General features: G+C 48.2%; 3 protein-coding genes across 3 annotated transcripts; 2 read left to right on the top strand and 1 right to left on the bottom strand.

Annotated features, from left to right (window-relative positions):
* The first annotated feature begins 12,452 nt into the window (after nt 1–12,452).
* LOC127594732 (cystatin-B-like) lies at nt 12,453–15,109 on the top strand. Its single transcript, XM_052056511.1, has 3 exons — nt 12,453–12,630; nt 12,729–12,830; nt 14,972–15,109. The coding sequence occupies exons 1-3, from the start codon at nt 12,565–12,567 to the stop codon at nt 15,098–15,100; spliced, it is 297 nt and encodes a 98-aa protein (XP_051912471.1). The 5' UTR covers nt 12,453–12,564; the 3' UTR covers nt 15,101–15,109.
* Nucleotides 15,110–22,486: 7,377 nt separating this feature from the next.
* Nucleotides 22,487–24,689, bottom strand: LOC127594729 (galectin-4-like). Its single transcript, XM_052056509.1, has 5 exons — nt 24,544–24,689; nt 23,616–23,920; nt 23,368–23,453; nt 23,120–23,279; nt 22,487–22,790 (listed from the first exon to the last, which is right to left on the bottom strand). Exons 1-5 carry the CDS (start codon nt 24,599–24,601, stop codon nt 22,641–22,643), a joined length of 759 nt encoding a protein of 252 aa, XP_051912469.1. The 5' UTR covers nt 24,602–24,689; the 3' UTR covers nt 22,487–22,640.
* Nucleotides 24,690–32,146: 7,457 nt separating this feature from the next.
* On the top strand, nt 32,147–33,765 carry LOC127594731 (galectin-4-like). The gene is made up of 4 exons (XM_052056510.1): nt 32,147–32,465; nt 32,587–32,672; nt 33,086–33,245; nt 33,474–33,765. The coding sequence occupies exons 1-4, from the start codon at nt 32,313–32,315 to the stop codon at nt 33,621–33,623; spliced, it is 549 nt and encodes a 182-aa protein (XP_051912470.1). The 5' UTR covers nt 32,147–32,312; the 3' UTR covers nt 33,624–33,765.
* The last annotated feature ends 37,929 nt before the right edge of the window (nt 33,766–71,694 follow it).

Consider the following 71,694-nt stretch of genomic DNA (forward strand, 5'->3'; position numbering starts at 1 on the left):
GCCCGCACCCCGCCATTGAGACTGAACGGGAATTATTATTTTTTTTAACTCGGCCTCCGGGCCTGGGCGGGCTTCGCCCCCGGTACCTCCAGCCGCTTCTATTTACGCGCGCCGCGTTCCAACATATTCACCCCGGCCAAGAGGCCTATTCCCCGGCCCGCACCCCGCCATTGAGACTGCATGGGAATTATTATTTTTTTATCTCTCAACCTGTCCAAGAGGCCTGCTGCCCGCCGCAATCGCCGCCGGGCCGGCCCGCACCCTGCCATTGAGACTGAACGGGATTATTTATTTTTTTAACTTGGCCGCCGGGCCGGGGCGGGCATCGCCCCCGGTACCTCCAGCCGCTACTATTTCCGCGGGCCGTGTTCCAACACTATTCACCCCGGCCAAGAGGCCTATTCCCCGGCCCGCACCCCGCCATTGAGACTGCATGGGAATTATTATTTTTTTATCTCTCAACCTGTCCAAGAGGCCTGCTGCCCGCCGCAATCGCCGCCGGGCCGGCCCGCACCCTGCCATTGAGACTGAACGGGATTATTTATTTTTTTAACTTGGCCGCCGGGCCGGGGCGGGCATCGCCCCCGGTACCACCAGCCGCTACTATTTCCGCGGGCCGTGTTCCAACACTATTCACCCCGGCCAAGAGGCCTATTCCCCGGCCCGCACCCCACCATTGAGACTGCACGGGAATTATTATTTTTTTATCTCTCAACCTGTCCAAGAGGCCTGCTGCCCGCCGCACTCGCCGCCGGGCCGGCCCGCACCCCGCCATTGAGACTGAACGGGGATTATTATTTTTTTTAACTCGGCCTCCGGGCCTGGGCGGGCTTCGCCCCCGGTACCTCCAGCCGCTTCTATTTACGCGCGCCGCGTTCCAACATATTCACCCCGGCCAAGAGGCCTATTCCCCGGCCCGCACCCCGCCATTGACACTGCATGGGAATTATTATTTTTTTATCTCTCAACCTGTCCAAGAGGCCTGCTGCCCGCCGCAATCGCCGCCGGGCCGGCCCGCACCCTGCCATTGAGACTGAACGGGGATTATTTATTTTTTTAACTTGGCCGCCGGGCCGGGGCGGGCATCGCCCCCGGTACCTCCAGCCGCTACTATTTCCGCGGGCCGTGTTCCAACACTATTCACCCCGGCCAAGAGGCCTATTCCCCGGCCCGCACCCCGCCATTGAGACTGCACGGGAATTATTATTTTTTTATCTCTCAACCTGTCCAAGAGGCCTGCTGCCCGCCGCACTCGCCGCCGGGCCGGCCCGCACCCCGCCATTGAGACTGAACGGGGATTATTATTTTTTTTAACTCGGCCTCCGGGCCGGGGCAGGCTACGCCCCCGGTACCTCCAGCCGCTTCTATTTACGCGCGCCGCGTTCCAACATATTCACCCCGGCCAAGAGGCCTATTCCCCGGCCCGCACCCGCCATTGAGACTGCATGGGAATTATTATTTTTTTTATCTCTCAACCTGTCCAAGAGGCCTGCTGCCCGCCGCAATCGCCGCCGGGCCGGCCCGCGCCCTGCCATTGAGACTGAACGGGGATTATTTATTTTTTTAACTTGGCCGCCGGCCCGGGGCGGGCATCGCCCCCGGTACCTCCAGCCGCTACTATTTCCGCGGGCCGTGTTCCAACACTATTCACCCCGACCAAGAGGCCTATTCCCCGGCCCGCACCCCGCCATTGAGACTGCACGGGAATTATTATTTTTTTATCTCTCAACCTGTCCAAGAGGCCTGCTGCCCGCCGCAATCGCCGCCGGGCCGGCCCGCGCCCTGCCATTGAGACTGAACGGGGATTATTTATTTTTTTAACTTGGCCGCCGGCCCGGGGCGGGCATCGCCCCCGGTACCTCCAGCCGCTACTATTTCCGCGGGCCGTGTTCCAACACTATTCACCCCGGCCAAGAGGCCTATTCCCCGGCCCGCACCCCGCCATTGAGACTGCACGGGAATTATTATTTTTTTATCTCTCAACCTGTCCAAGAGGCCTGCTGCCCGCCGCACTCGCCGCCGGGCCGGCCCGCACCCCGCCATTGAGACTGAACGGGGATTATTATTTTTTTTAACTCGGCCTCCGGGCCGGGGCGGGCTTCGCCCCCGGTACCTCCAGCCGCTTCTATTTACGCGCGCCGCGTTCCAACATATTCACCCCGGCCAAGAGGCCAATTCCCCGGCCCGCACCCCGCCATTGAGACTGCATGGGAATTATTATTTTTTTATCTCTCAACCTGTCCAAGAGGCCTGCTGCCCGCCGCAATCGCCGCCGGGCCGGCCCGCACCCTGCCATTGACACTGAACGGGATTATTTATTTTTTTAACTTGGCCGACGGGCCGGGGCGGGCATCGCCCCCGGTACCTCCAGCCGCTACTATTTCCGCGGGCCGTGTTCCAACACTATTCACCCCGGCCAAGAGGCCTATTCCCCGGCCCGCACCCCGCCATTGAGACTGCACGGGAATTATTATTTTTTTATCTCTCAACCTGTCCAAGAGGCCTGCTGCCCGCCGCACTCGCCGCCGGGCCGGCCCGCACCCCGCCATTGAGACTGAACGGGGATTATTATTTTTTTTAACTCGGCCTCCGGGCCGGGGCGGGCTTCGTCCCCGGTACCTCCAGCCGCTTCTATTTACGCGCGCCGCGTTCCAACATATTCACCCCGGCCAAGAGGCCTATTCCCCGGCCCGCACCCCGCCATTGAGACTGCATGGGAATTATTATTTTTTTATCTCTCAACCTGTCCAAGAGGCCTGCTGCCCGCCGCAATCGCCGCCGGGCCGGCCCGCACCCTGCCATTGAGACTGAACGGGAATTATTATTTTTTTATCTCTCAACCTGTCCAAGAGGCCTGCTGCCCGCCGCACTCGCCGCCGGGCCGGCCCGCACCCTGCCATTGAGACTGAACGGGGATTATTTATTTTTTTAACTTGGCCGCCGGGCCGGGGCGGGCATCGCCCCCGGTACCTCCAGCCGCTACTATTTCCGCGGGCCGTGTTCCAACACTATTCACCCCGGCCAAGAGGCCTATTCCCCGGCCCGCACCCCGCCATTGAGACTGCACGGGAATTATTATTTTTTTATCTCTCAACCTGTCCAAGAGGCCTGCTGCCCGCCGCACTCGCCGCCGGGCCGGCCCGCACCCCGCCATTGAGACTGAACGGGATTATTATTTTTTTTAACTCGGCCTCCGGGCCGGGGCGGGCTTCGCCCCCGGTACCTCCAGCCGCTTCTATTTACGCGCGCCGCGTTCCAACATATTCACCCCGGCCAAGAGGCCTCTTCCCCGGCCACACTCGTCCGCCGGGCCGGCCCGCACCCCGCCATTGAGACTGCACGGGAATTATTATTTTTTTATCTCTCAACCTGTCCAAGAGGCCTGCTGCCCGCCGCACTCGCCGCCGGGCCGGCCCGCACCCCGCCATTGAGACTGAACGGGGATTTTTTATTTTTTTTAACTCGGCCTCCGGGCCGGGGCGGGCTTCGCCCACGGTACCTCCAGCCGCTTCTATTTACGCGCGCCGCGTTCCAACATATTCACCCCGGCCAAGAGGCCTCTTCCCCGGCCACACTCGTCCGCCGGGCCGGCCCGCACCCCGCCATTGAGACTGCACGGGAATTATTATTTTTTTATCTCTCAACCTGTCCAAGAGGCCTGCTGCCCGCCGCACTCGCCGCCGGGCCGGCCCGCACCCCGCCATTGAGACTGAACGGGGATTATTATTTTTTTTAACTCGGCCTCAGGGCCGGGGCGGGCTTCGCCCCCGGTACCTCCAGCCGCTTCTATTTACGCGCGCCGCGTTCCAACATATTCAGCCCGGCCAAGAGGCCTCTTCCCCGGCCACACTCGTCCGCCGGGCCGGCCCGCACCCCGCCATTGAGACTGCACGGGAATTATTATTTTTATATCTCTCAACCTGTCCAAGAGGCCTGCTGCCCGCCGCAATCGCCGCCGGGCCGGCCCGCACCCTGCCATTGAGACTGAACGGGGATTATTTATTTTTTTAACTTGGCCGCCGGGCCGGGGCGGGCATCGCCCCCGGTACCTCCAGCCGCTACTATTTCCGCGGGCCGTGTTCCAACACTATTCACCCCGGCCAAGAGGCCTATTCCCTGGCCCGCACCCCGCCATTGAGACTGCACGGGAATTATTATTTTTTTATCTCTCAACCTGTCCAAGAGGCCTGCTGCCCGCCGCACTCGCCGCCGGGCCGGCCCGCACCCCGCCATTGAGACTGAACGGGGATTATTATTTTTTTTTAACTCGGCCTCCGGGCCGGGGCGGGCTACGCCCCCGGTACCTCCAGCCGCTTCTATTTACGCGCGCCGCGTTCCAACATATTCACCCCGGCCAAGAGGCCTATTCCCCGGCCCGCACCCCGCCATTGAGACTGCATGGGAATTATTATTTTTTTTATCTCTCAACCTGTCCAAGAGGCCTGCTGCCCGCCGCAATCGCCGCCGGGCCGGCCCGCACCCTGCCATTGAGACTGAACGGGAATTATTATTTTTTTATCTCTCAACCTGTCCAAGAGGCCTGCTGCCCGCCGCAATCGCCGCCGGGCCGGCCCGCACCCTGCCATTGAGACTGAACGGGGATTATTTATTTTTCTAACTTGGCCGCCGGGCCGGGGCGGGCATCGCCCCCGGTACCTCCAGCCGCTACTATTTCCGCGGGCTGTGTTCCAACACTATTCACTCCGGCCAAGAGGCCTATTCCCCGGCCCGCACCCCGCCATTGAGACTGCATGGGAATTATTATTTTTTTATCTCTCAACCTGTCCAAGAGGCCTGCTGCCCGCCGCAATCGCCGCCGGGCCGGCCCGCACCCTGCCATTGAGACTGAACGGGGATTATTTATTTTTCTAACTTGGCCGCCGGGCCGGGGCGGGCATCGCCCCCGGTACCTCCAGCCGCTACTATTTCCGCGGGCTGTGTTCCAACACTATTCACTCCGGCCAAGAGGCCTATTCCCCGGCCCGCACCCCGTCATTGAGACTGCACGGGAATTATTATTTTTTTATCTCTCAACCTGTCCAAGAGGCCTGCTGCCCGCCGCACTAGCCGCCGGGCCGGCCCGCACCCCGCCATTGAGACTGAACGGGGATTATTATTTTTTTTAACTCGGCCTCCGGGCCGGGGCGGGCTTCGACCCCGGCACCTCCAGCCGCTTCTATTTACGCGCGCCGCGTTCCAACATATTCACCCCGGCCGAGAGGCCTCTTCCCCGGCCACACTCGTCCGCCGGGCCGGCCCGCACCCCGCCATTGAGACTGCACGGGAATTATTATTTTTATATCTCTCAACCTGTCCAAGAGGCCTGCTGCCCGCCGCAATCGCCGCCGGGCCGGCCCGCACCCTGCCATTGAGACTGAACGGGGATTATTTATTTTTTTAACTTGGCCGCCGGGCCGGGGCGGGCATCGCCCCCGGTACCTCCAGCCGCTACTATTTCCGCGGGCCGTGTTCCAACACTATTCACCCCGGCCAAGAGGCCTATTCCCCGGCCCGCACCCCGCCATTGAGACTGCATGGGAATTATTATTTTTTTATCTCTCAACCTGTCCAAGAGAACTGCTGCCCGCCGCAATCGCCGCCGGGCCGGCCCGCACCCTGCCATTGAGACTGAACGGGGATTATTTATTTTTTTAACTTGGCCGCCGGGCCGGGGCGGGCATCGCCCCCGGTACCTCCAGCCGCTACTATTTCCGCGGGCCGTGTTCCAACACTATTCACCCCGGCCAAGAGGCCTATTCCCCGGCCCGCACCCCGCCATTGAGACTGCACGGGAATTATTATTTTTTTATCTCTCAACCTGTCCAAGAGGCCTGCTGCCCGCCGCACTCGCCGCCGGGCCGGCCCGCACCCCGCCATTGAGACTGAACGGGGATTATTTTTTTTTTTAACTCGGCCTCCGGGCCGGGGCGGGCTTCGCCCCCGGTACCTCCAGCCGCTTCTATTTACGCGCGCCGCGGTCCAACATATTCACCCCGGCCAAGAGGCCTCTTCCCCGGCCACACTCGTCCGCCGGGCCGGCCCGCACCCCGCCATTGAGACTGCACGGGAATTATTATTTTTTTATCTCTCAGCCTGTCCAAGAGGCCTGCTGCCCGCCGCAATCGCCGCCGGGCCGGCCCGCACCCTGCCATTGAGACTGAACGGGGATTATTTATTTTTTTAACTTGGCCGCCGGCCCGGGGCGGGCATCGCCCCCGGTACCTCCAGCCGCTACTATTTCCGCGGGCCGTGTTCCAACACTATTCACCCCGGCCAAGAGGCCTATTCCCCGGCCCGCACCCCGCCATTGAGACTGCATGGGAATTATTATTTTTTTATCTCTCAACCTGTCCAAGAGGCCTGCTGCCCTCTGCAATCGCCGCCGGGCCGGCCCGCACCCCGCCATTGAGACTGAACGGGGATTATTATTTTTTTTAACTCGGCCTCCGGGCCGGGGCGGGCTTCGCCCCCGGTACCTCCAGCCGCTTCTATTTACGCGCGCCGCGTTCCAACATATTCACCCCGGCCAAGAGGCCTCTTCCCCGGCCACACTCGTCCGCCGGGCCGGCCCGCACCCCGCCATTGAGACTGCACGGGAATTATTATTTTTTTATCTCTCAACCTGTCCAAGAGGCCTGCTGCCCGCCGCAATCGCCGCCGGGCCGGCCCGCACCCTGCCATTGAGACTGAACGGGGATTATTTATTTTTTTAACTTGGCCGCCGGGCCGGGGCGGGCATCGCCCCCGGTACCTCCAGCCGCTACTATTTCCGCGGGCCGTGTTCCAACACTATTCACCCCGGCCCGCACCCCGCCATTGAGACTGCACGGGAATTATTATTTTTTTATCTCTCAACCTGTCCAAGAGGCCTGCTGCCCGCCGCACTCGCCGCCGGGCCGGCCCGCACCCCGCCATTGAGACTGCATGGGAATTATTATTTTTTTATCTCTCAACCTGTCCAAGAGAACTGCTGCCCGCCGCAATCGCCGCCGGGCCGGCCCGCACCCTGCCATTGAGACTGAACGGGGATTATTTATTTTTTTTAACTTGGCCGCCGGGCCGGGGCGGGCATCGCCCCCGGTACCTCCAGCCGCTACTATTTCCGCGGGCCGTGTTCCAACACTATTCACCCCGGCCAAGAGGCCTATTCCCCGGCCCGCACCCCGCCATTGAGACTGCATGGGAATTATTATTTTTTTATCTCTCAACCTGTCCAAGAGGCCTGCTGCCCGCCGCAATCGCCGCCGGGCCGGCCCGCGCCCCGCCATTGAGACTGAACGGGGATTATTATTTTTTTTAACTCGGCCTCCGGGCCGGGGCGGGCTTCGCCCCCGGTACCTCCAGCCGCTTCTATTTACGCGCGCCGCGTTCCAACATATTCACCCCGGCCAAGAGGCCTCTTCCCCGGCCACACTCGTCCGCCGGGCCGGCCCGCACACCGCCATTGAGACTGCACGGGAATTATTATTTTTTTATCTCTCAACCTGTCCAAGAGGCCTGCTGCCCGCCGCAATCGCCGCCGGGCCGGCCCGCACCCTGCCATTTAGACTGAACGGGGATTATTTATTTTTTTAACTTGGCCGCCGGCCCGGGGCGGGCATCGCCCCCGGTACCTCCAGCCGCTACTATTTCCGCGGGCCGTGTTCCAACACTATTCACCCCGGCCAAGAGGCCTATTCCCCGGCCCGCACCCCGTCATTGAGACTGCACGGGAATTATTATTTTTTTATCTCTCAACCTGTCCAAGAGGCCTGCTGCCCGCCGCAATCGCCGCCGGGCCGGCCCGCACCCCGCCATTGAGACTGAACGGGGATTATTATTTTTTTTAACTCGGCCTCCGGGCCGGGGCGGGCTTCGACCCCGGTACCTCCAACCGCTTCTATTTACGCGCGCCGCGTTCCAACATATTCACCCCGGCCGAGAGGCCTCTTCCCCGGCCACACTCGTCCGCCGGGCCGGCCCGCACCCCGCCATTGAGACTGCACGGGAATTATTATTTTTTTATCTCTCAACCTGTCCAAGAGGCCTGCTGCCCGCCGCAATCGCCGCCGGGCCGGCCCGCACCCTGCCATTGAGACTGAACGGGGATTATTTATTTTTTTAACTTGGCCGCCGGCCCGGGGCGGGCATCGCCCCCGGTACCTCCAGCCGCTACTATTTCCGCGGGCCGTGTTCCAACACTATTCACCCCGGCCAAGAGGCCTATTCCCCGGCCCGCACCCCGCCATTGAGACTGCATGGGAATTATTATTTTTTTTATCTCTCAACCTGTCCAAGAGAACTGCTGCCCGCCGCACTCGCCGCTGGGCCGGCCCGCACCCCGCCATTGAGACTACACGGGAATTATTATTTTTTTATCTCTCAACCTGTCCAAGAGGCCTGCTGCCCGCCGCACTCGCCGCCGGGCCGGCCCGCACCCCGCCATTGAGACTGCATGGGAATTATTATTTTTTTATCTCTCAACCTGTCCAAGAGAACTGCTGCCCGCCGCAATCGCCGCCGGGCCGGCCCGCACCCTGCCATTGAGACTGAACGGGGATTATTTATTTTTTTAACTTGGCCGCCGGGCCGGGGCGGGCATCGCCCCCGGTACCTCCAGCCGCTACTATTTCCGCGGGCCGTGTTCCAACACTATTCACCCCGGCCAAGAGGCCTATTCCCCGGCCCGCACCACGCCATTGAGACTGCATGGGAATTATTATTTTTTTATCTCTCAACCTGTCCAAGAGGCCTGCTGCCCGCCGCAATCGCCGCCGGGCCGGCCCGCACCCTGCCATTGAGACTGAACGGGGATTATTTATTTTTTTAACTTGGCCGCCGGGCCGGGGCGGGCATCGCCCCCGGTACCTCCAGCCGCTACTATTTCCGCGGGCCGTGTTCCAACACTATTCACCCCGGCCAAGAGGCCTATTCCCCGGCCCGCACCCCGCCATTGAGACTGAACGGTGATTATTATTTTTTTTAATTCGGCCTCCGGGCCGGGGCGGGCTTCGACCCCGGTACCTCCAGACGCTACTATTTCCTTGGGCCGCGTTCCAACACTATTAACCCCGGCCAAGAGGCCTCTTCCCCGGCCACACTCGGCCACCGGGCCGGCCCGCACCCTGCCATTGAGACTGAAGGGATTATTTATTTTTTTAACTTGGCCGCCGGGCCGGGGCGGGCTTCGCCCCCGGTACCTCCAGCCGCTACTATTTCCGCGGGCCGCGTTCCAACACTATTCACCCCGGCCAAGAGGCCTCTTCCCCGGCCAAACTCGTCCGCCGGGCCGGCCCGCACCCCGCCATTGAGACTGCATGGGAATTATTATTTTTTTATCTCTCAACCTGTCCAAGAGGCCTGCTGCCCGCCGCAATCGCCGCCGGGCCGGCCCGCACCCTGCCATTGAGACTGAACGGGGATTATTTATTTTTTTAACTTGGCCGCCGGCCCGGGGCGGGCATCGCCCCCGGTACCTCCAGCCGCTACTATTTCCGCGGGCCGTGTTCCAACACTATTCACCCCGGCCAAGAGGCCTATTCCCCGGCCCGCACCCCGCCATTGAGACTGCATGGGAATTATTATTTTTTTATCTCTCAACCTGTCCAAGAGGCCTGCTGCCCGCCGCAATCGCCGCCGGGCCGGCCCGCACCCTGACATTGAGACTGAACGGGGATTTTTTTTTTTTTTAACTTGGCCGCCGGGCCGGGGCGGGCATCGCCCCCGGTACCTCCAGCCGCTTCTATTTACGCGCGCCGCGTTCCAACATATTCACCCCGGCCAAGAGGCCTCTTCCCCGGCCACACTCGTCCGCCGGGCCGGCCCGCACCCCGCCATTGAGACTGCACGGGAATTATTATTTTTTTATCTCTCAACCTGTCCAAGAGGCCTGCTGCACGCCGCACTCGCCGCCGGGCCGGCCCGCACCCCGCCATTGAGACTGCATGGGAATTATTATTTTTTTATCTCTCAACCTGTCCAAGAGAACTGCTGCCCGCCGCAATCGCCGCCGGGCCGGCCCGCACCCCGCCATTGAGACTGAACGGAATTATTATTTTTTTTAACTCGGCCGCCGGGCCGGGGCGGGCTTCGCCCCCGGTACCTCCAGACGCTACTATTTCCGCGGGCCGCGTTCCAACACTATTAACCAAGGCCAAGAGGCCTCTTCCCCGGCCACACTCGGCCACCGGGCCGGCCCGCACCCTGCCATTGAGACTGAAGGGATTATTTATTTTTTTAACTTGGCCGCCGGGCCGGGGCGGGCTTCGCCCCCGGTACCTCCAGCCGCTACTATTTCCGCGGGCCGCGTTCCAACACTATTCACCCCGGCCAAGAGGCCTCTTCCCCGGCCACACTCGTCCGCCGGGCCGGCCCGCACCCTGCCATTGAGACTGCATGGGAATTATTATTTTTTTATCTCTCAACCTGTCCAAGAGGCCTGCTGCCCGCCGCAATCGCCACCGGGCCGGCCCGCACCCCGCCATTGAGACTGAACGGAATTATTATTTTTTTAACTTGGCCTCCGGGCCGGGGCGGGCTTCGCCGGTATCTCCAGCCGCTTCTATTTACGCGCGCCGCGTTCCAACATATTCACCCCGGCCAAGAGGCCTCTTCCCCGGCCAGACTCGTCCGCCGGGCCGGCCCGCACCCCGCCATTGAGACTGCATGGGAATTATTATTTTTTTATGTCTCAACCTGTCCAAGAGGCCTGCTGCCCGCCGCAATCGCCGCCGGGCCGGCCCGCACCCTGCCATTGAGACTGAACGGGGATTATTTATTTTTTTAACTTGGCCGCCGGCCCGGGGCGGGCATCGCCCCCGGTACCTCCAGCCGCTACTATTTCCGCGGGCCGTGTTCCAACACTATTCACCCCGGCCAAGAGGCCTATTCCCCGGCCCGCACCCCGCCATTGAGACTGAACGGGGATTATTTATTTTTTTAACTTGGCGGCCGGGCCGGGGCGGGCATCGCCCCCGGTACCTCCAGCCGCTACTATTTCCGCGGGCCGTGTTCCAACATATTCATCCCGGTCAAGAGGCCTCTTCCCCGGCCACACTCGTCCGCCGGGCCGGCCCGCACCCCGCCATTGAGACTGCACGGGAATTATTATTTTTTTATCTCTCAACCTGTCCAAGAGGCCTGCTGCCCGCCGCACTCGCCGCCGGGCCGGCCCGCACCCCGCCATTGAGACTGCATGGGAATTATTATTTTTTTATCTCTCAACCTGTCCAAGAGGCCTGCTGCCCGCCGCAATCGCCGCCGGGCCGGCCCGCACCCCGCCATTGAGACTGAACGGAATTATTATTTTTTTTAACTCGGCCGCCGGGCCGGGGCGGGCTTCGCCCCCGGTAACTTCAGACGCTACTATTTCCGCGGGCCGCGTTCCAACACTATTAACCCCGGCCAAGAGGCCTCTTCCCCGGCCACACTCGGCCACCGGGCCGGCCCGCACCCTGCCATTGAGACTGAACGGGGATTATTTATTTTTTTAACTTGGCCGCCGGCCCGGGGCGGGCATCGCCCCCGGTACCTCCAGCCGCTACTATTTCCGCGGGCCGTGTTCCAACACTATTCACCCCGGCCAAGAGGCCTATTCCCCGGCCCGCACCCCGCCATTGAGACTGCATGGGAATTATTATTTTTTTATCTCTCAACCTGTCCAAGAGGCCTGCTGCCCGCCGCAATCGCCGCCGGGCCGGCCCGCACCCTGCCATTGAGACTGAACGGGGATTATTTATTTTTTTAACTTGGCCGCCGGGCCGGGGCGGGCATCGCCCCCGGTACCTCCAGCCGCTACTATTTCCGCGGGCCGTGTTCCAACACTATTCACCCCGGCAAAGAGGCCTATTCCCCGGCCCGCACCCCGCCATTGAGACTGCACGGGAATTATTATTTTTTTATCTCTCAACCTGTCCAAGAGGCCTGCTGCCCGCCGCACTCGCCGCCGGGCCGGCCCGCACCCCGCCATGTAGACTGCATGGGAATTATTATTTTTTTATCTCTCAACCTGTCCAAGAGAACTGCTGCCCGCCGCAATCGCCGCCGGGCCGGCCCGCACCCTGCCATTGAGACTGAACGGGGATTTTTTTTTTTTTTTAACTTGGCCGCCGGGCCGGGGCGGGCATCGCCCCCGGTACCTCCAGCGCTATTATTTCCGCTGAAATAATAACTGAAAATATTACAGATATTTACAAGTCACAACTTAGTACAAACACGTATCACGGGGAGGCGTGGGAGGTTTCAAGACTTCAAGTTTGAAGCCAACCAACGTAGCAAAGCCCCACCTTGGAACCTTTCACTGTTTTACAAAAGAGAGCCTTATAGACGAAAATATGTTCAAAAACAAACATGTTTCGTCGAGGTAAAACGAAACAAAGATAATGTTAAAACATAATTAATCCTAAAACGTAAAAGTTACTGAATCGGCAGGGTGAATAATGTAACGGTTTACTCATCGAAGGTATCATTTAAGTTGTACTGTGAATGGAACTGACCATTAGTCATCGTCACATGATAAAGCTGGAATTTTTAGCCGGAAAAACGCACAGTAATTTAGTCTTCTGACAGTGTTTGATAGACATCAAAATGATATGCAGAGGACTTACAGATGGCACAAATGCCGACGAAGATATTCAGAAAATCTGCAACGAAGTAAGTATTGAAATTTGACACTACACTTTTATTGTTGCCTGCTTTGAAAGTAAACGTTGCACACGAAAAACATGAAAACTAAACCTAATAATTTCCAGGTAAAGTCTCAAGCTGAGCAAAAAACGCGGAAAAAGTACGACGTCTTCGTCGCCAAGGTTTACAAATCACAGGTTGTCGCTGGGACCAACTACTTCATCAAGGTAAGCACAACATCACACATTTTATTCCGATTTTATTTGTATTATTTGGGTCTGAGCAGCAATCTGCCAGGTACCAATTGTTTATGTAGAACTCATTCATCTTCCATACCGCTTGATCCTCACGAGGGTCGCGGGGGGGGGGGGGGGGGTGTTTTGGTGCTGGCGCCCATCCCAGCTGCCTCCGGGCAGTAGGCGGGGGACACCCTGAATCGGTTGCCAGCCAAGCGCAGGGCACACAGAGACGAACAACCATCCGTGCTCACACTCACACCTAGGGACAATTAGAACAATTTAGAGTGTTCAATCAGCCTGCCACGCATGTTTTTGGAATGTGGGAGGAATCCAGATCACCCGGGGAAAACCCACGCAGGCCCGGGGAGAACATGCAAGCTCCACACAGGGAGGCCGGAGCTGGAATCGAACCCGGTACCTCTGCACTGTGAAGCCGACGTGCTAACCACTGGACTACCGGGCCGCCTTATGTAGAACTGTTATTATTATTATTATTATTACAAACCCAATTCCAGTGAAATTGGGAGGTTGTGCTAAATTTAAGCTTTTGTTAAATTGTTAATTATGATCATTTTATATTTAATCATTATATCCTTTTAAGTTAGTTACCTTAATTATACTCTGTTTAATACGTCCTGAAATATTCTTATGAAGAAAAGCAGGAAGGTGGGTCGTTACCGGAAGGGGGAGTGTTCTTCGAGAGTTAGGATTCAGCCGTTGAAAAAAAAAAAAAAAAGAAAGAAAGAGCTGTGTCCAAACGAAGCCATCCTCTCATTTTTGCCCATTCTAAACATAGAGCAATCCATCTAAAACCTACGAACCCCTCAACTTACACTAAACATGAATACTAGCAGAATACAATAATTCATCCATTTCCGAACCGCTTTATCCTAACTAGGGGGTGGGGGGTGGGGGGGTTGCTGGACCCTATCCCAGCCGTCTTTGGGCAGCAGGTGGGCCACACACTGAACTGGTTTCCAGCCAATCGCAGGGCACACAAAGACGGACAACCATCCATGCTCACACTCACACCTAGGGACAATTAGAACAATTTAGAGTGTTCAATCAGCTTGCTTGCTGTGCATGTTTTTGGAATGTGGGAGGGAACTGGAGTACCCAGAGAAAACCCACACAGGCCCGGGAGAACATGCAAACCCCACACAGGAAGACCGGAGCTGGAAGTGAACGCACTGTGAGGTCTATGTGCTGAGGTCATATTCTAACAAAGTCCTCCTTGAGGTTTTAAGATAAGAAAACCTTTATTAGTCTCACAATGGAGAAAAATTCCTAATTCACAGCAGCAAAGTTATTAAAGGAAGAAGTAGAACAACAAAATATAGGAGCTGCTGGAAAGGCAGCCACTCTCGCGGTGCCATTTTGAAGTCAAAATAACATAACACAACACATAGGACAGACAGTCGTGCAATCTTCACCACTTTTCTGCATACACTTTGTCTGAAGCAGTGATAGATGAAAGAGGAGATGATCAAAGTGTCCTTTCACCAGTGGATCAGAGACGTCATGCTGAAAATGTGCACACGTCTGCTCCAAGCTAATTTTTGAAAGCAAACACGAAGCTGTAGTGTCCATTGACGAAAAGAGATGAGTTCACTTCTCCTGTCCCACGTAATCCGCTTCAAACTCCAAGCCGTGACTCCCAGTTCCAAATCCGCATCGGCGCCCCGCGCTCACGCTCCTTTCTTCTCATCGTCAGCTCCTCAAGCTATATCCATCCAGCCGCAGACCGTTCAACAGCACCGATCTCTCCGCTGAACAAAGCGGAGCTTCAAACTTTGGGTGTTTGATCTAAACATCACACCCTCGAATACACGAAAATGTTTCATTTGATACAGCGCATTGCCATGGCAACAGTGTCTGACGAAATAAAAAGATTTTGATATTTTCATCATAACCATCTTCGGACGAATCAGGCAAACTTTGACGACGATCGGATAAATTATCTCGGAGGACCTTGTTCAGATATGACCTCTATGAAAGACCCCATTAATTACGGATTTCATTTCAAACAGGACATCTTCATTACGATGAACCGCATAATGTATTTTCACATATATATTTACAGTTTCTACATGTGTCAAACCGTGGCCGTTCTCATACTTTGGTCGTAGGTGCACGTGGGAGGAGATGACCACATCCACATGCGCGTCTTCAAAAGTCTGCCACACGCCGGATCAGTGCTGAAGCTGGCTGACGTCCAAGAGGACAAGACACATGCCGATGCCATTGAGTTCTTTTGAATGACAAAGGCTGACATTATTTTAAAGCACTCATGTCCTGTAATTGCCATGAAAGAGAACTCGCATCAAGAAAAAGACTTTGGTTTACCACGATGAAATTCCACGTCGCGATTGTCTAATCATCAGCAGGAATGTCAAGCAAAGCTAACTGGTGAGTGAGTCTGCCTACATTTGAGGAATCTGAATGACACTACGAGAGATAAATCTACGAGAGTTAATTTTGGTGGAAATATATGCTGACGATGAGTTTTTGCTCATATTGTTGGTTTATTGTTCAGCAAGTTTATGCCATCTTTGAATGGTACTGTATCAGGCACACTTTCAAAGAATGGAGCATTTTAAAACTTTTTTCATAGAGAGTGCGCACCACATTATAAGCCGCATAGAATAGGAGCTACAATACTGGCTGAGGTTAGGTTATGCATCCGCTAGATGGAGCTATGCTAAGGGGAATACCATAAATTACAGCATTATATATATAAAGAGCCTTCACAACCGCTGCATCTGGAACAAAGCCCTTTCCAGAACATTTCAAAAACTATGTACAAGAGAGCACAGGTGTCAAACTCACGGCCGGGGGCCTAGATCAAGCCAACCAAGCCAATTTTATGTGGTCCGTGAAAGCATGTGTGTGACACACTTTTGCAATGCAGCGTGAATAGCCCTATAGCCATTATCGTGAGCTGCTATGAGCATTACTTATTCATCAATGATTCAAAACATCTCACGTGTTTAGAATCATCTAATCTGCTTATCCTCACAAGGGTTGTGGGCGTTCTGGAGCCTCTCCCAGCTGTCTTCCGGCAGTAAGTTGGGTACACCCTCAACTGGTTTCCAGCCAATCGCAGGGCACACGTAGACATATAACCACCATTGACCCTCACACTCACACCTAAGGACAATTTAGAGTGTTCCGTTAACCCTCAATCATGTTTTTGGAATGTGGGAGGAAACCGGAGTACCCGAAGAAAACCCACGCAGGCACGAGGAGAACATGCAAACCCCACACAGCAAGGCCAGAGACTGAATCAAACCCAGCACCGCGGGACTGTGAGGCCGGCGTGCTAACATCACATCGAAGAGTAATTCCACCTGACCAGAGTGTATCTCTTCTCCTTGTGAAGGGACGGCATTAGCAGTCACCATGTCGCCACTTATGCTGATGGCCTGCGTGATCAGCTTCTTCGCGTCTTCTCTCATTGTCATCAGTAAGAACTGTTTTGTTTTGAACGAACTGGCTACCCGCGATGATAGCACCAACTTGCAGGAGCTCATCGATCTGGCCCTCGTCGTGGACAACCGCATGCGGGAGCGTGATAGGGAACGCATGGACGAATGAGGAACTACCCGTTTTCCACCCCGATGTGCGGGTCGTCGGCCAGCTGAACACGAGTCTTGGCGACCATCCGGACCCGAGCGTCATTCGTGTTCCGGCCCAGCCGACGCAGAGGAGGAGCCCATGCAGCTGGGAGGCGGACGCCTGGGACCAGCGGAGAGAGAGCGTGGGATTCGGGATCGGGCCTGCTTCTACTGCGGTCAACCTGGACACCGTGTTGCCAACTGTTCCATTACACCGGCGTACCCGTCCCGGCGCCCCGAAAACTGTGAGTTTGTACCCGGTATTGCGTCGCGGGAGTCGAGACGGGAGGAGTCCCGTACGGGACATCCGCAAAGACTCGAGTTGGACGGGACTCTCTATGGTCCTTTATGGGTCATTACTATTCGGGCCTTGGTGGACTTTGTTTTTTGTTGTTTTTTAGACCCCAACTTAGCTAAGGAACTGGGTTGCCCAGTTGAGGTCTTAAGAGAAACAAAGAGGGTTCACGATCTTGACGGGCGACTCTTGGCGGAAGTAAACGAAATCACCGGGCCGGTAAAACTAAAATTATCGGGCAATCACATCGAGTACCGAAGATTCTATCTCATGCGGTCTCGATCCATTCCCTTAGTTTTGGGGTTGCTGCGTGAACATAACCCTGTCATTTCCTGGGAATGTCCTGCGATCGAGAATCGGAGCTCATTTTGCTATACCCACTGTTTGCGTTCGGCGGCAGAAAATAGAGGGCCGACCCGTAGCGCGCCACCAGAAGTCATTTGTTTGGATAATGTGCCGAGTATTTACCATGATATGCGCCAAGTATTTAGTAAAGACTGTGCCCAGTCCTTGCCGGCCCTATGACTACGCAGTCAACCTGATAAACAACGCCCCGCTCCCGACTTCCCGATTATATCAGGTCTCACAGCCGAAACAAGAGGCTCTGAGGGAATATATCGATAACTCACTCTCGGCTGGCCTCATTCGGCCGTCTAAATCTCCACTGGGGGCCCGGTTGTTCTTCATCGAAAAGAAAGACAAGTCGCTACGCCCCTGTGTTGTTTATCGGGGCCTTAACGAAATCACAATTAAGAACAAGTATCCACTTCCGTTGATAGATTCGGCGTTCGCCCCCCTCCAATCTGCCACCATATTCTCCAAACTCGATTTACGAAGCGCTTCCCATCTGGTTCGAATTCGGGAGGGGTATGAATGGAAGACAGCATTCAAGACGCCTTTAGGGAACTTCGAATGCATTAATGATCACTGCAGGAATGGCGACATTGGCTCCGAAGAGCCATTCATGGTGTACACCGATCACAAGAACCTTGCCTTCATCCGCTCTGCCAAGAGACTAAACTCCCACCAAGCACGGTGGGCGCTTCTACTCACTCGGTTTAATTTCACACTCACCTACTGCCCTGGCTCAAAGAACATTCGTCCTGATGCACTCTCCTGTATCCATGATCCCGCGGAGAGGAGCAACGAACCCCAAAGCATTGTTCCGGACCATTGTATTGTGGGGGCACTGAGGTGGGCCATCGAATGTAGGGTGAAGGAGGCCCAGAACGGAATTCAAGTCCCGGCTGGTTGTCCGGCAGGGAGACTTTTTGTACCCCCACCTCTGCGCGCGGAGGTGTTACAGTGGGGGCATACGTCTAAGGTGGCATGCCATCCAGGGGTGAACCGGACCTTGGACCTCGTGTCGCAGCGGTTTTGGTGGCTGGAGCTACGCAACGATACACAGGACTATATCAAGGCCTGTTCCACCTGCGCGTGCAGTAAGGCGGCCCACCAACCACCGGCTGGGTTGCTGCAACCGCTGCCTGCTCCGTCTCGACCATGGTCCCACATTTCCCTGGATTTTGTTACCGGCCTGCCTCCTTCCCGGGGAAAATCATACTCACCATAGTTGACCGCTTCTCTAAATGTGTCCATTTTGTTACGTTGTCCAAACTGCCCTCTGCCCAGGAAACCTTCTCGTGAGACACGTCTTCCGCCTTCCTGGGATTCCGGTGGACATTGTGTCGGACCGGGGTCCCCAATTCGTCTGCAGGGTATGGAAACGTTTCTGTCAGGCCATGGGGGCGACGGCGAGTCTGTCTTCTGCTTACCACCCGCAGTCCAATGGCCAAACGGAGGGCATGAACCAGGACTTGGAGGCAGCTCTGCGCTGCGTTTGCCTCCATCGGCCCTCGTCGGCTCACCTGCCTTGGGTGGAGTACGCCCACAACACCCTCGTCTCATCAGCTACGGGTCGGTCTCTTTTCATGGCGGCTTATGGTTACCAACCTCCTCTGTTTCCTTCCCAGGAGGGTCAGGTGGAACTCCCATCCATACAGCTCCATCTGCGACGGGCCCATCGCGTATGGAGGGAGACCAGAGCAGCGCCGTCACGCACTGCTCAGCGGAACCGGTAGTTCGCTGACCGCCGCCGATGCCCAGCACCCGGCTATCAGGTGGGGCAGAAGGTGTGGCTGGAGACCAAGGATCTGCGACTAGCCGGTACATCTCCCAAGTTGGGGCCTCGATTCACTGGACCGTTCGTGGTGGAATCGGTCCTCAGCCCCGTCTCCGTCAAGCTCCGACTGCCGCCCACTATGAAGGTCCACCCCGTCTTCCATGTTTCCCTGTTGAAGCCAGTGGCCACCAGTCCCCTGGCTCCTCCGCCCACATCTCCTCCTCCTTCACGAGCCGTCGACGGTGACCCGGTGTACACCGTGCGAGAAATTTAGGACTCTCGGCGCAGGGGGAAGGGGTTCCAGTATTTGGTCGACTGGGAGGGCTACGGCCCAGAGGATCGGCAGTGGATCCCCCGCTCCTGGATCTTAGACCCGTCCCTGCTCCGGTCTTTCCACGCAGCGCACCCGTCAAAGCCGGGTGGTCTACCAGGAGGCCTCCGTTGACGGGGGGGGGGGGGGGGGGGGGGTACTGTCACGTTTCGATTTTGCGGTCTGGCCAGCAGGTGGTATGAGCAGACTTTCTGGCACACCTGCTGCCAATCTGTAATCTTTAGACTCAGTATTTAAGGACTCCTCCGCCATTCACCTGTTGTGGGAGTATTGTTCTATGGCATTGCTGTCTTCGCTGTTCTTTGACTTATTGGCTTTTGACCTCGTCAAAATTTCGCGTTATAGTTCTCGGTACCCATTTTTGAGAAAGTTATGTTTTGTTTTGATGATCTGGCTTTTGTACGTGTACTGGTGTTACATTGTTTTTCTTTCGTATTTTGCGGTCTTTATTTCTCTTCCTTGCTCTTTTGTGCAAGCACGTTTTGTTACTCGTTTGAATTTGCCTCCTGGTCCTTATTGTGGACCAGCGCTTTATGTTCTCGCCTTATTTTCGGTGCGATTGAGACATTAAATTGTCTTTTTCCCTACAGAGACCTTGTTTTTGTCTACGTTTTTGTATCCCCCCAAACTCGGTCTATCCGAAACTTAACAATGGATGGCACGGCGGGGATGTCCAACACTCTGACCCAAGCGGTGACTGAGCTTAACCGCAAAATGGATGCAGTTTTGGAGCGTCACTGCAAGATGGAGAACAACTTGGAGAAGGTGAGATCCGCGCTCAGAAAAGAAATTGTGGATTTGGCTGATCGACGCCATTGAAGAGACACAGGCCACGGACTCAAGGCTGTCTGGAATTGTTGGCAGCCGTTCCCAAAACATCTGCTATCTGGACCTTTCCTCTGGAAGAATGTACGCATGGAAGCTAGTGCCCTACCATCACCCCCTCCCCTCCTTCTCGGCCATTGACTGATAAGCCAGGACTGTCTCCATGAGAAGACCTTGAAGAAGCAGCTGCGGCCTGACATGCGCACACACAACCAGACAATCACACGCGCATACACACCCTTGTCATCACCGCCTTCGTTATTCCTGATTTGCTTCTGCTGAGCGCTCGAATGGACTGGGCAGCTCGCCGGTCGGGCCGCGGCGCACTCCCCCGCGCTCCCATCCATCCGCCCCTCATTACATGTTATATCTTGTGACTTGTAATTGTCATACGCTTGTTTACGTGATGGGGTCTTTTTTCTCATAGACTTTAATTATCCTCAGAAGTGGATAGCATGTTTTTTTCCCCCTCTCGCTCCATAGTGGTTTCCTTTCTGAACTAAGATCTCGGGGAGCTGTGCACACAGCGAGTACCGAAAGGCCCTTTGCACTGTATCCCATGTTCGTCATTGTTTTTCACGTTTCTTGTGCAGAGCATGCCTGTTAAGTCCTAATTACCCCATGGGGATAAATAAAGTTTCTGAACCGAACTGAACTGATTTTTGAAACACGCTCAAATCAGTCACGAAAGCAATTATATATTGTTTGCTGTGCCGACTTCATTTCATCAGCTTTCTGTTGAAGGTGCTAAGGAAAATGGTTGATGTTTTTGGTGTGGCCAACAGCCCTCTCTCTCACAGAACTGATCCAGCTCTGCATTTAACAGCAGCCAAATTCAATCACCCCAGTGATAAAAAAAAAGATAAACTGACAAATTTTCAGTGCCCTGAGGATCATTAATGCAATGTCTTTAAAAATCAGCCAGAGAGCACTGAGTGGAAGAAACAAATGTTGCCTCTTAAAATAGAATGATCTTTATTCACTGAAGTGTTTTGAAGATAAATTGTTATTCTCATCATCACTAATGGCTTAACTGTATCACGTCACCGGCCACCAGGGGCCCTCAGGCCGCAGTTTGGACACCACTGATATACCAAAATAAAAAGACTGCCAAGTCACCTCCTGCTGCCACAAAGAGCCCGCTGCATGAAAAGCACCTGTCAAACCAGCGCTCAAAATGTGTTTGATGTGATGTGGCGGGCCAGATCTGGCCCCCGGGCCTTGACTTTGACACCCGTGGTGGACATGAACACCCATGAAACACACTGGGCTCACTCGAGCCCGCTATTTTATTTTGTTTTTATTTATTTTAAACAAAGCAGCTTATGACATTTTGGTGGTCTTGAAATGTAAAATCGAACAAGAGGGCAACCATTTTGAATTTACTGTACGTTAAAAGTTGGTGTCTCCTTGACGACAAAAGCTGCTGTCACTTGATCCACGCGATCAAATCGTCGAAAGATGTCTCGCATTTGATTTTATTCCAGGGATGAAGAAATCCATGAACCTATTTTTCATCGTAGTGGTATCGCCACCTACTGGCTAAAGCATATATGTTTTCTTCTTTGACATTTTTCCTCCAAGCAGGTTGACCATATTTAGCTCCTATTTACTCAGGAGTGTTTAGGCCCTGATGATGTTGCAAGGCAATTTTATCACGGCGCTGTTGCTGTGGTATTGTGGAGTGTGTCAAGAAAACACTACTTTTTAGGGTCTAAACATAACACAAAAAACGAGGGGAAACCCTTCAGCTGTGGCTACAGAACCAATGTTTGATTTGTAATTTTAAAAATAAAAAATGGCCTTAGATTGTCTTACCTGAATCTATGAACACCTGGTGGTATATGTAACAGCACAAGAGAAGGCACGTGCTAAAACATGGAGTCCACCTTTTTTTTATAGCGAGGCAACACATTGAAGTCACCCTAGAATTTGTTTTCATAATAATGAAAAGCAAAGCCTTTATTTTCCCCACCGCTCACGTTTGCCTGGTCTTAACATTCGTGATAACTTATAAAACATGGCACACATCTCATGCTTGCCATCATGATCATTGTATTTGTTAATGGTGGGGGTTTTGTCTTCAAAATGGCTCAGTGGCCTTCCCTGGAAAATATGAGTCAGCTATGAGCCAGTGTCACATTTTCAAAAACACATTTTGAAAAACAATTCTAAACTGTATTTAAGAGGTTTATCTGGCCATTTCCTTCAAATTGCCAGTACCCCAGAGTGGCTCAGGCAACAAAGGCCCCTCATTTCTTGTAGCTCCAGTACAGCGACCCCCACGCCTACACACGCACACGCGCACGCACACACACACACACACACACTCACACACACACACACAAACACACGCACACACACACGCAGACGCACACACACACACACACACACACACACACACACCACTCCGAGTAAATACCTGAAGAAAAAACAATTTTTCATCCAAGCAAATATTCTTCAGCGGCTTTATTAGTCATCACTGATCACAGAGATTGGCAGCACTGAGCAGTCATGTTAGAATCGACTCAACTGCTGTTCACATCACGGCGAGCAGACAGGAAGCGTCCGTCAGCTGGGGGCTTCCGATCTGGTCACGGCGGAGACGTCACATCAGCCTGACGTCCCTCAGCAACACGTCATGCCACATTCTTAGTGCTGTGATGCTTTGCAGGTTTGCATCCCTGTAGATGAACTCCAGCTGGTGGGTGCCATCGACGGTCACGTGGAAGCGGTCGATGTCACACTGGATGATCATCTGAATGACATGCCAGTAAGGTGAGCTACGCAGCTTGCCAAGAATGCTTGAACCAGTCAATGACTTTTTCCTGTACATCTCAACATCTCAACACCCAAAAAATGGTGAGCTGCAGTTGACTAAGAACTCATGAACCAGTCACACATTTTTCCGAGACAAAAAAAACCCCAACTGGTTGTCTGTCCGCGTCTGTGCACACGAAGAGCAAGGTTGTCGTGGTTATTGAAAATGGACAAACTCTCAAAAACCAAAATTGAAGACCATCAGATCACCAGGAACCAGATAGTGCGGTCATGGAGATTTCGTAGAACGATGCAATGATTTCTGACCTCAAAATCCTGGCCGGGTTGGAAGGGGAAGGAGGCCACCTCTTTCTCCTCAACGCTTTTAGTACCATGCAGGTCAGAGCTCATCATAATCGTTTTCTCGTTGATGCGAAAGCCCAAGTGCAGCGCCGTGTCGTCGGCCATGGCCAGCTTGAAGATTAGCCTGCAATATTCATCCATTCGCTGTCTTCAAGCCGCATAAACATGTTGTCACGGTAAAATCGTTCTTTGTCGGGCGTGTGGCCACATACCTCTCAGCCATCGGTTTGGCTCGTCCTCTGACGGCGAGGTTACTGCCAACGCTGAGCAGCCCCAAAAGGTCGACTCTGAATCCGAGCTGCGCAAATACAATTTTCAAGGGTAACCAAAGGAAATGCAAATGATGTGGAATCGTTTAAGACGCTGAAACCCGGATGCTTGTACTCAGTCTGAGCAAAAGTCCGTCATTCGTGATATGAAACGCGTTCTTCAGAAGTCATGCCAGAAATCCCCCACTCACCGGATGAGGCGCCACAAGAAGTTTGCCCAAGCCTTTGATGTCATCAGGCACATGCGTCAGAGAAGGGTTTTCACTCCAGTTACCTGGTCCTGATGTTGGCAGCTGGGGAGGAGGACAAGTAGGAAGACTGGGACAAGTGGTCATGGGAGGAAGAGGAGGACAGGTCATAGGAGGAAGAGGGGGACACGTCGTCGGAGGGGCACAAGTCGCACAACGACACTTAGGACAACGACAAGGGGGACACGAAGGGCATGGACACTTGTCACAGGGACACACGGGACATGAAGGACAAAGGTAGCCCATGGCTACGGGGAAGGATTTTGGGTCAGTGCACACATTCAAAGACATGCATTGTGCGTTGAGCGTTCATGACTCAAGGAACTTTTTTTTGTTTGTTTTTTTTTTAGTTGAACAGATGAATGGCAGGTAAACGCTGTCATGTGTGCAAAGTTTGGACAATTCATTGTTTTTTTTAAAATGTGATTTTCATGGTGGGACAGCAGTAAAATCAATTGAGCTTTCGTCTTGCTCAAGAAGCTTGATCACATTTTTTTAACAGTTTATCCTCAACTTTTGCCCTTCCCTTTTTTTTGGAGCTCACAGATACATATGTCCATGAGGACAGAAGCATCCTTTCCCGAATGAAGACAATTCAATGGCAGTTGACTTGATAAACATTCACCTTTGCAGCTTGTACCACCATTCCATGTTGAGAAATTATGGTGCAACTTAAAGTGAAGGCAATACTGAGGGCTTCACGCTTTTATCTGTAAATGTTGACTACATTTTGAATGTAACCAACAATTACTGTATATATGTAATGCACACTTGCGGTATGACACAATCAAAGTGCCTGTTAATACAAAAATCCACTCGGAAACATACTCTTCGCAGGTATTAAGCATTTTTTTTTTTCATCCACACTCACACATGACGGGAAACGCCAACAAGCTGATGAAACACGCCCACAGCAAAAGTGGTGACATGGCGACTGGTACCGCGATCCTTCTCGTCAGGTGGAATTACTCTTTGATGTGATGAAGCCAACAGGTTTGTCTGCAGAATTTAAGCGCAGCTCGCCACTTATGTACACACGGACGCACCCCCAACATCAGAAGTTGAAAGGAAAAGAGCTGAACTTTTAAGGTTGGTGATTGGCCATCGTAAAGTCGGGCACGGGCGGCGCTTCCGGGGGGCCGGCGGGGGCGCTAGCTTTACGAGGACACATTTCAAAGTTGTACACCGAAAACAAAGCGGTCGTTGTCATCATGAAATCGAAGGCAAGACTCCAGGAAAACATAACGTACTGGCTTCCGTGCTGTACTTTAGCTGGCAACATCAAGGCAGGCATTGCGCAACAAAACATTTCAACTTTATTTTGGACTTACCCCTTGCGAAGAGTCATGCCATTTTCTAGGTGATCCAAAAGACAAAGTTAACAGAACACATTGAACACGTCACTGCAACCCACCCCCGATCAATCGCGTACAGACTGACACAGTTCGGGGACAAACTGAATGGAGATTAGATCCCACAAACGCCGACACAAAGCCCGTACAAAAAATATTTCTGAGCAAAAGCGCACTGGCAAAGTAGAAACAGTAATCAATGGTCCAAAAGAACCAGAAAAATAGTACCGTACATTAACAAAAATCATGTGTGTGTGTGTGTGTGTTTGTGTGTGTGTGTGTGCGTGTGTGTGTGTGTGCGTGTGTGCGTGTGTGTGTGTGTGCGTGTGCGTGTGCGTGTGCGTGTTTTTATTTGTCCCTTTAATCGTATCTCACCTGTGAACTATGTTGCGTCCGAAGGTAAAATAACAAGGCCAGAGTGGAGCCAAACACTATTTTCTTCACAGGCAATTAACGGTAAAGCACAAGTTTGTATGACTCCCTTCGTTGCCTTTACAAAACCTTCCTTTTTCTATCTCAATGGTATGTTTCAAGCAAAACTGCCACCAGGTCAACAGTCAGAGAACAGAACGCTGTACCTACGACACCCATATCACGCATGATGAGTCCAGCTCTTAATAAGGCTGGCTGTGTTGTTGTTACTGATTTATTGCTTGATTGTATATGTTAGTTTCTCCATCTAAAGCAGTTTGAATGCAGCGATGGCTGTTTGAAAGCGCTCTATAAATACAGTTGAGTTGAGTCCCCCCTCCACCCCATTTGAGGCTTGGATTTCTCAAAATAAAATTTGAATGATTCTTATTCTTATTCTCATGCCATCATCGTAGCTATTTCCACGTTGAGAAATACTGATGTTGAGTTGCAGATCATAAAGACGTGAAGAATCAGTGACATCATTTTTCTTTTATTAATGGCCAGTCTTATAATAGCGTGACTGAAAATAAGGTTCGGTCGGCAGCCATATATTTGCGATGAACACGTTTGCGTGCAAGAGTCCTCCACATTTTTCTAAGTGAGGCATTGTGTCATGTGGCAAGACATGTCACGTGTTTTATGGACGATGTGTTTCTAGCGTTGAAGCGACATAAGCTTTGCTCTGAGCGCTTCGATGAAGACACCCTCAACTCCTTCATACTTGGGCAATCAATGGAATGTTTTCAGAGGTGGATGTGACAAAAAGTAAAGATGTCAACATGAATTTAGGTGACCATCGAACGCACGTTTTGCACAGAAGCGACGTTTCAATGGTGCGAGGGCCATTTTACCTTCGTGTCGGCAACGAAAGAGCCATTTGAACCGTTTTATACAAGATTCCAAACTCTTCAAATGAAGATGCATATTCTTTTTCTCTTCCTCGTCAGTTCTGTCGCAGACAATTGTTGAAACGGGGCAAAGCGGTATGTCAGCCCATCCGCCTTAACGTAACTGGCTTGCATATGAGCCATCAATTTAATGTCAAAGTTTGGGCCTCTGTGTTGTTTTGGTTTCAACGATATTGATGAAGATTGGATGTTGCCGTAATTGGATGTGAGATGGACAGTTTATTCCGACTTTTTTACAATCATATGAGTGAAATGCTTCTGAAGGCTATTTGTCATGCTAGTCAAAATCTGAACCGATATTCAACATCAAACTGATGTCAGGGTGCCCCCGCTGGGTTATTGGTTGTTGATGCCCATTTATAAAAATCATTTGTGAAGTGATGTTTGAGGTCAGCGGCCCGGTCGTCCAGTGGTTCGCACATCGGCTTCGCAGTGTAGAGTTCAATTCCAGCTCCGGCCTCCCTGTGTGGAGTTTGCTTGTTCTCCCCGGGCCTGCGTGAGTTTTCTCCGGGTACTCCGGTTTTCTCCCACATTCCAAAAACATGCATAGCAGGCTGATTGAGCACTCTAAATATTCCCTGGGTATGAGTGTGCGCGTGGATGCTTGTTCGTCTCTGTGCGCCCTGCGATTGGCTGGCAACCGATTCAGGGTGTCCCCTGCCTACTGCCCGAAGACAGCTGGGATAGGCTCCAGCACCCTCCGTGACCCTAGTGAGGATCAAGCGGTTCGGAAAATGGATGGATGGATGTTCGAGGTCATTTTTTGGCAGTCGTGTTCCTGAGACATGCGCTTGTCATTGTTGTTGTTGTTGGATTGACATAAGACAGGAGATGTGAGCCAATCTCTTTTTTCGTCAATGGATGCTGCAGCATCTTGTTTGCTTTCAAACTTAGCTTGTAGCTGACATGCGCACATTTTCAGCATAACGTCTGTGAGAGGTGCAGGGGTGGCCAAACGTTTTGGACCAAAGATCGACATAGATCAACCAACATCCCGCGACCGCCCCCGTTCTAGCTCACACGTACCGTTTTAAAGTGCTTCCCTGGGCCCTCGAGATTCTTATTCTTTCCCCGCGCGCTCGGTGAATTGTACATGAAACAAACTCCGAATGATAACGAAAAAAGACAAGCTGCAATTGCAGACTGCTGAGGGCGAACAACTTCCTGTGATGCAGGTCACACGCCACCGTCGGTTAAAGATTTACCTGCTTTGTTTTATTTTATTTTTTGAATACTTTTTTCTGAAAATGAGACTGATAGGATGATTAGGGTGCAGTGTAAATTAACTTAAAAAATATAGTTCTAACACGCACAAAGACACACACCTTGTTGTTTGTTTTTTCCGCGATTCAGTCCGCGATGTCGAAGTAATGGGCACCCCCGCTGACTGGTGACAGGATACTTGAAATATCTCCTCTTTCATCGATAACAGCTTCAAACAACAAAGTGTATGCAGAAAAAGTGGTGAAGACTGCGTGACTGTGTGTGTCTTTGTCACGTTGTACCCGAAGCGATAGGACAATCGCTTCGTGTACAACAAAAAACAACCAGTAGTGGATCCCCGAAATAGCAGACACAGAAAGGGTTTGTCAGAGAACAAAAGAGGTTTAATACAAAACACAAAATACCCGTCCGGAAGAACAACAAAAAGCGCTGGTCAAAATAAGGACCAGGAAATAAATAAGGAGACAACAGAAAACGCTTGCGAAAAAATAGCAAGGATAATAATTTAGGTGAACGAATATGATCTCACACAAGAGGGTTTCAAGGCGCGCAATAACAGCCACAAGGCTTTAAGGCAAAGTCGAATAGTAAATGGGCGAGAGAATTGGCACGGCGTGGAATACTCCGGCAGTGAGTCGACTGCCAGAGCGCCCAAATAAAGCATGTGTCCCCAATGGGTGACAGGTGTGCAGGGGGCAAGCAAATGTATTATTTTGTCATTTTATGTTTACTGTTCTGTTGATGGCGGAGCGGGTACCCGCAGCGGCTCCTCTCTCTCTTGTGGTTGAGCGGAAAGAAATTTCACCTGTGCTGTATGAAAAAAAAACTATTTTGTGTTGTATTTGTTTTGTGAAGGCAATACTTTGTTTTTAGGCAATACCCTTCCCACCCACCCTCAATTCTGCTGCTGTAGATTGGAAATTTCCCCAGTGTGGGCAAATAAAGGTTTTATTATCTTATCTCATACGATATATGGGACACCATATCTCTCTCTCTCTTGATTCTTTGGGGAGGGGGGCTTGTACATACAGTGCATGTTCCCACTTACATATTTGACATACTTTGGAAAGTAGCCGCTCTAACGCGGTTCACTTTCCGCAGCTTCACTGTTTCACAGATTTTATTTAGTGCCATATACTTTTTAGTGCTTTTCACCCTTGAAATCAGAACGCATCGGCGGCGACGTGCCTCGATAGTACAGTATTTCCAAAAACTATGATATTTATTTAAAACGTTTGTTTTTTTTGTAATAGGGCCTGAAAAGAAGATTTGGTCTTTGATTTCATTGTATATATAGTTAAATACTGTATAATGACTGTAAAAAAATAAAATTCACGACTTCACGGATTTCGTTTATCACTGGTTCTTTTTGGAACGTAACCCCCGCGATAAACGAGGGATTACGGTATCCATACACTCGACTCTGAATGCTTGGTAAGGGGTGTCGTTTGACCTCTACAGTTTTACATCTGTCTGTGATTGATTGGCAACGAGTGGGAGCGACGTGTTCAATGTGTTCTGTTATGGTCACTGGCTTTGTCTTTTGGACCCCCCTCCCTCTACTCAACTCAACTCAACTGTATTTATAGAGCACTTTAAAACAACCATTTCTGTATACAAAGTGCCGTATGTGGAGCAAATATCATATATCCAACAATAAAACAGCAAGTTCATAACAAAGACAGTAAAATGACGCAACTCACGACAAAGGGCAAATACAAACGTACATAACGTTTCAAGTTGAAACGTTATGTTGCAAAACGCCTTCCTTGATGTTGCCAGTTAAAGTACAGCACAGATGCAAGCAGTACATTGCGCTTTACTGGGGTCATTTGCCTTTCTTTCGATTTCACGATGACAACAACCGCTTTGTTATTGGTATACACCTTTGATATGTGTCCCCCGCTGAATCCCCTGTAGCACCGCCCGTTCCCATCTTTGTGATGGCTCATTGGCGAACTGAAAGGGCAGCCCTTTTTCTTTCAACTCTTCATGTTGTTCCGTGTGAACTGTGCTTAAATTCGGCAGCCAAGCCCGCTGGCTTCATCACATCGGAGAGTCATTCCACCTGACCAGAAAAGTAATTCCACCTGACCAGAGCGTATCTCTTCTCCTCGTGACGGACCACGGTAGCAGTCACCATGTCGCCATGTCTGCTGATGGCCTGTGTGCTCAGCTTGTTCGGGTCTTCGGTCATGTGTAAGTATGGAAGAGAAAAAAAATGCCTGGTCCCTTAGAAGAGTCTTATTTACCAGTCGATATTTTGTATTAACTTTAATATGATTCATTCTGCAAGTCTGTCATGTATACAACAGGGATGTCCAAAGGTTTGATGCAAAAAAAATGGAAGGATGAAAGGCCCCCTTAAAATTCATCAACTTTTTTAAGCTCAAGTCAGTCAAGAAAGAAATTATACATTGTTTGTACTGCTCGTTTCATCGGCTTTCTGTTCAAGGTGTTAAGGAAAGTAGCTGATTTTTTTGGGGGTGCCTAACACCCCTCTTAACAACAGCCCAATCGCTTGGCCATAAACAGAACCAAAAAAGAAAAAAAAAAAAACGAAGGTGACCAGTTACCCGAGTATCATTAATGTAAGATATCCTTTATTTGTCCCACAATGGGGAATGTGACGTCTGGATCAATCAGCCATCAAGCACAAAGTGGAAGAAACTATTTTTGTCTCTTAAAATAGAATGATCTTTATTCACTGCAGTGTTTTGAAGATAAAAATGCTGTTCTTATCATGATAATGGCTTAATTGTATGTTTTTAGACGTTTTTTTGGGTCATGTGCCGGGCCACTAGGGGTCCTCGGACCACAGTTTGGACACCGCTTGTATAAGATAAGATAAGAAATACCTTTATTAGTCTCACAATGGAGAAATTCCCAATTCACCGCAGCAAAGTTATGAAAGGAAGAAGACTCAGGAGCGGTTGGCCAAAAGACTGCCAAGCCACCTCCTGCTGATACAAAGAGCACCCCCTGAATGAAAGCCCCTGTCAAACGACCGCTCAAAATGTGTCTGTCCTCAGGCGTTGAGAGCGGCTTGTGGAAGAGATATGGCACGGGTTGCTTCCGCTTCTTCAGCATGCCCAGATGTTGGCATCAGGCCGAGGATCACTGTGTCCAAGAGGGTGGTCACCTGGCCAGCTTCCACGCACACCACGAGGTGGTGTTCTTGAATGGTGAGCATTACGATTTGGGGAGTCCTGCCAATGGCAGGACACAATGCTTCACGACGTCCACCTATGTGAGTCGTGTTCTTGTGCTCAAACTAATTGCTGTGAGTGTTGTTGTTGTCCGCCTTTCCCAAAGGCCTGAGCGAGGGCTCCGCGAACACATGGGTGGGAATGCATATCGGCTGGTACACCTATTGGCTTTTCTGGTGGAGGAAGACCCTTTCATTTACTGACGGAAGCTCTGTGGTAAGTAAATGATTTGCCGCATTCTTATTTATTTGGCAAAAAGTAAGATCTGGGGTGATAACAAGAAAAAGGTGGAAATATCAACATTGTTGGTAGTGGATGGAAGTGAAGTGCTGATCTTTCAAAGTGAATTTAAACAGGGAATGACAGCGTACTGGCGTCCAAACATTTGAACAATAAAAATCAATTTTAAACTCTGGTGAAGCTTTATTGCAAGGACATTGTTGGAATTTGCCAATAAGATGAGAAAACCCGGACTAAAACCAAGGTCACAAGGCTAGAAAAGCACACAACAGAAAGATACATTTGATGGGAATGTGTGCGCTCAACCTAATGTTTTAGGCAGTCAAAGGATCCAAAAATAAAGGACATCATGCCGCACACACACTTGCTCTTGGTGTCAGTAATAAGTTTTAGCTGCAAAAATGTACTTTGAAAAAAAATTCAACCACCAGCAGCATGGAGTCTATTGACATGTACACTCAACTCAACTGTATTTCTCGAGCACTTTCAAACAGCCATCACTGCATACAAAGTGCTGTACATGGAGCAATTAACATATCCAACAAACAGTAAAGCAAATCGGTAACAAAGACGGTAGAAAGCACCGAACAGCAAAACCAAGAACAAATCTTAAGTCATGCTGAGTCAAATGCCAAAGAATACAAGTGACTATAGAACAGTGAAACAACTCGGGTCAAATGTACCCAAGAAATGGAGGGTAATCCTCTGCAGCCCCTTGAATTGGGTACGTGTTAAATCATCTATTTTTATCAAAAGAGTGTAAAAATCTTAATGAGCAAGTCATTCATTACATTTCTAGTCCAGGCTCCCCAAAAATCATTTGTTACTTTGGATAATTGTCGAGGTGGTTGTTTAGTGTCACAAGGGCTATGAGGAACATGTCCTGAAACCGACACGTGCTCAAATCACATTCGTCCCTTGTAATGTACAGGACTTCCTCGATTGGGATCCTGAGCCATGGCACCATGAATGCGTTGTGGTGAGAGGGAACCGACGTCTCACCGACATGGATTGCGGCAAAGCCCTGCCATTCATTTGTCAAAAAGGTCCGAGAGTCATGAATGCGTCACGTACTTGGCCTCTTAGGGAATGTGTGCGCTCAACCTAAATTCCTTTCCTGCAGACCATGGCTTCCCTTGTTGTTCCCCATGTCCTGCGTGCACCTGTGATAAGTGTCCTTGTCCCAAGTTGGAGTGTCGTCCTTGTAGTTGTCCTGAGTGTCATTGTGCTACTTGTGCCCCTCCTACCACCTGTCCTCCTGTCCCCCGTCTGACCTGTCCGACTAATCCTCCTATGACTACCTGTCCCAGTCTTCCCACGTGTCCTCCTCCCCAGCTGCCAACATCAGGACCAGGTAATGTCACACACTGGAGTGAAAACTCTTCTCTGACGCACATGCCTGATGACGCGGAAGGTCCGGTTCTACTTCTTTTGGCGCCTCATCCGGTGAGTTTCGGACTTGTGGTGTGTATTATGCACGACAGCCCTTTTTCAGAGCGAGGAGTAGTTCTAACATTGGACTGTTATTGAATTTTATTTTTGACTGTAACAAATCGTGTGCGCGCAGGATGGATTCAGAGTTGACCTTTTGGGGCTGCTCGGTGTGGGCAGCAGCATCGCCATCAGAGGACAAGTCATACCGATGGCCGAAGAGTACGTAGCCTCCCAACCTCCGTTCCCACAAGGAATTCAGTTCCCGCGACATGTTTGTGCGTCAAACAAATTGTTTTGAACCGGAAGATCCCGTGTTATCTTTTTAAAGATGCGAGTATGTTCTACTTTGGAATGTATCGAGATACCTATGCAATGACCTTTTAGTGGAGATAGATCAGAAGGAAATGGCACATTGCCAGGCCTGACAAGTTGATTTGAATGCACATCAAGTGACAACCTGAAAATCTGTTGCACTATCCTCTCTTGAACTGATGCCAAATGTAATCGCATCATTGGTCACTGTCACAACGAAGCGTCCTTGAATCGTTTCGCAACCCACACATCGAAATGCCGACCAAATTGTCTTTTGTACATTCCTAGTTTGAAGACACCTGAATGAGTAAATATTGCAGGTTGATGTTCGAGCTGGTCGCGGCCAACGACACTGCACTGCTCCTGGTCTTTCGCGTGAAAGACGAAAAGATTCTTCTGACCGCCGACCTGAATGGGACCAAAAATATCGACGAGAAAGAGATGGACTCTTTCCTCTTTGGACCTGGACACAACTTTGAGGTCAGCTCAATCACGACGTCGACGGTGTCATTTGGCATACATCTCCATGACTGCCGTAACTGTTTATTGGTGGACAGCAAGGTGGTCTGATGGTCATTTACATCAATTTCAGTGCACCATACGTATATACCAGAGACCTCTTGACAACCAGCCCATCGTTTTGTCTAGAATTGACAGTGAAAGAGCTCTTCGCCAGCACATTGCTCATACTGCTGTCGTGTCATTCAGGTGATCATCCGGTGCCACGTCGACCGCTTCCACCTGAGCGTCGACGGCGCCCAGCAGCTGGAGGTCGTGAACTGGGTTGGAGACCCGCAAAGCATTACGGCACTAACGATCGGGGATACCCTGTTGCTGAAGGACGTGAGGCTGAAATGATGTGACCGCCGCGGCCAGATCAGAAGCCCCACTTTCTTCAATCGACATATTGTCTATGGGGGGTTTCTTGACCGTTAATCTGCACGAGTCCATGTTTGGTTGCTGTGGAACAAATGCACTTCAAAAAAACCTGAGCATTGCATGTTTATGTCTCATTTAAGCAATGTTTTTCAAACCTTTTAGCCAAGGCACACTTTTTCCCATTGTTAAAATCTCGCGGCACACCACGAGCTAAAAATATGGGGGGAAAACCCCCAAAACGCTTATTAAACTCACCGGAGTTGATGGGTATTTAAAGCTTCTGGGGTGAGAGGATGCTGGCGTGTATGTCGCCGCTTCTCACTCCAAACTTTTCAAAGCTCAGATATTCCTTGATTGTGATTGATGTAACGAATCATCACTTCACCTGACCAATCAAACCCCAATTCATAACTTAGTCCACAGGCAAACGCCGGTAGCCTAAGCTTACCAGCTGTCACCACACCGGCCTTTCTCCCTCTTTATGGGGCGCCACAACTTCGTCGCCTTTGGATTATTCCTGATACTCCTGACGTTCTGCCATCATCCAGTGACAGGACTGCTCCACTATTCTGTCGCGGATCTTCTCCGTATCCGGAGGATTGCACCGGAGCCTCCGCCTCCGGAATTGCACCATCATCCTGACATCGCTGGCCTGCCTCGACGTCGCTACATTCACCGCGGGTCGCGTAGACAGTATAAAAACCCTGGCTCAATCAACTCGACTTGGTCCACTTCTCGACATCCTCCCAGAAACTGCGGCCGCAAGTCCAACCACCATGCAGTAGCCCGTCTGGCTACGTCGCCTAACAGCACTGCCGCCGTCAAGCATGACACCTCCGCCGTCAACTTTGGACTGCTGAACATCCGCTCACTCACGAACAAGGGACACCTCATCCAAGACGTCCTCGCCGAACGCAAACTTGACTTCCTCGTTTTAACAGAAACCTAAACGACTTTGCTGCTCTGAACAACTCCACTCCTCCCGACTTTGTTTACATCTTCCGTCCCCGTGGCAACGGCCGTGGAGGACGCCTCGCGGTAATCCACAGCGAGAAGTGGAAAGTCTTGCCTGTCTCCGTCCCTGCATCAAGCTCTTTTGAATGCCTGGTGTTTAAACTCCCTGGACCCTCGCCAACCATCACTGCCACAGTTTATCGCCCCCCGAAGCCACATAGCAATTTTGTCAACAAATTTTCCAGCCTAATAAGATAAAATATCCTTTATTTGTCCCACACTGGGACAATCAATACACTTATCCACTCTCTCGGCAAATTAAATTTTGCTGAGAGATATCAATATTCACATGGACAACCCCGACCTGCCACTCACCAGAGACGTCACATCCTACCTGGAGAGCCTCGCGATACACCGTCTTATTGACTTCCCCACCCACATCAAAGGCCACACATTGGACTTGATTTGCTGCTCTGGCCTCTCCCCCTCCAAGCCCACTGCTGATGTTTTTCCTGAAACCGATCATTTCCTCCTCACTTTTAACACCGTACTGCGTCTCTCTACAATCAAAACCTCCCACCTAATTTCTTTTCGTAAAACCAAAAATATCAACATTGACACCTTCTGCTCCATTATCGACCGTTCCCCGGCCCCAGATTCCCTTTCAAACCCGGATGACCTCACCGCTCAGTACAACGCCTGCCTCACAAATATTCTAAATTCTCTCGCCCCCTGAAGACCAGGACTGCTTCATTCTCTACATCTGCCCCCTGGTTTACACCCGCTCTTAGGTCATTGAAATAAAATAAGCGCCAACTTGAGCGACTCTATAAGAAAACCGGTCTCAGCATCCATAAGGACATGTACACTACCCATCTCACTTAATACAAGGACCAAATTGCACACACCAAATCCAGTTACTACTCCGACCTCATCCTCTCCAATGAAGGAAATTCAAGAACTCTCTTCTACGTCATGAACAAAATCCTCCGGCCACCAAATTCTCTCCCCCCCACCTGTACTCCACAGCAACCTGCAACTCCATAATGGAGCACTTCAATCACAAAATCCTTAAGATCCATCACCGTCTGAACCTTTTTCTTGTCATTTCTTCTCCAGTTTTGTTCCGCCCACGGCTGCTGAATTATCCAACCTCATACTCAAATCCAAGCCCACCACTTGCCAGCTCGATCCACTCCATCACTTTTTAATCCTGCCTTCCTTCCCTGTTTCCTCTCATATCTGCCATTATCCACTCCTCACTCTCTTCTGGTATTGTCCCATCACTCTTCAAAACCGCTGCTATCACCCCCAAACTGAAAAAACATGGCTCTGACCCCAACAACTTCGATAACCACCCCCCCATCTCCAACCTTTCATTCATCTCGAAAATCCTAGAAAAACACTGTTGCTGCTCAACTCCACTCCCACCTGTCCCTCCACTCTCTCTATGAACCCCTTCAGTCTGGTTTCCGCCCCCGCCACAGCACAGAGACTGCCGTAATCCGTATTGTAAATGATCTCCTCATAGCATCTGATTCCGGTTTAGTCTCCATCCTCATCCTCTTAGACTTGAGCGCCGCCTTTGACGCAATCTCTCACCCTATCCTCCTCAATAGACTCTCCTCCATTGGTCTCTCCCACACTCCTCTCAGTTGGTTCCACTCCTACCTCACCGGCCCCACTAAGTTTGTCCTCCTCAAATCCTTTACCTCAAAGCCCTCCCCAGTCAGCACAGGTGTACTACAGGGATCTGTCTTAGGTCCCCTTCTCTTCATCATCTACCTCCTGCCTCCTTACCGTATTCTCCGCAAATGTAATATCCACTTTCACTGCTTTGCTGATGACACCCAGCCCTACCTCTCCTGCAAGCCAAACTCTATACTCCCACCCCCCTCCCTCACCTCTTGCCTCTCCGAACTCAAAACTAGGTTCACAACAAACTTTCTTAAACTAAATGCTAATAAAACTGAAATCCTCCTTCTTGGCACTAAATCCGCTTTATCTAAAGTAAACAGTTTCTCCTTCAACATCGACAGCTCCTTAGTGTCCCGCTGAACCCCAGGTCAAGAGTCTGGGTGTCATCCTGGATAGCATGCTCACCTTCCACTCGCATATCAACACCATCACCCGCACTGCTTATTCCCACCTCCGCACTATTACCAAATTTCCCCCTCCACCACTGCTATTCTTGTCCACAGTCTTGTCACATACCGCCTTGATTACCGCAACGCTCTCCTCTTCGGCCTACCTCAAAAGTCCCTCCATAAAATCCAGCTGGTTCAAAACGCCTCTGCTTGCATCATCACAAAAACATCTTCCCAGCAGCACATCACCCCCGTTCTCCAACAGCTCCACTGGCTCCCTGTTCAACATCGCATCAATTACAAACTGCTTCTATATACAGTACATATATGGCCATCCACAACCTGGCCCCTCCTTACCTGTCCGACCTTCTCCAGGTGCATATCCCCACTCGCTCCCTCAGATCCTCGTCCTCCCTCCGCCTGTCAGTGCCCCCTGCCCGCCTGAGCACCGTGGGAGACAGAGCCTTCAGTCGCGCTGCTCCAAAGCTTTGGAACAACCTACCTCGGAACCTCCAAAACTGCACACCTCTTTTCAACTTTCAAGTCCCGTCTAAAAACACACCTGTTCAGTGTTTGTGTTTTTATATAATATCTTGCTTACCAATTTTTACATTGTATTTTCTTATTGTCTGTACAGTGTCCTTGGGTGGTATGAAAGGCGCTTTTAAATAAAATGCATTGTTATTATTATTATTATTTGAATAATGAACGTGTTATATTGTTACTATCACAGTTTTTACAGTGGCGTTCCGTCAGGGACAGCAAGGCCTTCTCTGCTGGCCTAAACCTAAATTTACTTTTCTGAGAATATAATATAACATAGATTTGTTATTTTATTTTCATAAATATGTAAACAAAATTATTCTCTGTATTGTTTACATCATATTATTTCTACTTTGTCGAGTGGCTATCAATGTTATTTTAAATAACATTGAAAGCCACTCGATAACTTATTTATTATGGTAGAGTTTTTAACCAATCAAATTTCAGCTTGCATGTGTTGTTGCAAATGATCTGTTCACTTTATTTTCAAAGAATAGTTTGTTTTGTTATTGTGTGGTTGGTGTCTTACATGAAATTGCGACATTGCGCAATTTATTGGACAGACTTGTTTAAGATCTGTTGAGGAATGGGAGCTGTCAATTTGCTCTTGGCCCTTCCTTGATTACAGATTCTTTTATCTCTCTATAAGGTGGAAGAAGACCCAACACCACGTAGTCTTTTCTTCAGTTTATCGCAACGCAACACGAATCGATTCGGGCTCCTGTGAGTCTCAGATTTCATCAGGAAGCCCCGAAGAAACACATTCATGAGATTATATAGAGACAATATGATAATGAGGGGCGGGGAGGTACGCCTCTCATGCAAATCCCGAAACAAAGAAAGTAACATGTCATCTGACCCGGTGTGGCCGGAGGAAGCCAGGAGCGGTGAGGTGAGACAAGACCACCACTACCCCCCATTTGGTGCGATGGCAGGAACACAGATACCGGAGATAACAGCTCCTCTAAAACATGTCCCGCGGAGGGGGGCCCCCGAAGTGGTGGGGGCCGAGGGCACTAAAGTTGATTGTAATAACATTGAGCAGGAAATACCTTCAACCGCATTTGTACATTGTTTCTTTCAGTGTCTGAACAAACACAACCAACAGGAAGGAACAACACCATAACCAAGTAAAAAGCAGAAATAAGGAAGATCAAGCAAAGTTCGATTTTGATATGATAACAAAGTATAGACCACTGCTGCTGGTCACAGATCTTGAGATTAGGGTTCCTCTTTGAGGGCACTTGAGAGCCTTCAGGGACTTTTATGAGGAAGTGGAGGCAATAAAAACCCTTGGGGGGCTGTTAATTAACCAAAGGGAGATGGGCTCTAAACTTCAAAGTACATCCTTTGTTTTAACTACTTCAGCAGATGTTCAGGAGAGAGACTAGTGTCAATAGTTCTCATACCAAGATGAAATTCAACAATGTTCTACTACTACTTCTAGCGGAATAATTCTTTAACAATCCCTCTCTTGATCACAATTAATATTGTGATCACAAAACTTCGGTGTCAAACTCCGTCGTCAAAGCGGAACAACCAATTCTGTCTTGTGCAAAGCACTTCAGCGAAGCCTGCCACCAGTGCCCACATTAGTAGAGAAATAGAGACCAAAATAACCAGTATAATCAGGAAGATATGTTATTAGTTCTGGGCCCCCTGAGAACTTTGTCTTGGTATCACGTCCAGGCGTCCTTGCGAATGTCACTTTGAAGTTGGAGACGCTTCGTGGGGCTGACGCATTCCTTCTCGGTAGACAGCATGATGGGTCCTTTCTGTCACTCTGCGTGGTCCCATTCATCTCGGCTGGTGCCCCTTCCGCTGTAGGACCCCCAGATACACATGCTCGGGATACGTCTGTGGTCTCGGGGTGGTCACCCAGGAGTCTCGTCCGCTCCTGAAAATAGGAGACGAGAACACTCAATGACTCCTTGTCTGCTTCATGGCGAATCGTTTGTTGAAGAGCCCCCGGGTCCATGGATTGCCATGGAGCGGGGAATTCCTGGTCACGTCCCATCCTAAAAGGTGTGAGACCCGTGGTGGACTTAACGGTGGACCTCATGGTGAAAGCGCAAGTGGTAGCGCCTCATCCCAATCCGATTTCTCTCAGGTCATCACCATCTGAGTTTTTGATATAAGCCTCTGATACGTTGGTTCGAGCTTACCTTGAATTGCAGATAAAAAACCCCATGCCTCCCGAATTGGAGTCTTCAATTTAGTTGCCAACAGGACTGGACGTCCATCAATTTCATGCCGATACAAACCAGTCTCATCCCTGGCCACCCGGTTAGTTCTTCTCCTCCGGGATACCCTCTCTTGGTCTGAAATAAGGTTGTTAGTTTGGAAAACATACAATTTCCCATTTTTGATTCCACTTCCATCACTAAAGATAAAGTCGTCTTCTACTGTCTCTTTAGTCATCTAGTCTGCTTTGTCATTTTTTTTTTCATTTTGTCTTTTACGTGGGAAAGTCCTTCTAATATGTGCCCTGCATTTAATAACTACTTCTTTTGGTATTAGCAGAGCCTCTCTAAGTTTTTTGTTTCTTTGTTTTTTCTTCACTATGTTGAATCGATGTTCCTGTGGCAGTTTTTGAAATTTTTCATTGTAAACATTTGCCTCATGCTGCCGCATATCTGATGCATGCTGAATATTTTTGTTCAATTGGGTCCAATTGCCTGCTGACGTATGTCAAAATTCATCAAAATTAGTCTTTTACTTCCCTGTTGTTCACGTTCCTGCCATTCACGTTCCCCTCTCTTTTCTGAAAAAGAACTACAGAAACAGAACCTTCTTTTTCAGAAACATCTAAGTAAATCAGCTAGACCAGGCTGCACAAGAGAAACCGGCATCGCTGTACCTTCTGATGTGTTCTGTCTCCCCAAAAATATAAAGGCAGTGCGCATTGTAATTTTCACATGCGATAGTTTGAAACCGCAAAAAGCCAAACGTCAAAGGAGCCACCTTGCGGCTTCCAAACAGCAAATCTTAGATGATGCATCGATAAGAACATTACCATGCCGAATATGTACAACGCCATCCGTAGGTCGGAAAGAGTAGATTAGGTGTTTAAGCACTTGAATAAAAATTCCAGAAGACAAAATCGAATACGTGGGGCAACCGAGTGTAGTAAAATTTAACTCCAAGGTGAGAGAATGAGAAAATTCCCTATACGATTCTGAAAGCGGTATATGGAAAAAACCTTAGCTAAATCGATTACAAAAAGGTGTATGAATGAGAATTTTTTGATATTTGAGTAGACGGCAAAAAGTATGAGCGGCGCGGCCATGTCAGGCCTAGATACCAGTCAATGAGATGAGATCCTCTGACAGGTCCACTCTGGCTGCCACACCCTTCAGGACCTACAATAATTGAGGAGGAGGGAACATTAAATAAATTGCCTTGTGTTTCACCCAACCAGGCCATGCGATAAATTTCAATCTCTAGATTGTCAAAAGCATTGTGCAGTGGGAAGGACCGATCAGCGGATGGTAAGGTCATATGGAGGAAGTCTAAGGAGACCAAAGCCGATACTGTTGGAAGACAGAGTTCAGTGGTGGGTCATCGGCTGACTTTAGCAATAGTCAGTCTTGTATCAGCCTGCATTGGGAGCGAGCGTAGTCCAGCATGTTCAAGTTCACGACAGTCTTTCAGAGAGGCCAGCAGTGATCCCTATTGTTGGGGATTCGAGTACCCATGGAGCAGATGGGTATTGTCCATTTGGAGGTGCAGTATCCTGTCATTGTTGTTGGTTTTGCGGAGGAGGAGTCAGAGCTTGTTGATCATAGCCTGATTGATGAACAGGTGGGTGCCGGCGGTGCGAGCATTTCCTTGTCCAATGATTCACATCACCACAAATGAAACAGCCAGCTTGGCTCCCGTGACTTCCTCGTCCACGCCCACCTTCCCGTCTCAGACCTCCCCCCAGCCATGCGTCTCGGCCCTGCCTTGTGGGAAGGCCGTAATGTTGAGGTGTGGCTTGGAGCTGCGGTGTGGGTGTGATCAGCCGCGGTGGAGCCTGTTGAGAGACACTGATTGACATTTGATAAGATCTCCCAAGTTTCTCTTTTTAGCATGCATTACTGGAGGCTCTCTTAGCCTCTTGTACTTGTGGATTCAAAAAGTTGTTCTGTAGCTTGGATGTTTTCTCAGTCTCTTCCTCGGCTCTCATTCGAGATTGTTGCACATAATATAGGAAATGAGTTCGCCAATTCACGTCATCTGAAGTGGGGAGAGTGGGAGAGTTAGTCATCATTTTCTGCACATCAGACGGACAACCCCCCAGCACTGCTTGCCTGAACAAAGCCTGATTCAATGGATGACTATTGGGGTCCTGTCCTGTGACAGTCACCCAAGCATCCATACAATTAACCAAATACGTCATTGGGTGTACCTCAGATAGCAATTCAAACGCCAGTTGTTGTGAAGGACCCAATGTTGTTGGATAAATGGAACTCAGCGCGTCTGATTTTCTATCATTCAACCTAGTCAATTTGCAAGAGGCTATTCCCTCTAAAAGGTCCATAATCTCTTTGGGTAAATACTTACTCTTAAGCCAGTCTATCGCCCACAACTGTATGTCATAGTCAATTTTAGGCAAATCCAGCAACATTTGCCTCGTCAATTCAGTCTCCTTAGTTACAAAAGTGGTTGCATCCCAAACACTCATGCTCTCATTATCCTGTGTAATTTGCATACATTTTTCTACTTTTACCAATCGTTTATGAACCACCCTGGGCAGATCAGGGGGAAGCTTGGCACACAAGGGATTCAGGTGGGGGCCAGTCAAATGGCCAGTATGCCTTACCCCCCTTCCTGTAGGTTTGTGCTTACAGACTTGCCTGTGGAGCCTACACAATGATTAAAGTGCCCCTCTGTTAAGACGTTTATAAAATTTTTTTTTTAATTCACTCAATATCTGTAACCCTCACAACAGTGTCTGCGATTGTGATGAATATAGACACGTTTTCGTGTGTGTGGTGAGCTCAGGTCTCTCTGCCTGCAGATTGACCTTCCGCTCCAATTTCTTCTGCCTTGTCTATGTACAAGTGACCACTCGGCGCTAGTAGTGAGGCCATAATTTTAGCGCTCGTCACCTCATGCGGTGAAGGAGGCATCCTCGCTGCCTTGTTTATCATAACTTTGTCGAGTTACTTTGGTTATATATTCTTTTTTTTCTTTTTCCAATGTCGAAGGCAGTGGTCAAACTGCCCATGAAATGCAATATATAGAAGAACCTCTACTTGTCAACTTGACCCTCTCTTGTCCCCTCGCATATCAGCCACATCATATTATTATCTTAGAAACATCCACCGGCTCCGCTCTTTTCTCACTCCTCACATTCAAAGCCATCCATAATCTAGCCCCTCCATACCTATCTGACCTCATCCACATTCCTACACTTGTCCGCTCTTTTCGTTCCTACTCCTCTCTTCTTTTCTCTGCCTCCCCTGCTCGTCTTGTCACCATGGGAAACAGAGCCTTCAGTCGATCTGCTCCCCAGCTCTGGAACACACTCCCCGCTGACCTTCGTAATACAGACTCATTAACACATTTTAAATTCCGCCTCAAAACACATCTGTTTGGACAAGCCTATTCACTCGGACCATAGAGCCATTATTCTTTCTGTTGTTGTATTTTTTTCTTATTTTATTTGATGTTGATCTTAACATTGTATTCGTGATTTTAACTGCTTGTTGTAAGGTGTCCTTGAGTTCATAGAAAGACCCCCACAAATAAAATTTATTATTATTATTATATTATTATTATTATAGCTCGAATTGAAAACACTTAGTTTTTTCTTTTTATATTCCAAACTATTGTCTTATTCTTACAATTTATTCTTAAGACCTTATTTTCTCGCTTTACTTCCCCTCTGCGCAGTGCATTCGCCCTTTTCTCTCTCTGCGCAATGCATTCGCCTCCCTTTCTTTCCTACTTACCAACCGAATATTTTAACCGTTTTCTTGCCTTCAGGCGTCCCGTCCATCTTACAGTTCACCATGTATTTATCATACTCACCGTCCAATATACTCCCTTATGGACCGTGTGACGTCACGTAATTCTCCAATTGTAACAATGGAGCTGTCCCTAACTTGCCCTAAATATACAGCTGTTTACTCAGACCGCGATCTCCATTCGTCAGTCCTACAATTTATCAGCATCCAGAATAATAAAAATTACCTGGACCTGCCTCAGCAATTAACCACTAATTTTTTAAATGCCCACGAACTCAGACCGCGATCTCCATTCGTCAGTCCTACAATTTATCAGCATCCAGAATAATAAAAATTACCTGGACCTGCCTCAGCAATTAACCACTAATTTTTTAAATGCCCACGAACTCAGACCGCGATCTCCATTCGTCAGTCCTACAATTTATCAGCATCCAGAATAATAAAAATTACCTGGACCTGCCTCAGCAATTAACCACTAATTTTTTAAATGCCCACGAACTCAGACCGCGATCTCCATTCGTCAGTCCTACAATTTATCAGCATCCAGAATAATAAAAATTACCTGGACCTGCCTCAGCAATTAACCACTAATTTTTTAAATGCCCACGAACTCAGACCGCGATCTCCATTCGTCAGTCCTACAATTTATCAGCATCCAGAATAATAAAAATTACCTGGACCTGCCTCAGCAATTAACCACTAATTTTTTAAATGCCCACGAACTCAGACCGCGATCTCCATTCGTCAGTCCTACAATTTATCAGCATCCAGAATAATAAAAATTACCTGGACCTGCCTCAGCAATTAACCACTAATTTTTTTTTAATTGCCTACAAACTCATTATCAATTTGTTATTTGCCACCTACAAGACCCAATCACTATACTTGGTTCAACACATTCAGGTTCAGAGCAGTTTGATTTGATCGGTCCTTATTGGACATAAGCCGAATCTTGACACTTTGCCCGTAACAACAGGAACAGGTGTGTCTTACCTGGTTATAGTGGAGCGCTCCTTGGTTACTGCCTGAGTCTGAAGGTCCTGAAACCGGTGTCGGTCTTTTTCCAGAGAGATCCTGTTCGTGACGCCATTTGTTGAGGAATGGGAGCTGTCAATTTGCTCTTGGCCCTTCCTTGATTACAGATTCTTTTATCTCTCTATAAGGTGGAAGAAGACCCAACACCACGTAGTCTTTTCTTCAGTTTATCGCAACGCAACACGAATCGATTCGGGCTCCTGTGAGTCTCAGATTTCATCAGGAAGCCCCGAAGAAACACATTCATGAGATTATATAGAGACAATATGATAATGAGGGGCGGGGAGGTACGCCTCTCATGCAAATCCCGAAACAAAGAAAGTAACATGTCATCTGACCCGGTGTGGCCGGAGGAAGCCAGGAGCGGTGAGGTGAGACCAGACCACCACTACCCCCCATTTGGTGCGATGGCAGGAACACAGATACCGGAGATAACAGCTCCTCTAAAACATGTCCCGCGGAGGGGGGCCCCCGAAGTGGTGGGGGCCGAGGGCACTAAAGTTGATTGTAATAACATTGAGCAGGAAATACCTTCAACCGCATTTGTACATTGTTTCTTTCAGTGTCTGAACAAACACAACCAACAGGAAGGAACAACACCATAACCAAGTAAAAAGCAGAAATAAGGAAGATCAAGCAAAGTTCGATTTTGATATGATGACAAAGTATAGACCACTGCTGCTGGTCACAGATCTTGGGATTAGGGTTCCTCTTTGAGGGCACTTGAGAGCCTTCAGAGACTTTTATGAGGAAGTGGAGGCAATAAAAACCCTTGGGGGGCTGTTAATTAACCAAAGGGAGATGGGCTCTAAACTTCAAAGTACATCCTTTGTTTTAACTACTTCAGCAGATGTTCAGGAGAGAGACTAGTGTCAATAGTTCTCATACCAAGATGAAATTCAACAATGTTCTACTACTACTTCTAGCGGAATAATTCTTTAACAGATCACACAGCACACTTTTTATTTAGTATTTTTAAATATTTTTATTTTTGACAATAACTGTAAATTTGGTTTCCTGCTCTTAATTGCATACTTGATGAAATTAAGTGCTGCTTGACGAGCCTATATTGCGTTAATGTATGTGACGTCACTGTTAGGCCTACGGTTGAAATGCATGGCCTGCCACTGCGTTTTTAACATTGAAGAATGACATTATAACAATGGCGGGCCGTGAATTTGCTTGCTAGCACAAGACTTGGGCGACCTCTTCGCACAATATCTAGCTTTTCGCAGAAGGCCCGTCTTGAAAATTGTGTGGAAAGTAGTTCTGCAACCAGATCAACGTCTTCTCCTGGTTAGGTGAGTTAGGCTTCAGGAGGACATCCTGAACTAAATTCATGTTGAAATGTGTGCATAAAAACGATGCTTTGTTCGTGACACTCAATTTGAGTTTTTATTGCTTTAAATGCATTTTCAGGCCGAGCTGAGCGTGTTTTCTGAGTTTGAATGTATCTTCATAGGAATGAGTGGTGTGGTCAAATTAATGCTCATTTAGGCTTCGGGACGTCAACCTGAACTAAATACATGTTGAAATGTGTCCATAAGTCCTTTGGTTTAGGCGTAACACTCAATTTGAGTTTTTATTGCTTTAAATGCATTTTCAGGCTGAGTTAAGCACGTTTTCTGAGTTTGGATGTATCTTCACAGGAATGAGTTGTGTGGTCAAATTAATGCTCATGTAGGCTTCAGGAGGTCATCCTGAACTAAATTCATGTTGAAATGTGTGCATAAGTCCTTTGGTTTAGGCGTGACACTCAATTCGAGTTTTTATTGCTTTTAATGTATTATCAGGCCGAGTTGAGCACGTTTTCTGAGTTTGATTGGATCTTCATAGGAATGAGTTGTGTGGTCAAATTAATGCTCAGTTAGGCTTCAGGACGTCACCCTGAACTAAATTCGTGTTGAAATGTGTGCATAAGTCCTTTGGTTTAGGCGTGTCACTCAATTTGAGTTTTTATTGCTTTAAATGTATTTTCAGGCCGAGTTGAGCACGTTTTCTGAGTTTGAATGTATCTTCATAGGAATGAGTTGTGTGATCAAATTAATGGTCATTTAGGCTTCAGGAGGTCATCCTGAACTAAATGCATGTTGAAATGTGTGCATAAGTCCTTTGGTTTAGGCGTGACACTCAATTTGAGTTTTTATTGCTTTAAATGCATTTTTAGGCCGAGTTGAGCAGGTTTTCTGAGTTTGAATGTATCTTCATAAGAATGAGTTGTGTGATCAAATTAATGGTCATTTAGGCTTCTGGGGGTCATCCTGAACTAAATACATGTTGAAGTGTGTGCATAAGTCCTTAGGTTTAGTCTTGACACTCAATTTGAGTTTTTATTGCTTTAAATGCATTTTCAGGCCGAGCTTAGCACGTTTTCTGACTTTGAAAACTGAGAGGAATGAGTTTTGTCAAGTCAAGTCAACAGTATTTATAGAGCACTTTCAAACAGCCATCGCTGCATACAGAGTGCTGTACATGGAGCGATTTAACATGCATAATAAACAGTCAGACAAATCGGTAATAAAGGCGGTAGAAAGCACCAAACAGTGAAATCAAGAACAAATCTAAGTTATGCTGAGTCGAACGCCAAAGAACACAAGTGAGTTTTGAGGAGGGCTTTGAAGATGGGCAGCGAGGAGGCTTGCCGAATGTTCAGTGGGAGGCCATTCCAGAGAGAGGGACCAGCACCAGAAAAGGCTCGATCCCCTCAGAGCCTCAGTTTAGTTCTTGGTACTTCTAACAAAGACTGGAAAAAGTGGTGCACATGCAGTTGAAACTTTTCTTGGATGAACATAACATCTTGGAGGTCTTCCATTCAGGTTTCAAGACAATGCATAGCACGGAGTCAGCCCTGTTACGCGTTTCTAATGACATCCTCCTGGCAAATGACTCTGGAGACCACGTGTGTCTGGTTTTATTGGACTTAACTGCAGCATTTGATACAGTGGATCACAGTATTCTGCTGACTCGTTTGCAGCACTTGGTGGGCATTGGCGGGAGTGCTCTTGATTGGTTTAGGTCCTATCTAGCTGACAGGACCTTTTGTGTCAGCCTTGGCTGCTCTGAATCACGCACTGCTCCCCTGTCATGTGGTGTTCCACAGGGCTCAATTCTGGGGCCTCTGCTGTTCTCGCTGTATCTGCTCCCATTGGGTTCCATCTTAAGGAAACATGGTATTCCTTTCCACTGCTATGCAGATGACTGCCAGATCTATGTCCCACTGAGCAAGAAAGACACCTTCTCATTAAGGCCACTCCTATCCTGTCTGGAAGAAATCAAAACCTGGATGGCACAAAATTTCTTGAAGTTCAACGAAAAGAAGACAGAGGTGATATTGTTTGGCCCCAGTGGACCTTGTACATTCCATCCTGTAGACTTGGGCCCCCTATCTCCTTATCTGAAATCAACGGTCTCAAACTTGGGACTTAAACTGGACAGTGATTTCAAACTCGATCGGCAAATTGGTGCCGTTGTTAAATCCAGCTTCTTTCACCTTAGACAGCTGGCCAAAATAAAACCTTTCCTCTCACATGAACACTTTGAGACAGTAATTCATGCCTTTGTCACATCCCGGCTCGATTACTGCAACGCCCTGTACTTTGGAGTCAGCCAGTCCTCCATCAAGCGCCTTCAGCTGGTACAGAATGCCGCTGCTCGCCTCTTGACTGGTACTCATAAGAGGGAGCATATAACTCCTACTTTGGCATCCCTTCACTGGCTCCCCATTCATTTTAGAATTATTTTTAAGATCCTCCTCTTTGTTTTCAAATCTCTGAATAATCTCGCGCCACCTTACCTCTCTGAGCTCATACGCCCCTACACCCCTGCCCGGCGCCTCAGGTCTGTGGACCAGTCTTTGCTGGACGTACCAAGAACTAAACTGAGGCTCAGAGGGGATCGAGCCTTTTCTGTTGCTGGTCCATCTCTCTGGAATGACCTCCCACTGAACATTCGGCAAGCCTCCTCGCTGCCCATCTTTAAAGCCCTCCTCAAAACTCACTTGTATTCTTTGGCGTTTGACTCAGCATGACTTAGATTTGCTATTGGTTTTACTGCTTGGTGCTTTCTACCGCCTTATTACTTATTACTTATTACTTATTACTGATTCGTCTTACTGTTTATTGTATTTGTTAAATCGCTCCATGTACAGCACTTTGTATGCAGCGATGGCTGTTTGAAAGTGCTCTATAAATACTGTTGACTTGTTGACTTGACTTGACTTGACTTGACTTGACTTGACTTGACTGGTCCACAGACCTGAAGCGCCGGGCAGGTGTGTAGGGGCGGATGAGCTCAGAGAGGTAAGGTGGCGCGAGATTATTCCGAGATTTGAAAACAAAGAGGAGGATCTTGAAAATAACTCGTTTATGATAATGTACACTGCACCCTAATCATCTTATCAGTCTCATGTTCACCCAAAAAATATTTAAAAATAAAATAAAGCAGGTAAATCTTGAATTTACAGTGGCGCGTGATTACGCCACCGGAGGTTGTTAGCTCTCAGCAGTCTGCAATTGCAGCTTGTGATCAGAACTGTTGCGCTCTATCTTTTATCGTCATTATTCTCATTCAGAGTTTGCTTCGTGTACAATGCACGAGGGCACGAGCAAAGAATAGAAATCTAGGAGGGCCCATGGAAGCACTTTAAAACGGCACGTGTGAGCTACGATAGTTAACAGGCTGCAAAAGTGCGTCGCATGCCACAGTTTCAGGCTGTTTCTCATCATGGCGTGCGTGTGCGTGTGTGTGTGTGTGTGTGTGTGTGTGTGTGTGTGTGTGTGTGTGTGTGTGTGTGTGTGTGTGTGTGTGTGTGTGTGTGTGTGTGTGTGTGTGCGTGCGTGCGTGCGTGCGCACGCGCGTGCCGGTAAGGGTAGATCCCGGGAAGTTAGTTGATCGAAAAGTAGATCTTCGATCCAAAAAGTTTGAGCACCCCTGGTCTAAATTATGTCAAAAACATACGGCCTGCAGTGTCGTCGTTCCACCACTAGAGAGTGCTAATCGACTGCAAAAAGGGTCCCCAACCTTTTTTGCCCCACGGACCGGTTTATGTCAGACAATATCTTCAGGGACCGGCATTTAAGGTATGGTGGAAATAATACAACAAAATAATATGATATGAGCTGCATAAAAACTGTGGCGTTTTCGAAATATAATAACAATAAAATAAACACAAGTAGCCTCTTATTCTGGCCGCAGCACTCTGTTCGCTATGGTAATGTTTAATGCCTTCAAATTCGATACAGCGCAAATTCAAAGTGCATGAAAATGAGGACTCACCACAGCCCCAAGCTTGATTTTCTGCAACGAGACGGTCCAATCCCGTGGTAATAGGAGACAATGACACCTCAAATGTGTGTTTTATGTCCAGTCTACTTCGTAATTCTGTTTTAGTCGCCGTTGCTGCAGAAACCCCCCACCTCACACATGTAGGATGTCGGAAATAGCAACAGTGCTATTATGGTGATCTCAGAATATTCAGCCATAACTTTAAGCCTGTTGTCTCGAACGTCCTTTTAAGGCCGCCGTCATTTGCGATCTCCAGCAGTTTTTTTACTAATTCTTTTAAGTCTTTTTGTTTCGCGTAATCGGTCACGTGACGCAGAAGCGTGGTTTGAAACGTGTCAAGTGACGGAGAATCCGATAATTTAACGGAGAATCCGGTAATTTTTCAAAATAAAACATCTTTCGTATTCCGAAATAAATAAAATGGAATTAAGGCAAGTTCTTTCTGTGCGGCCTGGCACCAAATGTCCTGTGGACCGGGAATGTTCCGCGGACCGGCGTTTGGGTAACCCTGGTCAAATGGATTTATGTGCTCTGTAAATGTCTGTATGAATGCAGTGTAACGAAGCCCAGAAACGACTCGGGCAACAAGAAGGAAAAAAATACTTCGACTATTTTTTGAAATCTAGTTGGTTGACTTGATTTTTTTTTCCCACCCCAAGTCTTTGGTTTTTGTTGAGGAATGGGAGCTGTCAATTTGCTCTTGGCCCTCCTTGGTTACAGGTTCTTTTATCTCTCTATAAGGTGGAAGAAGACACAACACCACGTTGTCTTTTCTTCAGTTTATCACAACGCAACACAAATCGATTCGGGCTCCTGTGAGTCTCAGATTTCATCAGGAAACCCAGAAGAAACACATTCATGAGATTATATAGAGACAATATGATAATGAGAGGCGGGGAGGTACGCCTCTCATGCAAATCCCGAAACAAAGAAGGTAACATGTCATCTGAACCGGTGTGGCCGGAGGAAGCCGGGAGCGGTGAGGTGAGACCAGACCACCACTACCCCCCATTTGGTGCGATGGCAGGAACACAGATACCTGAGATAACAGCTCCTCTAAAACATGTCCTGTGGAGGGGGGCCCCAGAAGTGGTGGGGGCCGAGGGCACTAAAGGTGATTGTAATAACAGTGAGCAGGAAATACCTTCAACCAACATGAAGGAACAACACCATAACCAAGTAAAAAGCAGAGATAAGGAAGATCAAGCAAAGTTCGATCTTGATATGATGACAGAGTATAGACAAAGTATAGACCACTGCTTCTGGTCACAGATCTTGAGATTAGGGTTCCTCTTTAAGGGCACTTGACAGCCTTCAGGGATTTTTACGAGGTGGTGGAGGCAGAAAAACACTTGGGGGCTGTTAATTAACCAAGTGAAAATAGGATCTAAACTTCACACTACATTCTTTTAAGTACTTCAGCAGATGTTCAGGACAGAGACTAGTATCAATTGTTCTCATAGCAAGATGAAATTCCTCAACAATGTTCTACTACTACTTCTAGCGGAATAATTCCTTAACAGTTTTAAAAGACAGTGACTGCGGGTGTTTTCTCACAGCAATCCTTTTTTTCTCGCTTGCCGAAAGCAACTACCTCCATTTTGTTTTGGTTCAGCCAAAGGAAATTTTTGTTAATCCAGTTGCTATTTCGCTCAAGACAGTGACACAGCATGTTAAATGAACTGCTGTCATTCTGGGAAATTGATGAATAGCTGTGTGACAAACCATGGAGCATCTGACTCAAAGGTAACATATAGTGACTGAAGAAAAGGGGTCCAATGACAAACCGTTGAGGGATCCCACATCATGGCCATTTGATTAGATTCAAAAGAGAATGATCACAAAGAACTACTTTCCTTGAAGTAGGACCTGAACCCTTTTAGGACTGTTCACTTGAATCACACCCAAGTTTCCAACCTGTTCAGCAGTTTGTTTTTGATCAATTGTATCACACTTTAACTTTTCAGTCAGATCTGAAGAGGGACTTCCTATGCCCTCGTCTTCGCAGGAAGACTTTGGAGCAAGATTCAAGACATACTTTTGTGTCTGTCTGTATTTTTGTTTTAATTGATCAATGTTGGTCATTAGCACATCTGATAATGTATCTCAAATGTCTTTTTTTCCCTACAGTGTATTCAGTGGGCGTGATTGTCACTGTCATCCTCCTCATCTTGCTGCTGATCATCATAACTGTTGTAATAATAGTGTGCTGCAGGCGCAAGAAAAGTGCCCTCAAAATGGAAAAAGAAGGAGTTCCACTCCAGAGTATATAAAGGGTTCGCATCACAGGTACCCATCACTTTATGGTACGCGATAGTTACAGATATTGGATGGACATAACACTAGTCCCAAGAGTTTCTTTTCTTTTTTTTTTTTTAAACGAGAGAATCAATATATCGGTTTCTGTGAAACCACTTTTTAATTTGACAGATGTTCTGTAGACTATTGCAGAAAATAAGTTATTTGCTGTCTCGTGAGAATTTCGTCAGGGTCAAATTAAAAAAGTAAAAATACTTTTTTAAAAATCATTATCCTCCTTATCACCGTAATACTTGGAGTACAAACCAAAAAAGATAAACATAAATCCCAATCTCATTTTTGATTGACATATTGTCATTAAAATCAGTTCAGTTTTGTGTATTCATGCTTCTTTTGCCAATCATTGTGAAATATCACCTCCACTGGTTTTTGACTACTACTAATAATAAATGCTCTTGCGACGCGGAGTCTCATTCGGCTGGGTCGTCGCAGTGCGTAGAGCCGATCAGCTTCACCAGGGTCCGCCAATGACCACGGTCATGGGCCAGGGTCCGCTGCATCCTCCAGGGTAAGGCCCTGGTGTTTGAGATCCTCTCTGATGACGTCAAGCCATCTGGTGCGGGGTCTGCCGCATGGCCTTTTCCAGCCGGCTGTCGCTGGATCAAATGAGAAAATGGCACGAGTTGGGTGTTCCGGGGGTAATCGGAGGAGATGACAAAGCCAACGGATGCGCCTCTGAGCGGCCAGTCGGGATGCAGGGGGCTGAAGGGTATGTTTTCGGAGATCTGAGTTGGAAACATGGAGGTGCCAGCTAATGTTCAAGATGGTTCTGAGTGACCTGCTGTCAAAGCCATCGATCCTCTTGGCCTGGGTCTTGTTTAATGGCCCGGATTCTGCACCATACAGGAGGATGGGAAGAACTGCTGAGTTATAAATGCGCATCTTGGTCTTTTGGGACACTGAGTGTTGGCGCCAGAGGGGCCGCCACAGTGACTGCATTGCCGCGGCCGCGAGGGCGCGTCTGCGGTCAATCTCTGGCTTGAGATTGCCGCGGCCCCGAGGGCGCGTCTGCGGTCAATCTCTGGCTTGAGATTGCCGCTGCTGGTAATAGTGGAGCCCAGGTAGATGATGGAATTGACAAATTGCACTTCGTCTGTGCCAAGGATCAGGGGGGGAGGGGTTGGGTCCGTCACCGATATACATAAGTTTGGTTTTCTGCCAGCTTATTTGGAGGCCCAGCTTTGCTGCTTCTGTTTGGTATATGGAGAGAGCACTGCTGAGGTGTTGGAGGGAGTTGCTGAACAGGGTGGTGTCATCAGCGTATTCAAGGTCGGTCAGGTGGAAGTTGCCGAGCGACACGCCTGAGACTTGCTCCCGGACTCGGATCATAAGGTGGTCAATGACACAGTTAAGTAGGTGTTGGATTTATTATTTTTTAGTAATCATACATTCACGTATTATTTGGTTGATTCTCGTGTCGTCATTTTATGCTCGCAATGAAGAATGCTTCCGCCTGTCAGTATAGTTTGATTTTGCTTGCAAAGAAGAACGCTTATGCTTCCAATCATTAGTTTGCTCTGCCTGCAATGAAGAACGCTTATGCTTTCAATAAAGATTTATCCTTTATTATTTACTCACATCTATAATCATTATATGCTCTTCATTATGTGCTCACTTTTGCTTGCTGTACTGTGTGAGAAGTTAGGGTCGCAACCACCTTTCCGAGGACGTGGCTGGGAAGAGATAACTGTTAAGACTAAACAGCGAGCAAGGCTGAACCGTGAATGGAGCCATCAACACCAGCTGCAACGGGATGTTTATGTCTATTTGCACACATGTACGTAACTTGCACTCACATACACACACATAGTCAAACAAGTTCAGAGTGTGTTCAACAGCCCCCACCCTTTAGGTTGGACACACCTATGTAGTAGCTTTTCCCAATAAATGAGGGGGTGAAGGGGGAGATCGTTAGGGTTCCGTGTGGAGAACTGAAACCGAACGCTCTCCTCGTTCCCTCCTGGTACCAGAATCGAGTCTCCTGTCTCCTCCTTTTGGTTATTCTTGAGTGTCAATTTGGACTAACCTGACATTTTTGGGGGCTCGTCCGGGATCGCAACAGACCTGACGCCTCCAGAGGCTGAGTCGAGGACCAGGAAGACCGTGGCCACGGCAAAGACACCCTTTTCTGGGACTGGGTTTCGACTCCTCGTCTGGGGGCTGAGGGTTGAAGCGAATCCCAGAGGAGAGAGGACTACTCTTGGTAAGTAGGGCGGCGGTGTCCTGTACGTACTTAAACTCCGCATCGACACTCGAGGAGTGTTTGCGCGCCGGGTTTGTAAAGACGGAGGTCGGGGTCTTTAAACCTGTTTTCAATTGAAACACTCTCAGGGCAGGTGTTGTAGTTTGGTTCGAACGCTTGGTTCGAGACCCTGTGTGAGCCTGAGAGGGGTTTGTTGAGAAGGAACTCTTTCAACGGTGATTGAGTGTTTGCGCGCCGCAAAGCCCTGAGCCATACTAGTCCCTATCAGGCATACAGACCGTGCAAGTCTCTAAACTGATGAGGGCGACGGTGTCCTGCACGTGCTTAAACTCCGTGTGTAAATAATGTGTGTCAAACCCCGGGTATAAATAAGATAAGATAAGATAAGATATCCTTTATTTGTCCCACAGTGGGGACATTTATAATAATAATTTCTATATAGTGCGTTACCTCTGGTCAAGGTAATAGTATAAAACCAAATTAAATGCGCATAAATGTGTGACTGTGTAACTGTGTGAGTGGAGGTTCGCTACCTCATCTGAACAGGACATTTGTTGTGGCAACTGTCTGAGGAAGCAGAGGCAAGAATTTCCCGCCACCTTGGTGGTAGAAGGTTGGAAATTACCTCAGTCGGAGAAATTGCCACCCTGTTCAAGGGAACAGTCAGCCTAGTTACCCTAGGTAAATCGCTGACTCTGAAAAATAAATTCCAAATTATCCAAATTCTCAAAGTTCCACCTCCTAATTCGCAATGGGGGTTCATTATAGTAAGACAGTGGAGAGAGGTGATCCCAAAACGCGGTTAACATGTAAGGACTGGAGATTCGTAGAGAGCCAATGTCCTTCGAAGATAAAACATTTAGATACGTGGATAGAAAAATACAATTTCGCTGGGCAGCTGAATATACAAACGTTGATGCGCCTGCAGGATGATATTAGATCGATGTGCAAGAATGACAAAACGAAAATGGATAAGGATGGGTTTGGGGACATTGATTTCTGGGTGTCTTTGGCTGAAAAGAGGCGGAAAGTGAAAGTAAAGAGGCGTTTAGAGAAAGTGAAAAGAGGGGATTGTGCAAGTGAAAGAAGTGAGGGAGACGTTATGTTTCACAGGAAAGAAGATGACGAATCGGGTCCGGTAGGTATACTGACAGGGGGAAAACGGAAAGTAGAAAGAGAGAATGCATTGGAGTTGAAAGTAGAAAAAGAAAATGCGTTGGAGATGGCATCCACAAATACTGTTGTTACACCACCGTTATATCCGACTCTTCCGACATCTCCTCCTTTTCCACCATCCCCTCCACCCTCTTACAGAGGGGGCCATCCGATGGCCACTAGGGGAAAAGGAGATTTGGGAGTGGAATTTTCAAAAAATTGGGGTAGTGTTTTTTCCCCTGCTGCGACTAAGGTTGACTCATCCGGGAGCGATGTACGAGACGCTTTTCCCATGATTGAAGTTGCAAATCCAGACATAAAAGATGAGTCGCCTGTCATTCTTGTTTATAGAACATGGACACAAGAAGATGTAAAAAAAGCCGTAGACGGCATTACATCGCATAAGGTTGACGTGGTACAATTTGTCCAGGAAATGGAGGATCTGCGAAAATCATATCATCTAAATGGAGTTGAGGTGCAACAAGTTTGGATGGCGGCGATGCGGGGTGATTGGCATAGTGTACGGGGAGGCTGGGACCCCAAGCAGGGGGGCATGATACTTCCTCATGATAGCAGTGAATTGATAAATAGGGTGCGAGATCTGGCAGAACGTACGAAGGATAAATATAAACAGAGAGCAAATTATACTACCATCAGCAGGGCGAAACAAAAAGAAGGTGAATCTTTTGAAGAGTACCGCACCAGAATGACTGAGTGCTTTAAGGCCAACAGTGGTATTCTTGAAGACCACACTCCGGGCAGTGTTTTTCAAGAACAGTTGAAAAACGTTCTCCATGCCCACTCTAATAGTTCCATTCGACAATGGATTGACAAACACTGGGTCGACAAACCAACTGGTAGTCTTGAGCAGTATATAAACCAGGCATTGCACGCTGAAAGAATTTTGCAAGAAAAATCTAAGAGACCCGACAGCTTCCTTGTGAGAAAAGAACTGATGTTTAATGGGCGTGGCCGTGAGGCTGACAATGACAACAAAAGCCGCCATCGTAGCAGAGGCATGCCAAAGATGAGGAGAGAGAGAGTTTGTTGGTGTTGTGGAGAGACAGGACACATTTGCCGTGACTGTCCCAAAAATAAATTTGCGAGTGCATGACTAGACATGACTGGGTCTCAGCAAAAGATAACTCATGACGCAGATGAGGAGTTAGAAGTGGCGCTCAATCTGCAGGAGATTTTGGCTCAGACTTCTGTTAGACCTGAAGTAACATTGATGGTAAATGGTAAAGCGCTAACATTTTTGTGTGATTCCGGAGCCAGTCAGACAGCTTGTAGGGACCCTTTTCCTGGTGCCACCATCTTTAAGCAGAGGTTTGTTAGAGCAGCTAGCGGCATGCTCACCGTGGCGTTAGAGACTGACCCAGTGTGGATCAGAGATCCGCAGGGGGAGACTTGTAGAATGTCGGTGTTATTGATGCCCCAGTGTCCCATCAATTTACTGGGGAGAGATGGTTTACTTTTGCTAGGGTTGTCGTTAGTCCCATCACCGACAGGTGTCATAGAAATAAAGAGGCGACATGAAATAAAAATGGCTAACATCAATGTGATAAAAGGCAGACCCTCCGTCCTTTTGTATTACACATTGGACTTGCCGGATAAGTTACCTTCGCTAACCTGCGATGCGCTCCTGTCTGAGGGGCTACTACACGTTAACAAGCTGGAGGAGAAAATGGAGAGTGACTGCTTGCATGTTGTGTTGTGGCGTAAGAGCACAGAGGGTCACAACTCAGACTACGAAAGAGCGCTAAATCGAGCTACTCCTGCTAAGATAACAATTGACTATTTGTATTTTGATGGTGTTTCTACTGTGGCTGCAGGAGTACGGCTCTCAGAAAAGTTACAATCACTCTATAAAGAAAAGTTTGTCCCCCATATTTCTTTGTACAAAGCGCATGAGGTGGAGTGGTCCACCATGGGACCCTTTGTCCAGGAAGGACAACTGATGTCTGATTGGGTGCCAGACGGGAGAGGTTTGGAGTATAGTGCAAGAGCTGAAGTGTACAGGAAACCACTATTTTGGACTGTCCAGGTCAGAGAAGGTACACACCTTTATTGATTTAAGAATGATCATCCTCATTTGCTCTTAACCACAGATGAAGGAGACTTTTTGCAAAACGTACCAGATAGTTTATGGTCTACAAGCCCTTCGGATGTTGGTTTGATAAAAGGAGCGCTCCCTGTTCAGATAAGACCAAAAAGCGAATATAGGCCTTGTGTGAGGCAATACCCTTTAAAATCGGATGCACGTGACGGAATCAGACCAGTGATTAGTGATTTGATTAAGGCAGGAGTTATAACGGAGTGTAATGATTCACCGTGTAATACACCCATTTTTCCTGTTAAGAAAGCTCCTCCCTCCGTGGGGTGGCGATTGATTCTTGATTTGCAGGCGGTGAATTCAGCTGTAGTTCAAAGAGCACCTTGTGTGCCAGACCCACACACACTTTTGAATAGTTTAGATCCTGATGCAATGGTGTTTACTGCGGTAGATATTAGTAATGCATTTTTTTCCGTACCAGTTGATACAGATAGTCAATTTTGGTTTGCATTCACATTTGAAGGTAAAAAATATACTTTTACGCGATTACCTCAGGGGTATTGTGAAAGCCCGACAATTTATTCCCAGATGATGACCGCCAGCATGTCGAAATTCGTTCCTCCAGGAGGGAGCCAAATTTTAGTCTATGTGGATGATGTCCTAATAGCATCACCTAATCTAGATGCTTGTAAAACAGACACTCTAGCGTTGTTCAATCATTTAGCTCAGGAGGGTCACAAGGTCAGTAAAAACAAGCTACAGTTGTGTAGGGAACAAGTAAAATACTTGGGACATAGCCTCAGTAAATCGGGTCTAACTATTTTGGAGAGTAGGAAGAAAACTGTTTTGCGAGCACCGAAACCACGGACAAAAAGACAAATGATGTCCTTTTTGGGATTGACTAATTATTGCAGGGGATGGATTCCAAACTATGCGGAGATAGTCGCCCCTCTGTCTAAATTGATGTATGAAAAGGACCTGAAGATGACATCATTGCTACATTGGACAACAGAGGCAGAAGAAGCTTTCTGTGAAATTAAACAAATGCTGACGTCGAATCTTGCTTTGGCATTGCCCGACTACTCAAAGCCTTTCATTCAGATGGTTGACTGTCGGGATGAATACATGACGTCTGTTTTGTCACAACAACATGGAGATGAGCTAAGACCAATCGCTTACTTCTCAAGTAGGCTAGACAGTGTGGCTTGTGCACTTCCCCACTGTGTCAGGGCTGTAGTTGCGGCGTCTATGGCAGTAAAATGCAGTTCCCAAATTGTGCTATTTCACACCTTAATACTGAGAGTACCCCATGCAGTTGCCGCTCTGCTTCTGCAGACAAACATGACCTTTTTGTCCCCTGCGAGACATTTGTCTTGTCTAGCGATATTGCTGTCTCAGCCGCATCTCACCTTGGAGAGGTGCACAACTTTGAATCCAGCCACACTGTTGCCACTTCCTGATGATGGTGAACGACATGATTGTCAGGAACTGGCGGAACAAACTACGAAATGTAGAATTGATTTGAGTGATCAGCCATTACTAACGGGGGAAGTCATTTTTGTTGATGGTTCATCTAAAAAGAGCACTTATGGAAAAACGCAAACGGGATATGCTGTGGTAACTGCAGACAAAATATTAAAGGCCGAGCCTTTACCACCACATTACTCGGCTCAAGCTGCGGAATTGGTGGCATTAACTGAAGCGTGCAGACTGATGGCGAATAAGATTGTTACTGTATTTACGGACAGTCAGTATGCGTTTTCTACATGTCATGTATTTGCACAATACTGGAAAAATAGGGGGATGGTAAATTCCACGGGGAGACCTGTTACACATGCGGAACTTCTGTCAAATTTGCTGAATGCGGTTCAGTTACCACGGCAGATCGCCATATGTAAGTGCACAGCGCATTCAACAGGCACTGATTACATCAGTCTTGGAAATGCTTTTGCAGACAAAGCAGCGAGAGATGCCGCCTCTAAACCTTTTTTGGCAATTGTAGATTGTAAACAAAATGATAATATCTTGCAAAATGATATCTTATTTGATATGCAGCAACAAAGTCCAATCAGTGAACAGAAAATGTGGGAGAAAAAGGGGGCTACGTTACAAGATAGGATTTATGTCGGCACTGAAAAGAAACCTATTTTGCCAAAAAACCTTTTTAATTGGGCTGCTGTATTAAGTCATGGGGCATCACATGTTTCAGCGAAGGCAATGGTGTCTCTGGTTGAGAAACATTTTACGGCTTATGGGTTTAATCTATATTCAACTGCCTTTTGTAGGGCCTGTCTAATTTGCGCACAGCATAATTCTCAGGGAAATTTACGTCCGAGACGGGGTCAATTTCCTAAGGCTACATATCCATTTCAAAGATTACACATGGATTTCATTGAATTGAACAAAAGCGAAGGGAAGCGGTATTGTTTGGTCATTATCGATGCTTTTTCAAAATGGGTTGAAATTTTCCCTACAAAACACCCGGATGCTTTGACGGTGGCTAAAGCTTTGTGTAAGGATATTATACCTCGATATGGTATCCCTGAGACCATCTACAGTGACAATGGTACGCATTTTGTGAACACGATCATTAATAAAATAGGGCAATTGTTTCATATAAACCTTAGACACCATTGTTCATACCATCCGCAATCTGCTGGGTTGGTGGAGAGAATGAATTCTACGATTAAAAATAGACTAAGGAAATGCATGGCTGAGACCCATAGGCCATGGACGCAGTGTATAGATTTGGTTAAACTGCATATTAATATTACGGGTGTGGCGGCTCCGTCGCCGTTTGAAATTTTATTTGGGAGGCCATACAAGTTGCCGGTGTTTTCCGCGCGTTGGGAATTAGATAATGAGGCTAATTTGGCTGATTACATGAGAAAGACTTTAGAAACAAGGAATGACTTGAGATTACCGGAGGGCGATTGTGCTTCTTCTCAACAGGATGACAAGGTTGTTCCTGGTGACTGGGTGCTGGTTCGGAGCATCAAACGGAAGCATTGGGACTCTCCGAAGTGGTTGGGCCCTCACCAGGTGTTGCTGTCTACTCCGACTGCCGTGCGGATCGCGGAAAGGGGAACTTGGATACATCTTTCGCATTGTAAGAAGGTCATCTCGATAGGAACATCCATCGGGGGAGGTGAGCAAGACCGGTGACGCGGTGGGAGCAGTATTTTAGTTACTGAAAACATCAAACGGCCGGCGGAAGATTTTGTAAGACACCTCTCCCTCGATTAGGGACTGTTCCTGTCGACATGTCCGTGTTTTGGTTGTTGCGTTTCCCCCGTTCCTTTATTGATCGGGCTAAGCGTTCATATTCTGTCAGGATGATAAAGATAGACACAGAGACAGCAATACACCCAGGTCATGATTTTAAGCTATGTGCGTCGGACAATACACCTAACAAGATTGAACGAGGAGTAAAGCTTTGCCTCCCACATAACACAACTGTTGTGATGACTATTCCTTGGGAGCAGATTAAGTTGACACAAGATGGGACGATATTTAGTTCCGGGCCCAAAGCACATTCATATAGTGCCCGTAGTTATGCTCGAGGTTACACATGGTATTTGACGTACAAATCTAGGGGTTGGTCGAATTTAGTTGCTGAAACGGGGACTAATTGGCGTAAGTGGACCACAGACGGCTGTGCTAGGAAATTGAGGCCGTTAATACATATGGTCCACGTTAAAGTGGGCATGCAAGTGACCATACGTACTTTCCAAGGTTTTTCTTGCGACTCGGAACCGTGTCTGGTGTTTTATCTGAGCCCCTATGGGGGGAGATGCCCCTACTTCGTGATTCAGTTGTGTATTTCCCGTAGCCTGGCGAAGCCCATTCAGGCTCTGGACGGTTTCTCTCGGTCGCATGGCGTTACGGTAAAATTGGAAAGCGACGTGACAACGGATGATAAAATTTTGTCGATGACCGGAGTTTCTCAAACCGGGAATAACTGGTTATTGTTAATGGAGCATGCTTCCTCCCTGGTGAATTATAGCTGTGTTACCTGTATGGGGCCGAGGCCGCTGTTACGGATAATTCCTACATTGCTGCCCGATCATTGTTTTCTAGAAATAATGACAAAAAGAACTCCAATCTATTCTTGTCGTCAATGGCACATTACGTACCCTCTGACTAAGGCTGTATCGGTTACACCAATTTTTTCGGCGAAGGTGGCGCGCGCGAATTTTACTTGCGTCAGGGTGGCTGGGGGTAGGCGGTCGGTGGGGTTTCTGAGCTCCGAGTGGTGTCGGGCCGTCTTTGATGTTGCGGTACCCCTTGTTCCTAGAGGCGATGTGTGGTGGTGGTGTGGGGAAATTAAGCTTTACGATACTTTGAAGGGTGCTAGCGGTGTCTGTGCGTTGGTATCACTGCTTTTGCCAGTAACTGTGTTTCCATCAACAGCGGAGGATATACAGGGGGCGGCGTTATCGTCGATGACGGGAAGCAACCTTCTCCGGTTCCGGCGTGCCGCCTCCTGGAGGGATGGCGATCCCACCTACATAGACGCAATTGGAGTTCCTCGTGGCGTGCCAGATGAGTATAAGTTGGTTAACCAGATTGCTGCCGGTTGGGAATCCATTTTCATTTGGGTTACCCCTAATAAGAATGTTGACAGGATCAACTACCTCCACTACAACGTCCAGAGGCTCGGAAATTTTACTGAAGAAGCCGTCTTGGCTATAAAAGAGCAATTGGCGGCCACCTCCCTGATGGCGTTTCAGAACCGCATCGCGGTTGATATGCTCTTGGCAGAGACCAATGGAGTATGTGCGATGTTTGGTGACCAGTGTTGTACGTTCATACCTAACAACACCGCGCCTGATGGCGCCCTCACCAGGGCCATTGAAGGCCTCCGCACCCTGAATCGCGAGATAAGGGCCCATTGCGGCGTGAATACGTCCTTCTGGGCGGAGTGGTGGCATAAAGCCTTTGGAGAGTACAAGGATTTGGTGTGTTATGTACTGATCTCTTTTGCTCTTTTTGCAGCTGTCTTGACGTTGTGTGGATGCTGTTGCATTCCCTGTATCAGAGTGCTGCTTGTCCGGCTTATTACTGCGGCTGTGGCGCCCATGACGTCTAAAGTGAACGAGATGTATCCTCTGTTGTTGTTTGATGGCAGTGATTCTGAGGTTGATTATGCCTCTTCGGATGATGACGTGATTTCGCTTCGGCATCAGGGGGTCATAGATGGTTTTTAGTCGTTTTGCTCCCTGCCCCTAGGTGTAACTATGTTTGCGTGTGCGGCATGACTCCACTGAATAAAGTCCTTCGGGAAGGTTCTGTGTGATGATACAAGCAAATGTAGGATGAACAGGGGGGAATGTTGGATTTATTATTTTTTAGTAATCATACATTCACGTATTATTTGGTTGATTCTCGTGTCGTCATTTTATGCTCGCAATGAAGAATGCTTCCGCCTGTCAGTATAGTTTGATTTTGCTTGCAAAGAAGAACGCTTATGCTTCCAATCATTAGTTTGCTCTGCCTGCAATGAAGAACGCTTATGCTTTCAATAAAGATTTATCCTTTATTATTTACTCACATCTATAATCATTATATGCTCTTCATTATGTGCTCACTTTTGCTTGCTGTACTGTGTGAGAAGTTAGGGTCGCAACCACCTTTCCGAGGACGTGGCTGGGAAGAGATAACTGTTAAGACTAAACAGCGAGCAAGGCTGAACCGTGAATGGAGCCATCAACACCAGCTGCAACGGGATGTTTATGTCTATTTGCACACATGTACGTAACTTGCACTCACATACACACACATAGTCAAACAAGTTCAGAGTGTGTTCAACAGCCCCCACCCTTTAGGTTGGACACACCTATGTAGTAGCTTTTCCCAATAAATGAGGGGGTGAAGGGGGAGATCGTTAGGGTTCCGTGTGGAGAACTGAAACCGAACGCTCTCCTCGTTCCCTCCTGGTACCAGAATCGAGTCTCCTGTCTCCTCCTTTTGGTTATTCTTGAGTGTCAATTTGGACTAACCTGACATTTTTGGGGGCTCGTCCGGGATCGCAACAGACCTGACGCCTCCAGAGGCTGAGTCGAGGACCAGGAAGACCGTGGCCACGGCAAAGACACCCTTTTCTGGGACTGGGTTTCGACTCCTCGTCTGGGGGCTGAGGGTTGAAGCGAATCCCAGAGGAGAGAGGACTACTCTTGGTAAGTAGGGCGGCGGTGTCCTGTACGTACTTAAACTCCGCATCGACACTCGAGGAGTGTTTGCGCGCCGGGTTTGTAAAGACGGAGGTCGGGGTCTTTAAACCTGTTTTCAATTGAAACACTCTCAGGGCAGGTGTTGTAGTTTGGTTCGAACGCTTGGTTCGAGACCCTGTGTGAGCCTGAGAGGGGTTTGTTGAGAAGGAACTCTTTCAACGGTGATTGAGTGTTTGCGCGCCGCAAAGCCCTGAGCCATACTAGTCCCTATCAGGCATACAGACCGTGCAAGTCTCTAAACTGATGAGGGCGACGGTGTCCTGCACGTGCTTAAACTCCGTGTGTAAATAATGTGTGTCAAACCCCGGGTATAAATAAGATAAGATAAGATAAGATATCCTTTATTTGTCCCACAGTGGGGACATTTATAATAATAATTTCTATATAGTGCGTTACCTCTGGTCAAGGTAATAGTATAAAACCAAATTAAATGCGCATAAATGTGTGACTGTGTAACTGTGTGAGTGGAGGTTCGCTACCTCATCTGAACAGGACATTTGTTGTGGCAACTGTCTGAGGAAGCAGAGGCAAGAATTTCCCGCCACCTTGGTGGTAGAAGGTTGGAAATTACCTCAGTCGGAGAAATTGCCACCCTGTTCAAGGGAACAGTCAGCCTAGTTACCCTAGGTAAATCGCTGACTCTGAAAAATAAATTCCAAATTATCCAAATTCTCAAAGTTCCACCTCCTAATTCGCAATGGGGGTTCATTATAGTAAGACAGTGGAGAGAGGTGATCCCAAAACGCGGTTAACATGTAAGGACTGGAGATTCGTAGAGAGCCAATGTCCTTCGAAGATAAAACATTTAGATACGTGGATAGAAAAATACAATTTCGCTGGGCAGCTGAATATACAAACGTTGATGCGCCTGCAGGATGATATTAGATCGATGTGCAAGAATGACAAAACGAAAATGGATAAGGATGGGTTTGGAGACATTGATTTCTGGGTGTCTTTGGCTGAAAAGAGGCGGAAAGTGAAAGTAAAGAGGCGTTTAGAGAAAGTGAAAAGAGGGGATTGTGCAAGTGAAAGAAGTGAGGGAGACGTTATGTTTCACAGGAAAGAAGATGACGAATCGGGTCCGGTAGGTATACTGACAGGGGGAAAACGGAAAGTAGAAAGAGAGAATGCATTGGAGTTGAAAGTAGAAAAAGAAAATGCGTTGGAGATGGCATCCACAAATACTGTTGTTACACCACCGTTATATCCGACTCTTCCGACATCTCCTCCTTTTCCACCATCCCCTCCACCCTCTTACAGAGGGGGCCATCCGATGGCCACTAGGGGAAAAGGAGATTTGGGAGTGGAATTTTCAAAAAATTGGGGTAGTGTTTTTTCCCCTGCTGCGACTAAGGTTGACTCATCCGGGAGCGATGTACGAGACGCTTTTCCCATGATTGAAGTTGCAAATCCAGACATAAAAGATGAGTCGCCTGTCATTCTTGTTTATAGAACATGGACACAAGAAGATGTAAAAAAAGCCGTAGACGGCATTACATCGCATAAGGTTGACGTGGTACAATTTGTCCAGGAAATGGAGGATCTGCGAAAATCATATCATCTAAATGGAGTTGAGGTGCAACAAGTTTGGATGGCGGCGATGCGGGGTGATTGGCATAGTGTACGGGGAGGCTGGGACCCCAAGCAGGGGGGCATGATACTTCCTCATGATAGCAGTGAATTGATAAATAGGGTGCGAGATCTGGCAGAACGTACGAAGGATAAATATAAACAGAGAGCAAATTATACTACCATCAGCAGGGCGAAACAAAAAGAAGGTGAATCTTTTGAAGAGTACCGCACCAGAATGACTGAGTGCTTTAAGGCCAACAGTGGTATTCTTGAAGACCACACTCCGGGCAGTGTTTTTCAAGAACAGTTGAAAAACGTTCTCCATGCCCACTCTAATAGTTCCATTCGACAATGGATTGACAAACACTGGGTCGACAAACCAACTGGTAGTCTTGAGCAGTATATAAACCAGGCATTGCACGCTGAAAGAATTTTGCAAGAAAAATCTAAGAGACCCGACAGCTTCCTTGTGAGAAAAGAACTGATGTTTAATGGGCGTGGCCGTGAGGCTGACAATGACAACAAAAGCCGCCATCGTAGCAGAGGCATGCCAAAGATGAGGAGAGAGAGAGTTTGTTGGTGTTGTGGAGAGACAGGACACATTTGCCGTGACTGTCCCAAAAATAAATTTGCGAGTGCATGACTAGACATGACTGGGTCTCAGCAAAAGATAACTCATGACGCAGATGAGGAGTTAGAAGTGGCGCTCAATCTGCAGGAGATTTTGGCTCAGACTTCTGTTAGACCTGAAGTAACATTGATGGTAAATGGTAAAGCGCTAACATTTTTGTGTGATTCCGGAGCCAGTCAGACAGCTTGTAGGGACCCTTTTCCTGGTGCCACCATCTTTAAGCAGAGGTTTGTTAGAGCAGCTAGCGGCATGCTCACCGTGGCGTTAGAGACTGACCCAGTGTGGATCAGAGATCCGCAGGGGGAGACTTGTAGAATGTCGGTGTTATTGATGCCCCAGTGTCCCATCAATTTACTGGGGAGAGATGGTTTACTTTTGCTAGGGTTGTCGTTAGTCCCATCACCGACAGGTGTCATAGAAATAAAGAGGCGACATGAAATAAAAATGGCTAACATCAATGTGATAAAAGGCAGACCCTCCGTCCTTTTGTATTACACATTGGACTTGCCGGATAAGTTACCTTCGCTAACCTGCGATGCGCTCCTGTCTGAGGGGCTACTACACGTTAACAAGCTGGAGGAGAAAATGGAGAGTGACTGCTTGCATGTTGTGTTGTGGCGTAAGAGCACAGAGGGTCACAACTCAGACTACGAAAGAGCGCTAAATCGAGCTACTCCTGCTAAGATAACAATTGACTATTTGTATTTTGATGGTGTTTCTACTGTGGCTGCAGGAGTACGGCTCTCAGAAAAGTTACAATCACTCTATAAAGAAAAGTTTGTCCCCCATATTTCTTTGTACAAAGCGCATGAGGTGGAGTGGTCCACCATGGGACCCTTTGTCCAGGAAGGACAACTGATGTCTGATTGGGTGCCAGACGGGAGAGGTTTGGAGTATAGTGCAAGAGCTGAAGTGTACAGGAAACCACTATTTTGGACTGTCCAGGTCAGAGAAGGTACACACCTTTATTGATTTAAGAATGATCATCCTCATTTGCTCTTAACCACAGATGAAGGAGACTTTTTGCAAAACGTACCAGATAGTTTATGGTCTACAAGCCCTTCGGATGTTGGTTTGATAAAAGGAGCGCTCCCTGTTCAGATAAGACCAAAAAGCGAATATAGGCCTTGTGTGAGGCAATACCCTTTAAAATCGGATGCACGTGACGGAATCAGACCAGTGATTAGTGATTTGATTAAGGCAGGAGTTATAACGGAGTGTAATGATTCACCGTGTAATACACCCATTTTTCCTGTTAAGAAAGCTCCTCCCTCCGTGGGGTGGCGATTGATTCTTGATTTGCAGGCGGTGAATTCAGCTGTAGTTCAAAGAGCACCTTGTGTGCCAGACCCACACACACTTTTGAATAGTTTAGATCCTGATGCAATGGTGTTTACTGCGGTAGATATTAGTAATGCATTTTTTTCCGTACCAGTTGATACAGATAGTCAATTTTGGTTTGCATTCACATTTGAAGGTAAAAAATATACTTTTACGCGATTACCTCAGGGGTATTGTGAAAGCCCGACAATTTATTCCCAGATGATGACCGCCAGCATGTCGAAATTCGTTCCTCCAGGAGGGAGCCAAATTTTAGTCTATGTGGATGATGTCCTAATAGCATCACCTAATCTAGATGCTTGTAAAACAGACACTCTAGCGTTGTTCAATCATTTAGCTCAGGAGGGTCACAAGGTCAGTAAAAACAAGCTACAGTTGTGTAGGGAACAAGTAAAATACTTGGGACATAGCCTCAGTAAATCGGGTCTAACTATTTTGGAGAGTAGGAAGAAAACTGTTTTGCGAGCACCGAAACCACGGACAAAAAGACAAATGATGTCCTTTTTGGGATTGACTAATTATTGCAGGGGATGGATTCCAAACTATGCGGAGATAGTCGCCCCTCTGTCTAAATTGATGTATGAAAAGGACCTGAAGATGACATCATTGCTACATTGGACAACAGAGGCAGAAGAAGCTTTCTGTGAAATTAAACAAATGCTGACGTCGAATCTTGCTTTGGCATTGCCCGACTACTCAAAGCCTTTCATTCAGATGGTTGACTGTCGGGATGAATACATGACGTCTGTTTTGTCACAACAACATGGAGATAAGCTAAGACCAATCGCTTACTTCTCAAGTAGGCTAGACAGTGTGGCTTGTGCACTTCCCCACTGTGTCAGGGCTGTAGTTGCGGCGTCTATGGCAGTAAAATGCAGTTCCCAAATTGTGCTATTTCACACCTTAATACTGAGAGTACCCCATGCAGTTGCCGCTCTGCTTCTGCAGACAAACATGACCTTTTTGTCCCCTGCGAGACATTTGTCTTGTCTAGTGATATTGCTGTCTCAGCCGCATCTCACCTTGGAGAGGTGCACAACTTTGAATCCAGCCACACTGTTGCCACTTCCTGATGATGGTGAACGACATGATTGTCAGGAACTGGCGGAACAAACTACGAAATGTAGAATTGATTTGAGTGATCAGCCATTACTAACGGGGGAAGTCATTTTTGTTGATGGTTCATCTAAAAAGAGCACTTATGGAAAAACGCAAACGGGATATGCTGTGGTAACTGCAGACAAAATATTAAAGGCCGAGCCTTTACCACCACATTACTCGGCTCAAGCTGCGGAATTGGTGGCATTAACTGAAGCGTGCAGACTGATGGCGAATAAGATTGTTACTGTATTTACGGACAGTCAGTATGCGTTTTCTACATGTCATGTATTTGCACAATACTGGAAAAATAGGGGGATGGTAAATTCCACGGGGAGACCTGTTACACATGCGGAACTTCTGTCAAATTTGCTGAATGCGGTTCAGTTACCACGGCAGATCGCCATATGTAAGTGCACAGCGCATTCAACAGGCACTGATTACATCAGTCTTGGAAATGCTTTTGCAGACAAAGCAGCGAGAGATGCCGCCTCTAAACCTTTTTTGGCAATTGTAGATTGTAAACAAAATGATAATATCTTGCAAAATGATATCTTATTTGATATGCAGCAACAAAGTCCAATCAGTGAACAGAAAATGTGGGAGAAAAAGGGGGCTACGTTACAAGATAGGATTTATGTCGGCACTGAAAAGAAACCTATTTTGCCAAAAAACCTTTTTAATTGGGCTGCTGTATTAAGTCATGGGGCATCACATGTTTCAGCGAAGGCAATGGTGTCTCTGGTTGAGAAACATTTTACGGCTTATGGGTTTAATCTATATTCAACTGCCTTTTGTAGGGCCTGTCTAATTTGCGCACAGCATAATTCTCAGGGAAATTTACGTCCGAGACGGGGTCAATTTCCTAAGGCTACATATCCATTTCAAAGATTACACATGGATTTCATTGAATTGAACAAAAGCGAAGGGAAGCGGTATTGTTTGGTCATTATCGATGCTTTTTCAAAATGGGTTGAAATTTTCCCTACAAAACACCCGGATGCTTTGACGGTGGCTAAAGCTTTGTGTAAGGATATTATACCTCGATATGGTATCCCTGAGACCATCTACAGTGACAATGGTACGCATTTTGTGAACACGATCATTAATAAAATAGGGCAATTGTTTCATATAAACCTTAGACACCATTGTTCATACCATCCGCAATCTGCTGGGTTGGTGGAGAGAATGAATTCTACGATTAAAAATAGACTAAGGAAATGCATGGCTGAGACCCATAGGCCATGGACGCAGTGTATAGATTTGGTTAAACTGCATATTAATATTACGGGTGTGGCGGCTCCGTCGCCGTTTGAAATTTTATTTGGGAGGCCATACAAGTTGCCGGTGTTTTCCGCGCGTTGGGAATTAGATAATGAGGCTAATTTGGCTGATTACATGAGAAAGACTTTAGAAACAAGGAATGACTTGAGATTACCGGAGGGCGATTGTGCTTCTTCTCAACAGGATGACAAGGTTGTTCCTGGTGACTGGGTGCTGGTTCGGAGCATCAAACGGAAGCATTGGGACTCTCCGAAGTGGTTGGGCCCTCACCAGGTGTTGCTGTCTACTCCGACTGCCGTGCGGATCGCGGAAAGGGGAACTTGGATACATCTTTCGCATTGTAAGAAGGTCATCTCGATAGGAACATCCATCGGGGGAGGTGAGCAAGACCGGTGACGCGGTGGGAGCAGTATTTTAGTTACTGAAAACATCAAACGGCCGGCGGAAGATTTTGTAAGACACCTCTCCCTCGATTAGGGACTGTTCCTGTCGACATGTCCGTGTTTTGGTTGTTGCGTTTCCCCCGTTCCTTTATTGATCGGGCTAAGCGTTCATATTCTGTCAGGATGATAAAGATAGACACAGAGACAGCAATACACCCAGGTCATGATTTTAAGCTATGTGCGTCGGACAATACACCTAACAAGATTGAACGAGGAGTAAAGCTTTGCCTCCCACATAACACAACTGTTGTGATGACTATTCCTTGGGAGCAGATTAAGTTGACACAAGATGGGACGATATTTAGTTCCGGGCCCAAAGCACATTCATATAGTGCCCGTAGTTATGCTCGAGGTTACACATGGTATTTGACGTACAAATCTAGGGGTTGGTCGAATTTAGTTGCTGAAACGGGGACTAATTGGCGTAAGTGGACCACAGACGGCTGTGCTAGGAAATTGAGGCCGTTAATACATATGGTCCACGTTAAAGTGGGCATGCAAGTGACCATACGTACTTTCCAAGGTTTTTCTTGCGACTCGGAACCGTGTCTGGTGTTTTATCTGAGCCCCTATGGGGGGAGATGCCCCTACTTCGTGATTCAGTTGTGTATTTCCCGTAGCCTGGCGAAGCCCATTCAGGCTCTGGACGGTTTCTCTCGGTCGCATGGCGTTACGGTAAAATTGGAAAGCGACGTGACAACGGATGATAAAATTTTGTCGATGACCGGAGTTTCTCAAACCGGGAATAACTGGTTATTGTTAATGGAGCATGCTTCCTCCCTGGTGAATTATAGCTGTGTTACCTGTATGGGGCCGAGGCCGCTGTTACGGATAATTCCTACATTGCTGCCCGATCATTGTTTTCTAGAAATAATGACAAAAAGAACTCCAATCTATTCTTGTCGTCAATGGCACATTACGTACCCTCTGACTAAGGCTGTATCGGTTACACCAATTTTTTCGGCGAAGGTGGCGCGCGCGAATTTTACTTGCGTCAGGGTGGCTGGGGGTAGGCGGTCGGTGGGGTTTCTGAGCTCCGAGTGGTGTCGGGCCGTCTTTGATGTTGCGGTACCCCTTGTTCCTAGAGGCGATGTGTGGTGGTGGTGTGGGGAAATTAAGCTTTACGATACTTTGAAGGGTGCTAGCGGTGTCTGTGCGTTGGTATCACTGCTTTTGCCAGTAACTGTGTTTCCATCAACAGCGGAGGATATACAGGGGGCGGCGTTATCGTCGATGACGGGAAGCAACCTTCTCCGGTTCCGGCGTGCCGCCTCCTGGAGGGATGGCGATCCCACCTACATAGACGCAATTGGAGTTCCTCGTGGCGTGCCAGATGAGTATAAGTTGGTTAACCAGATTGCTGCCGGTTGGGAATCCATTTTCATTTGGGTTACCCCTAATAAGAATGTTGACAGGATCAACTACCTCCACTACAACGTCCAGAGGCTCGGAAATTTTACTGAAGAAGCCGTCTTGGCTATAAAAGAGCAATTGGCGGCCACCTCCCTGATGGCGTTTCAGAACCGCATCGCGGTTGATATGCTCTTGGCAGAGACCAATGGAGTATGTGCGATGTTTGGTGACCAGTGTTGTACGTTCATACCTAACAACACCGCGCCTGATGGCGCCCTCACCAGGGCCATTGAAGGCCTCCGCACCCTGAATCGCGAGATAAGGGCCCATTCCGGCGTGAATACGTCCTTCTGGGCGGAGTGGTGGCATAAAGCCTTTGGAGAGTACAAGGATTTGGTGTGTTATGTACTGATCTCTTTTGCTCTTTTTGCAGCTGTCTTGACGTTGTGTGGATGCTGTTGCATTCCCTGTATCAGAGTGCTGCTTGTCCGGCTTATTACTGC

This window comes from Hippocampus zosterae, unplaced genomic scaffold, assembly GCF_025434085.1.
Source record: "Hippocampus zosterae strain Florida unplaced genomic scaffold, ASM2543408v3 HiC_scaffold_23, whole genome shotgun sequence".
NCBI classification, from domain to species: Eukaryota; Metazoa; Chordata; class Actinopteri; order Syngnathiformes; family Syngnathidae; genus Hippocampus; species Hippocampus zosterae.

Coding starts and splice junctions, on each gene's coding strand:
- LOC127594732 (XM_052056511.1), top strand. CDS start 12,565: ATGATATGCAGAGGACTTACAGATGGCACAAATGCCGACGAAGATATT. Junction 12,631..12,728: donor TTCAGAAAATCTGCAACGAA/GTAAGTATTGAA, acceptor AATAATTTCCAG/GTAAAGTCTCAAGCTGAGCA. Junction 12,831..14,971: donor GGACCAACTACTTCATCAAG/GTAAGCACAACA, acceptor CTTTGGTCGTAG/GTGCACGTGGGAGGAGATGA.
- LOC127594729 (XM_052056509.1), bottom strand. CDS start 24,601: ATGTCACCACTTTTGCTGTGGGCGTGTTTCATCAGCTTGTTGGCGTTT. Junction 23,921..24,543: donor GTTGGCGTTTCCCGTCATGT/GTGAGTGTGGAT, acceptor CCTTCCCCGTAG/CCATGGGCTACCTTTGTCCT. Junction 22,791..23,119: donor AACCCGGCCAGGATTTTGAG/GTCAGAAATCAT, acceptor CATGTCATTCAG/ATGATCATCCAGTGTGACAT.
- LOC127594731 (XM_052056510.1), top strand. CDS start 32,313: ATGACTACCTGTCCCAGTCTTCCCACGTGTCCTCCTCCCCAGCTGCCA. Junction 32,466..32,586: donor TTCTTTTGGCGCCTCATCCG/GTGAGTTTCGGA, acceptor GTGTGCGCGCAG/GATGGATTCAGAGTTGACCT. Junction 32,673..33,085: donor GTCATACCGATGGCCGAAGA/GTACGTAGCCTC, acceptor TAAATATTGCAG/GTTGATGTTCGAGCTGGTCG.